This window comes from Populus nigra, chromosome 17, assembly GCF_951802175.1.
Source record: "Populus nigra chromosome 17, ddPopNigr1.1, whole genome shotgun sequence".
NCBI classification, from domain to species: Eukaryota; Viridiplantae; Streptophyta; class Magnoliopsida; order Malpighiales; family Salicaceae; genus Populus; species Populus nigra.
In genome coordinates, this window is record NC_084868.1 from 9,320,333 (window position 1) to 9,383,585 (window position 63,253).

The following is a 63,253-nucleotide window of genomic DNA, read 5'->3' on the forward strand; positions in this document are numbered from 1 at the left end:
GATTCATGATGTATTTATAGCATATGAATCTTGTCTTTTTGTGGAGAGGAGGAGCTAAATGTAATTTCACCCTTGTAATATTTTGAATTGTGTTCTACTCAAGATAATATGTATTGGATCAATATACAATACTGAGGGACATGCATGGGGTCCCGGAAAAATTCCTAGCAAATGTTGGGCTCGGGCCTATTAGAAATGGGAAACGAGTCTAGGCGTGCTGCTAGAACCCATGCATGTTGGGCTCGGGGTGCGCTCTTGAGCCCGAGCCCATAGGGTGCTGACCATACTGGGTGTGCACCCATTTTGAGTAAATGCCTTGCATGGGCTTGGGCGTGGTCTCTTTAGGCCCCTGTTGTACATTAGGCCTAAGCTACCAAGCTAAAGAAGTTTTTTATTATTATTATTTTGGAGGGTATTTTTGGTCTATTTTAATAGGTTTTTTAGGTTATTTTATTTGGATCCAACACAAACAAATAATATTTGGCATTATTTGATGGGAAAAAACACACTATATATATATTTTTTTTTAATTTAAAAGGGAGTTTGGTTTAAACCTACAATTCATCCACTTTATACAAAATATTGTATTCAGAATGTCATTAAAAGTGTTTGTTTTTACGTTTCTTTTTTTAAAAAAATTGATTTGTTTTTTGCTTCAAAATATTTTTTAAGATTTTAAATCGTTTTATTGTATCGATATCAAAAATAAATTTTAAAAAATAAAATAAAAAAATATTATTTTAGTATATTTTTAAATAAATTTTTTTTGAAAATCAATTATATATTATTATAATCGGTAATATTGTAAAAATAGAGGAACACTTTATAATCATTTTCATGTCCCAAAAAACAAACTCATCCTGCTTTTACCATTCAAGCTATCAAAAACAAGTTCATCTTCCGTTAATTTTCCACATCAAAAAGAAAATGTAGAAAACATCTCTATCCAACTACCAAATACCAAATCCAATTCCCCGTCACTAAAAGGAATGACCATATGAAAAGAAAGAGACAGATAAACTACAAATCAATGCGACCAAGTCTCCTCTTTACTTCAAAAAACCCTCCCTCATTTAAACACTCCAAAAAATAATCCAAGAACGAAAAATCCACACGTTTTGCACTATCAATCTTTAAACCCTTTACTCCGTGAGACCCATTCTCTCTGTCTTTTTCTTCTTCTTGTTTTTTTTTTCTATTTCACTTTCCAGGAAAGCTACCAACAAAGAAAATTCCTATAGGCATGGTAACGCTTCCCTTACTCCATTTCTATATCACTAATAAATTAAATTGTACATTTGTCAGCTTCTTCTCCACCTTAGAAGAGTGAAAGTCGTTGTTGAACTTGAACTATTGAACTAGCGACCTTTTGACCAGTCCCACCTTCCCCAGCCAGCCAGCCAGCCTACAATTTATGCATACCCCGTAAAAACCTTGTGCGAAGCCATTCTTTCTATAAAAATTCTCTCTTTTCTCTCATCTTGATATCTTGAGTTCATACTAATCTTGAAATCCTCTCTGTAAAACATGAATGATCTCTTCTCCAGCTCCTTCTCTCGCTTTAGCAGCGAAGAAGCCCCCCCAGCTCACCATGTAATTCAGATGTCTGAAGCGCCATCCACTGGAGGGGTTAACCTTGACAAGTTCTTTGAAGATGTAGAGTCCATCAAAGACGAGCTGAAAGAGCTAGAGAAGCTTAATGGGAATCTTCAGTCTGCACATGAGCAAAGTAAGACTCTGCACAACTCTAGGGCTGTCAAGGACTTGAGGTCCAAGATGGATGCCGATGTTGCTCTAGCATTGAAGAGGGCAAAGCTGATCAAGGTCCGGTTAGAGGCCTTGGACCGGTCTAACGCAGTGAACCGGACTCTTCCTGGGTGTGGAGCGGGGTCTTCTTCGGATAGGACTAGGACTTCGGTGGTGAATGGGTTGAGGAAGAAGTTGAAGGATTTGATGGATGGTTTTAACGGGTTGAGGCAGAAGATATCGACTGAGTATAAAGAGACTGTGCAGAGGAGGTATTTTACAGTGACCGGGGAAAATCCTGATGAAAAGACTATTGATCTCTTGATCTCTACAGGTTAGTTGTTAATTCTTGGACCGATTTTGGTATTCGATAAAAGAACCTAATAGCGTTGACTTTAGATATACGGCTAAAGAGACAAAATTTATTTGCATGGTAAAATTGATCTCAACTTTTTTTTTTCTTCTTGGTATAAAAACGATTTGCGATAATTGGAAAGAGGGAGAATTTAGACTAGTGTTCACGCATGTGCGAGGGGATGATGTTTGTTCATCTCATATAGGTGGCAGCAACCCATGATGAGTGGGGACTGGTTGGTGATCGTTGACAGCCTTTCCCTTTTGTACATACAAACTCAATCTGCAAATCGTTTCATTTAGTTTTGTCTATGGTGTTCGTGGGATTAGATTCTAGCTAGTCATCACTTGGGTCGGCACTAAATTACTCTACCAGCTAATGAATGGAGTCCATTCAAATAAATTTACTGTGGTTTCTGGGAGTTTTTGAATTCAAGACCTTCAAGATTGGGATAGATTTGTTGCAATGGTCTAATGATTTGAAAATTTTGTCACTATACAGGTGAGAGCGAGACATTTCTCCAGAAAGCAATTCAACAACAAGGGAGAGGCAGGATTTTGGACACTATTAATGAAATTCAGGAAAGACATGATGCTGTGAAAGATTTGGAAAATAATCTAAAGGAGCTTCACCAAGTGTTCTTGGACATGGCAGTATTGGTTGAGCATCAAGGTGAACAATTGGATGACATTGAGAGCAACATGCAAAGAGCTAATTCTTTCGTGCGAGGCGGCACCCAGCAGCTGCAGACTGCCAGGAAACTACAGAAAAATACAAGGAAATGGACTTGTTATGCCATTATTATATTGCTGATCATCATACTTGTCGTGCTGCTCATTGTGCGGCCTTGGAAGTAGAGGTGAGGTTGTCTAGAGATCGATATGTCTATACCTATCAGCTGCCCTTCATTCCAGCTTGTTACGATGAGCATTTTATTTTATTTTTTGGCGTGTGGTTTATTTATTACTCTCTGCCTTTAGCGGATTATTAGAGGCAGAGAGATGGGAAATCATAGGATATCGAGTGTAATTTATGCGTGTGAGTGCATCCAGATTGGGAAAGCCATGGATTCCCTTTTGGATCTAGGCAGACATTGCCATATTGGAGACAAGCAACCCCTTTTCGTATTTAGATTCTTTTCTGTAACTAATATTTTTGATTTTAGATTATGAATCTTCCGTTCTTCGTGGCATGTTTATACGCGTTTTGTTGATCATGGGCCATGCCTCTACATCATGTATCTATATATATATATATATATATATGCTTGTAACTAGTCATAGAAAAATGCTCCCTCTCCCTTTATTCTATGTTGCTGGCAACTTCTTATCAAATATTTGGTGTGTTGGACTTGTAATCTTCTGCTTCAACAAAGGTGGCTTCGGATTTTCAACGACTTCCACTTGGCAATAGGGACTTGACTAGAATAAAAGAAATGGAAGGATTTAAAATCATTCGAGAAGGCACGTGTTCGAGATGCAAGGGAGACTTTGATTTTTCATTCTTCTGGAAATAAGGCACACGAAACTACAGTAAATAAGGGTGGAAATCTCACCTGAATTAAGTTTCCTAATAAACTTAGCTACGTCAGCATATAAAATGAGGCCTCCTCCTTAGAAGTTGTTTATCAAACTACAGTCATAATCCATGTGCTGGCTAAAACATGCAATACTGAGAACTATGCAGTGCTGGGGGCTTAAGAGTTAAGACTAAGATAGCCTTTCCAATCCAGGGTCCTTCAACGGGCCTCATAATTTCATGGCTCTATATGAACTGGGCTCATGTAATTGTACTCTAGACTTGCCGGTTCATTTGATAGAAAATCCAACACAGACATAAAGAAAGCTCCCTTCTAATGGGCTGAGCTGTGAGTCTGGGTCATTCTATGCTGAAAAGTATTAAAATCCTGTACACCTGCACTGTTAACAGGTTATTCACGGTCGAGCTGCTGGAGGGAGAAGAAGAAGAACAGCCAACCTTCAGGTTTAAGTGGGAAATTAACAAGTTATGCGCTGTTATCTTGATCCAACGATGTGCATTAAGAGAACCAAATCTAATGGATGTTATTGGATTCCTTATCGGTACCGAGCTTGTACAGTTGTGTGCAACAGTGAAAGCCTGTGAATTTCTCCTGGGATTCCGACGGTTTGGCATCAGCCCTTGTTAATAATGTCTTAGATAATATCTCCGGGAAACTGCCAGGTAGAAAGATATGAGGAGTGGCAGCACGCAACAAGCTTGCCTCCTACAAACTATCCAGTTTGATGCCTATAGAACTGGCTTTTAGAGATTAATTATTACCAGCTTTCCCCGACAGAGAAACGTATTTACGACAAACTTCTTAGGTATTGGGAACCAATTACGAATTTAATTGCTTATTGTACATGAACAAGCCAGTTTTAAGCTAAGTAAAACATCCTGGCTAGATTGGAGTTTTCTTGGGTTATTATCCAACTCAGCCTTCATAGCTTTTTTCCACGCAAAGTGGAAGAGATAGAGTATAGCCTGCCTGGATTTCCAACCTAGCTATATATATATATATATATATATATATATATATATATATATATATATATAAAGTGGAGGTTGTTGAAGGGATTGTGTATTGATCTGTTTTGGGTTGGTTACCTAGTGGCACTTGCATTATGGCAAGCCTATGCTTGCTTTCTTTGTTTTTTTTTTTTTTAAGCAGTGTTTTACCTGAAATTATTTATGGTGATGTTGAGAATGCGATCCAAATATCAAATAACATTTCATTAAAATTTAATTTTTTTTAATTTAAAATTCTTTTTTTATATTTTTTAATTGTTTTGATATAAAAAACGTTTTTTTAAAAAAAATTATTTTTTTAATGTATTTTTAAATAAAAAATACAAGAAATTTCATGAAATATATGTAGCTGGAAATTATGTTTTTGCTTTAAAAAAGAAAATAATAATCTGTACAGAAAATTTCCAAAACTTTGAGGAACATGGCAAAGAATACTAGCTGTTCCTCTTTTGCAGGATTTCCTGTTCCTTAAAAAAGTCGTACAAAAACACCAGCGAAAGATCATTATTAGGAGTTAGGACCACCGCAGAAAAAAATTCCCAATCTTCATCGAAATTTGTTTACACACATAAAATAATGATAGACATCTAACCTTTCTATATATATATATATATATATATATATATATATATATAGAATTGAATATTTTCCATAGCTGTTCACCCTAACCTATAATATTATGGATATTAGAAGTGATTATTTTCGGTTTGATTTGGTTTTTATCTATAAAAAAACAATCAAACTGGTTTTTTTTTGGGAAAAAAACCGAAACCGAGTAAAAAAAACTAGTTTTTGTTCGGTTCGGTTCAGTTTTTGATTTCAAAAAACCGAGAAAACCTATATGCTCATATTTCTTCTCGAACTCACTAGTAAGATGCCTTTTTAACAAATGTTGGTTTCTCTGCATTGTGCAAACAACCAGAAGCCAAAAATCAACACCACTGATTTTAATTAAAAAATAAAAATAAAATCAACATCCCAAATCCAAAACTCTGCTATAAATCAAAACCCTAAATTTCTTGCAAAATAAACATGGTTTTTTCTATATTTTTCAAATACCCAAATGCCAAAAATCCAAACCCGATTTTTTAAAATCAAAACCTCAAATCTTCTTATACAAATAAATCTTATCTTCTTTACATTTAAAAGAATACCCAGAAGCTGAAAAACAAAACCTATGTTTTTTTTATATAAAAAATATCAAAACCCAAACCCAAACAACACTAAAAATCAATAGGAAACATAGAACCCAGATAAAAAAAAAACTCATGATAGATTTAACCAAAATAGATGTACATACTTGTACCCCCATCACCACCAACAACAATCTGCTATAGAACTGATTCAACAGAACTTTCTTCTCGAATCTACAGTCCGTTTTAGACCCAGCACCTTGTCTGCAACCATAAAAAAAAAAAAGCATGAAAAAACTCAGCAAGGTCATTAATCATTATGGTCTTGTTGTATCTTGGCTGAAAAAAATGACAATAAAAGAATGTTGACAAGATGCATATGCTAAAACGCTATAAATGAGTAGTGGAGTACCATGTGATCTTGCGTAAATGAAAAGAAAAGGCCAACTGGATAGTGGATCAATCTGTTTTTGAGAGGCTTGATTGGCTGGTTGTTTTGGATCTCTGTCACTCTGTGTTTCTAAGTCTAGGGAGAGCGAGAGGTGAGAGGGGGCTGCTGGTAGCTAGGGTTACTGGGAGGCAAATCATTTTTTCTATTTATAGTACCTTTTTTTAACCTGTTTGGTTCGGTTTGTGTTAACCGGTTTCTGCCTTACAAAATCAAAACTGAACCGAATCGAACTAGAATTTTTTCTAAATATTCTAATCGGTTTAATCGGGTTTTTTTCGATTTGGTTTTTTCAGTTAATTTTTTTTTTGCTTTTCTCGGTTTAATCGATTTATCAGTTTTTTGATCACCCCTAATGGATATTACTGTTTATTTCTACATTGTGATTTTTTATTTTTTATTTTGCTATTTCATACTTCCAAGTTAAATTAGCATAGTTTTATGTTTGAAGATTTTTTCAATTTGCATGCTCTCACGTATACAAAGTGTCGAAAAATTATTCGATGTAAAATTAAAAATTAATTTTAATAAATATAATTTAAGACTATAGTAAAATAAAAATAAAAAGAACAATCATCAAAATAAACAATAAACAAAACCAAAGCCCATTGTTAAGACTTGGCCAACTTTAGTTTTGTCTCAAAAAGTTTTAATTTATGCATTATTTGGTACCTATAATTTTAAGATTTTATGTTATGATTCTAAAGTTCATTTTTTTAACAATTCAATCTGAGTTTTGAGATAAGAGATAGAAAGTCATTGAAAAATAGATGGATTAAGAAAGTGTTTGGCCGACCATAAAAAATACCGGTCTTGGTATCAATAGGTTTATCTTTGCGAGGGCGTTCACTGAAGATGGAATTGTCCATTAAGCATGCTAGAAAAAAATAGACCAGGGTAAATATAAGTTTTTTTTATTCATTTAGTGATTAAAATTTAGTGATTTTTTAAATAGTAATTAGTATTTTTAATTGTTTTTCAATTTCATAATACTCCAAAAAGATTATTGTATTAATTGTTTTCTCTTATATTTTATATAGATAAGTTTGTATTTACATGACGTGTTTAAAAGAAAATAAAAAATCATTTGTTTTTTGTAATCAAAATTAACATCTAAAATAAAATAAATGAAAATGTATAAAATAAAAAGGATAACCGAAGTAATATATTTGAATGTGAATCAATCTTTTACTTTTACTAAGAAGATCATCTTCCAATTTTATTATCCAATTGGTGCTAACAACTATTTTTTTCTGGTTCATATTTTTTTTAAAAAAATTATGATAGTAAGCTTAAATACCGTCTTTTCATTTCTCAATTAAGAAAAATCATCATACTAGAAAACACATCTATGACCAATAATGCCAACACGTTTTCTCTTATATTAGAAATTAACTTAAATTCCTATCCATAACATAGCGCGAGTGATATGACTAATTAAACTATTTGTGCTTAGTTTGGTGGAAAAAAATATTTTTTCTTGATTTATAAATTTTTCAATTTAAAACTAAGAGATTTTGTTTTTTTACATGTTATAGACTTATATGGAGATGTATTTTTAAAATGAACTTCTAAAAAGTTATAGTCTTAATTGACATAAAAATTGATTTGAAAATATACATTGACATCAATACATATAAACACACACACCTTAACATCAAGAATATGTGCTAACAAAACTCTAAAACATGTAGGAAAATGTGTACACATAAACACAAAAAACTATTTATTGTACTATTTGAACAAAAAAATAGGATGCCTTGGTGTTGGGGGTAATGCTGTCTTTTTCAACAGCCTATCGGTCATTAAAGGATTGTCAGGGGCATATGTATCTTTTTTACTTTTCAAAACATTAAAATGAATAATTTAACCTCCAAGTAAAAAAAAATAGAACTGTATCTTTTGACCTTTTAGAATTTAGTAAAAAAACATTTTTTTTCCCTTGGATTCATAAAGGGAAAAAAAAGAGACATTCGCCCAAGGGCATTTCTTTCTTTTATAGAGGTTTTTTTTTTTTGGTTAATTCTAGATTCATGGAGGGTATTTTGATCTTTTTACATTGAACAATTAATTTTTATATTTAAAAAGCTAATGACGCATGTTTTTTATGAACAACGCATAGAAAGCACCTGCGACCTTTAGGTAGCTTGTGTGGCATCTCCTTGTGGTCATACCTGTCTTTTTGTCGTGTCCTTGGAAGCTCTATTGCATTTACTTCCTCCAGGTGTGACGCATAAATACAAATGATGGGCGGTTTATTGTTGATGATCGTTTCTTTTTTTTTCCTCTCCTCTCCAAAAAATTACATGTCCTTATTGGTTTTCAATTTTATCATTCAATCAAATTTTATAGTGTTTTACTTTTTTCAATTTGGTACTCACTCTTTTAATTTTTTTTTCTTTTGTTGAATTTATTTTTCTTTTTAGTTTAACCATTCAATCAACAAATTTGTGTTGCCCTCTAATTTTGTTTTATTTTGATTTTCACTCTTATTTTTTTAATTACAATATTTTGTTTTAGATCATTTTGTGTAATTGATATTTTTTCCCGGTTTCATCTATAAGCGTTTGATTTATTGGGGATTAGATTTCACAGTTTTTTCATTTATGGAATTTGCAGTCAAATCACCCAAGTCACATGTTTGAAAAGTTAACTCATGTTGACGTTCTTTTTTTGGCTTATTTTCATTTTTTGATTTAATCGTTTGACATTTAAAAAAAAACATTGCCTTTGTTGTTTTATTCGATTTCTTTTAAATCTGATTATACAAGTCTCATGACTTGAGCCACGAGTTTTGCAGGTTAACCTGAGTTGGCTCGCTTGTTATTATCCAGGTTACGTGTCTATCATGCTAACTTAGATTGACTTGGATCGTTTTGTTTATTTGTTTGTTTTATCCAATTTTATACTTCTAATTTAAGTGATACTTTTTTTTTAATATCTTTTTTAATTTATGTTTCAATTAATATCTCTCCTCTATGATTTTTTATTTTCTTATTTAGCCATTTTTTGAATTGAGATTTTTATTTTTAAAAAATTATTTTGTACGCATTTATTTTTTTAAGATAATATTATGATTCATATATAATTTTTTTATGTTTTATATACATGGATTTTATTGAGCCCGGATTATCTAGGTCCAGATGTTGTTAAGGTCTGTCCATATTTGACTACATTCAATTCTTTACCTATCCGACTTTAGAATCTAATATGTTTGTTGAAGTCTATTGAACTTTCTTTTCACAAGCTAAAGTATCATATCATTTAATAAATAATTAATAGAGAAGCAAATTCCATGTAGCTGATTTGAATTAGTTTAGAAATTGGAACTAGGGTTTGCTTAAATTTAGTTGCTATAAAATTGGCTTAAATAGTTACTGCTGTAATAAACTACATCTTGAAAGTTGGCTGGTGGTATAAATGAGTTTATTACAAGTTTATTGGTACTAATACTAATAAAAATTTTGTATTTTATAATTTTGATACAATGTTTTGCTTCTCATATGTATTTTTATTCCTGTAGACCATGTCAGTAATTATAGATCTTGAAAGTTGGCTGGTGGGTGTGCATCGGAGCTTTAGTGTAATGTTTAATTGTCTGGTATAGCAAATTAGATATAATGTCGCATGTTATTAATTGAAAATGCAATCTCTATATTTTGATTTTTTATTCAAATTAAAATATGAATATTCATTGAATATCCAATAAATGGATAATAAATATCCGAAACCTGATCGAGTCAGGTTTAATTTATACTCAGTCCAGTCTGGGTTTGGATCGGAATCGGTTCCTGTGCAGATATTGCAATTCCGACCCAACGGTAACATCGCCGATCCTAGTTTAAAACATGAAAAGAGGGGAGTTATAAGAAAGCAGGTCCACTTTTCCGTCGTCCTTCTCGTTGGTTTTAAAAAAGCGAGGCGGACAAATTATTGAATGGAGACAGAGCATGTCCCGTGGTTGATTCTTATTGGTGATTTTCTAGGCAATAAAAAAGCGTAGTAATTAGGACCAATTCATACGTTAATCAAATTAAATATTTGCACTTGAGTGTCTAGCTGCTGTGGTCCGTGTGACTTGTTTCGCTCCCGTTCCGGGTTTGACCTTCTATGTGCATGTCTATTATCCTCGCGGTGCCTAACCTGTCCCTGGGCTTGCAGGATGTCCAGTGGACCGTGGGGAATAATCGTAGTGCGCTCAAGCTGGCCCGGACACCCCACGTAAATAAAAAAAAAATTTTAATATATTTTAAGATTAATGAATTTATGCACTCGAAATTGAAGGATAAATAAGGGGTTAGCTTGAGGTAGCAATTTGCATGGAAGAGGTGGAATATTTATTGAATCGTGGAGGGGACCACAAGTACATGGAGTAAACACACCTTCGATCTACCCCTCCGACCTAAACTACCATCCTTTCGCTTCAATGCCCACAATTCGCGTGAATAATTTTTTTATTTTTATTTATTTTTTACCTAAATATATACATCCATTAAACAATTTAATTATCCATAATTCGCCGACCAACTTGGGCCTTTATATTGATTAGCTTGCACCCTTTCTAGCCAATAAGCATCTCAGTTACGCCACCTTTGCAGGCCGGTCCAACCTCATGTGTTTTTTCTTACCATTTGGCTTTTTGTATGATTATATAAAAAAATAATCATAAATATATCGAACACGTGCGTGTATCCAATAAAAATATTATATTCTTCACACTTTAAATTATCACATTTATGTCAAAACCAAAACTCAATATATATATATGAAATAATAAAACATAGATATGTTAGGAGACTCATGTAAAATAAAAGGCTTCGGAAAAACTCCTTACATACAGACTCATAGGCACTATTTACTTGAACAACATAACGAGAATTTTGGCCTTCCCATACAAATTATCAAGTTGGTTACTGTGGGTAGTAGTTATTATTAGATTGTTAAGATAAATAAATTTTTTTATATTTTAAATACAATAAAATTTTCATATTTTTATTCTGTTTTCATAAATGTAAAATATAATAATAAAACAAAAATATTAATACGTGCAATGCACATTCTAACATATGAGAGAAGCAGATATTTCTCAGACGACACGTATAACGCTTCTTGATAATAAAAAATATATTTTTGTTGTGTCATTGAAATTATCACAACATACATTTCCTAGTAAGGCTTTGATAGGAAGGTTTATTACTGATATTTATAAAATACAATTAAGTTTTTTAATTTATATTTATGATTTTTATATAAAAAAAGTGTTTTCAAAAACCTGCTTTTTTAATGAAAAAAAAATATAAACCATGCTGAATCGCAGATTAAATAGTTAGTGTGTGTATATGTCTTGCATTAAAATAAGGTACACAACCCTCCCGAGTAGAAGCCATGAACCGGTCACATGTAAAGTGTACTGCGTTAACACCAATGTACTGTGAACTGCGGAGGAGATGGACAACACTGTCCTCCTCCTCATCAGACTCCGATTACAAAAAGGAATACTGTCCTGACACAGCTACAGAACAGAAGAACCTGCCAGACATTTCTACCTTTATCAGTTGCTTAGCCCCTGCAATTCTCAGAATTTCCCCACCATCGCATGATTTATTAGCCTTCTGCCTCCTTTCTGACCACAAACAAAAAAAAAATCACCATTTTTAGTGATCAATCCTTTGTTAACCACGGAATTGAAATTTAAAAAACAAAGAATTAAAGGAAAAGAGACTCGGTGTCTTGTTTTTGTGTTTTAGATGTGTTTTTTTTAATATATTTTTCAAATAAAAAATCACTTTAAAAAATACCTATCATCAAAATACCAATCCTAGCTCTCAGTAATTCTTTCTGTCAATTTAATACATGAAAAGAGGTCAGTTATAATAAAGCAGGCCAGCACCCTTTTCTGTCCTCTTTCTCTTTCGTTTTAAAGAGAGAGGTGGACAAATTATGGAATGGATTTGGGCGATCAATTGGTACATGCCTTGCAGATGAACAGAGATATATATATGCATGCACTCCAAAGTATGGCCCCCGATTGATTCTTAATTATGGGTATTTTTCTAGGAAATCAGTAGGCGTATTACCACCTGCAAATATCCCACAAACTTTCCATCATGATTATTTTAAAATATGTTTTTTTTTTTAATTTTATAAATACATTGATATAATATTTTTTAAAAAAATTATTTTTAATATCAATAAATTAAAATGATTTAAAAACATTAAAGAAATTAAATTAAAACTAAAAAAATAAAAAAATATAATAATAATTTAAAATTAAAAAAAATTAAATTTTAATATAAAACAGATTAAAATTAAATTTAAAAAAAATTACAGCAATACGGCAACTTCTAACCTGTCACTGAGCTGCTGCTCTTTGCAAGGAAAAAAAAAAGAGTAAAAGAAAACCATCCATCTTATTATATATATATATAAAACTGAAAATCATGTTCAGATAATGAGTAGGACCCATTTGCAGGGAATCTTAGTAACAACCTCCAGCCTTCCTTCTGTGACAGAAAAGGAAGGAAATCATCACATGAAAAATAGTTAACAATCCTGATGAAGAGTTTTTTCTTGAAGAACACCGCCCTCCCCAACTAATTCATATGAATTCCAACACTAAAGAATAATATATAATATATATTATTTTATTATAATTATTTTATTAATATTTGTATATAATACACAGTATTCAGTTACAACTTTCAATTCCCTTTCTCCTCCTACCTCCTCCTTTCCCCTTCCTATATAGGAGGAGTATAAAATTCCATCTCTCTCTCTCTCAAAACTAGCTAAGCAAGAAAGCAAGCTTTTTCTTTGTAAGTTCTTCAATGGAGTACTAGCTAGTAGTGTCAACTTCTTTGATTTCTTTTTGGGTTTTTGTTTTCCATCATGAACTCATAAATTTCATTTCATTTCTTTCTTTCTTTCTGGGGGTCTCATTTTTTGTTCTAACTAATATATATTGCAGGAGGCCAAAGGGTAACCAAGGTAGATTGTCATCCTAAACATGTATGTAGAGACAGCTTGCTTTGAACCCAACAACTCCATGGTAGAAGATGTTACTGATGATGGGTTTTGCCATGCTATACCACTCATGGCAGGTAACAGTACCACAAATAGCTTTGAAGAGCATCTCAAACTGTCCATGGAAGAGTTTTCCAATCATTACCCCCAAGAAGAATCTGCTGCTGCCTCCATGGAAGAAATCCAACTTCAACATCACATGGCTTTCAGCAATAACAATACCAACCACCATTTAATGCAACAGTACCCTACTCAACTCCTATCATATGACCACTCCTCCAATTGGGATCCCAATATCATTCAATTCCAAGAGATGCACCAAGTACTTGATCAAAATAGCAGCTTTGATGCTACTGCTAATACACAATCCTCCTTGCCACCTGATCTTCTTAATCTTTTCAACTTGCCCAGATGCACATCAACATCTACTTTGCTTCCTAATTCATCAATTTCCTTTACAAACCCTGCCCATAAGGCTCCTTTGGGCTTCATGGGGGTGGACAACACATCTGCGCGTTTCGACCCATACACACTTGCTCCACAGCCTCATTTGTTTAGGGAATTGGTTCAGTCTTTACCCCCGCATGGTTATACTTTGCCCACGCCCTTGTTTGGTGGAGGCCAAGGGGATGATCATGTGGATGGACAAAGTGGTGGAGGCCTTAGTTACCAAGATGGGGATCATGGAGATGGGGTTTTTGAGTTTACTGATGAAATGGCTTGCATTGGTAAGGGAATTAAGAAGACTGGCAAAGTTACTAAGCATTTCGCTACGGAACGCCAAAGGAGAGAACACTTGAATGGAAAGTACACTGCCTTGAGGAACTTGGTTCCAAATCCTTCCAAGGTACTACTTAATATCACATCATGATCAGCTCTATTACATTTGCTTAATTACCATATATATATTAATTGATCATTGTTGGTGTCATTTGCTTCTTAATGACCCTGTTCATATTTTTGGATGCTAAATATCCATTATTTGGTGTGTTAGAACGATAGGGCATCTGTGGTGGGAGAAGCAATTGATTATATCAAAGAACTTCTTCGGACGGTTCAGGAGCTAAAATTACTAGTGGAGAAGAAGAGATGCGGTCGAGAGAGAAGCAAATGGCGCAAGACTGAAGAAGATGGTGGGGTAGAAGTTCTTGATAATTCTGACATCAAGGTTGAACCAGATCAATCAGCATACAGTAACGGATCATTAAGAAGTTCTTGGCTTCAGAGGAAGTCCAAGGACACTGAGGTAGATGTCCGCCTAATCGAAGACGAAGTTACAATCAAACTGGTTCAGAGAAAGAGAGTTAATTGCTTGTTATATGTCTCCAAAGTCCTTGATGAGCTTCAGCTTGATCTCCACCATGCTGCTGGTGGCCTTATCGGTGATTACTACAGCTTTCTGTTCAACACCAAGGTCAGTTTTTATGTACCAGCCTCCATCTTTAAATTTTAATTGCTTGGTTTAATAAGCACACAATTAATTAAAAAAGGAGGGGTTTTGATGGAGACATGTACTTGTAATGTTGCAGATAAATGAAGGATCATGTGTTTATGCTAGTGCCATAGCCAACAGACTGATTGAGGTTGTGGACAGGCAGTATACATCCAGTACTACTACTGTACCAGCTGCAGGCAGTTGTTATTAGTGTGGGAGGACATCGTATTCATATTCCTTTAGTTATAAGAATATCAAACTCTTTTTCTGTGCTCTTGTTCAGACGATCACTCTTTGCCTGTGTTGAGGGAACAATAGGGAACTAATAGGCAAGGTTTAGATACTAGTGGTTACAATGTTGATGGGAGGATAATCATACAGCTGCTTTTATATGTTTATTCCCAAGGTTGAAGTTCATGCTAATTAACTAAGTTCCTTGTCATGCTGGTGAACTATGTGGTATGCTCTTATTGTTTTTGCACAATCTCATATGATAATCCCATAAAAAAAAGGTTTCAACTCTTGCTTGAAGTGCTGACTGACCGACAATGAAGTTGTTTCTGTGTTCAAGGATATGCTAAGGAGTGAAAGAGTCCTATGTTCACTTTTGGGCAAAGGCTAGAATCAATACCATAAAATTAGCAAATACACATAGACACACCGATTGGAAATATTCTGTCGATAATTTGCGTGAATTTTTCCGACTAAATATGACCTCGTAGGAGCCATTAATAAACATTAACAAGAATATTACCTCTGTATATATTGAGGGAATTACAATGGAAAATGAAGGAATAAAAAAAAGGTAAAAAAATACAATGACGTGTTATTTTTACAAACAAAATTAACAATAAATTTAAATCCTTTGATTAAATTTGTCTATAATATTTAATTTATAACCTGACAAGCGACCCTCCTATCTCTTCCCCATTCTTCATCCTCCATTTTTCTCAACAACAAACACCCCTCTATTTTATCACAAATCAACATTCCAATGTAAATTCAATCACCCCAACGCTCAGTTTGCTGGTATCCTTGTTCTGATTCAGATTTTATTGAATTCTCCATTTCAAGTAAGCAAAACTACCCGTTTTTTTATTTTAACTCGATTTTAAAATGTTGATTTTTATTGCATATTTTTGTAGTATATGTATTTTGTTTGAGTGTTTACATGTACTATAGCTTTTTTCCATATAAATTTATTGTATGAATATATGATTTGTACATGTTAGGGTTTGTTTAAGATTTTGTAAAATTATATTTGTTTGTAAATTATTGAAATTTAATTTGAATTTGTGACTTAGATGTTTTGTGATGAAATAAATAATGGTTTATTTAACAAGTCCGTTTTATATTTTGTCAATTTTATTGTTAAGTTGAATTTTTTAATAAATGTATAAAAATTTGAATTTATATAGATATATAATTGATAATGATCTAGCTGTACTATTATAATGATTTGAATATGTTTGATTTAAACTAATGTTCTGTTATTTATTTAGTTTGCGTAATTATTACATGTTGTCATCAATATTCTATATAGGTTTGACATAAGTAATGAATAATCGTTCATGAATGTATCGAGATTCATCTGAAGAGTTGCGTAGGATGTATTATCATAATAGGGTTTAGGATTTTATTAATTGCGCACTATATAACCCAAAAGATATTAGTGAAGGCGGTATTAGATGTTCATGTAAGAGGTGTAAAAATAAATAGTGTCTCAATCTAAATGTTGTAATGATGCATCCTTTATATATATAAAAAAGGTTTATGGAGAGATACCTGTATTGGTTTACACACAAAAAACCATATGTTCCTCACGAGACCATGGTAGAAGGGTTGTTAGGTCAATTTTTAGCTCTAGCAACGTGCATGAAGCTATAGATAACAACAATAATCCTTATAGAAATATGATTATAGATGCGATGATAATGAATCGAGGTTATACCGGTCAATGTCCAATAGTAGATAAAGAACTTAATGTAGACGCAACCAGGCTTTTTTATCTTTTGAAAGACTCTAACGAACCATTATGAGATGAGTGCACAAATCATAGTAAATTATTGGTCATTGCACAAGTGTTCACCATCAAGTCAAATTATGAGTTAATTAAGGTCAATTACGACACAATTATCGAATGGGTGAAAATCATTTTACCTGAAGGAATGTCTTTGTTTTTGTCAAGCAATGCCAGCAAGTTTATTACATAAATAATTATTTCTTTAAAAATGATCATTCAAGAACTTATTGGTTATCCGTATTATAAAGCAAACCTAGGGGTCGTGTTCAGGTTGTTCAGGATGGCAACGGTGAATTAACAATGGGAGATGATGTTTTTCAACTTGATGAGTTAGTTGATCCATATCGAGTTGCTCCATCTAAAGACTTAGAAGAAAATTCAATTTTTCGCGTTCCCAAGAATACTTTTGTTGATGTTGACATTGAGGAATTAAAAGATATTTTGAGAACCAGTGGATATACACAAGTTAATGAAGATGATGATAGTGACGAAATCAATGTAGAAGATTGTGATAGATATGATGATGAAATTTAAGAAGAAAACAATTTTGATTAATTTGCACAACACGAATGTGTAATGCCATAAACTGTAATGTAATATTTCTGGATGAAATTAACTTTAATGTAATGACAATTACGTTTATTAATTATTAAATTACAATAACACATTTATTTTATGTGATTTTATTATTACACACAGAACTTGTGTGTTATTGTATTGTGTGTGCTACTGTGATTTTAAGTATTTGTATGATAAATATATAAGGAATACAAATACAATCTGATAACAAAAAATCGTTCTGCATTGATGGAAATACCAACAAAATTATAAAATACAAACAAATGCAACGATGGATTAAGTCCGTCAATATATTTCATAGAGCATTAGAAATGTTCCCTTCTCACTAGCACTATTTATTATGTTCAATAGATACGAGATCACTGACAGTTAATGTCCGTCGGTATTTTTCTAAGAGCTAAGGTATTGTTCACTTCTCACTTGTATTATTTATTACTGTTCAGTATATACAAAATCACTTATAGTTAATGTACGTCGGTATTTTCTTGAGAACTAAGGTGTTATTCACTTCTCACTTGCACTATTTTATTATTGTTCAACATAAATGGAATCACCAACGGTTAATGTACATCGATATTTTCCCGAGAGCTAAGGTATTGTTCACTTCTCACTTGTATTATTTATTACAATTCAGTACATATGGAATCACCGACGATTAATGTATGTCGATATTTTCCTAAGAACTAAGATACTTTTCACTTCTCACTTGCACTAATTTATTACTGTTCAGCTATATGAAATCACCAATGGTTAATGTACATCGATATTTTCCTGAAAGCTAAGGTACTGTTCACTTCTCACCTGCACTGTTTATTACTGATCAATACATACAAAATCATTGACAGAATAAAAAAGGTAGTCAATGATAGTTGGCGAATTTCTAAAAAAAATTTATTAAATTGAAAATCTCAATTAGACTTTATAGATGAATACACCAATCAAAAAATTAAAAAAATTAATATTTAATTATTTGTTGGTAAAAACCATCAGTAAAAAGCCCCAAATTAAAAGACCAAAATCCCTAAAATGATAAGAGACTAGCACATTTCTCTTCTTCTCTCCTCCTAGATCTTCATCTTCATTTCTCTTCTCTCTCTCTTTTTATCTCCAGCCCATTATTTTCTCTTCTCTTCTTCTTCATGCTCAGGTATGTCTTCTCCTCTCCTTTTCTTCTCTGTATATTTAATGATTTGTTCAAATTTTTTTGTTCTCTTTTTAAGCTCGGGAAAACTCAACATTAAGGTAAGATTCTTCTTTTTCCTTCTCTTTTTGTGTGTTTTTTTCTTCATTTTTTTATATTTTTTCTGATATTAATAATTGTATAAATGTTAATGAGAGTTTTTTTTATTTTTTTATTTTTCTGTTATTAATAATTGTATAACTGGTAATGGAATTTTTTTTGTAATTTTTCTGTTATAAATAATTGTATAAATGTTGATGGCAATTTTTTTTCTTAAATCTTTCTAATATAAATAATTGCATAAATGTTGATGGTGATTTTTTAATTTTTTTAGTTTTTTCTATTATTAATAATTGTATAAATGTTATTGGAAATTTTTAATTTTTAATTTTTAATTTTTATGCTATTTAATGATTGTATATAGATTGTTGGAATTTTTTTAATTTTATGTTAATTTATGATTTTATATAGATTGTTGAAATTTTTTTAATTTTCTCATATTAATATGGTTAACTAATTGATTTGTTGGTGTTAACAAACAATTTTTAATTTCATGAAAAATAAAAAAATATTGAAAAAACAAATAGCAGTCATCATAAATAAATAAATTTTAAAATAGCTAGGATAATTGAATAGTTTTTAATGGGAAATATTGATGCTACATATACTTTCATGTGTTTATATTAACCTCATATGATCATTTCATAAATGGTCGTAGCAAAATTAATTGAAAATTTAGTTAATAGTTTTTAATGTGAAATATTGATACTACATATCCTTTCATGTGTTTATATTAACCTCATATTACCATTTCATAAATGGTCGTAGCAAAATTAATTGAAAATTTGGTTAATTAACATAATTAAAATTATTCGATTGAAATAAAATCAATTAGTTTGTAATCAATCTAATTTAAATTGAGTAATTTCTCGTATAAAGAAGGCGTTGCCAATTGTTTTTTTAAAAGGAATGATTTATAATATCTTAATCCTTTAATTTGTGTAGATGTCTAGAAAAAAGTCAATAACACGTTGTGCGGATATAATAGCTACTAGTTTTTCTAGCAACTCTTTTAGCGATTTAGAGTTGTTAGGTGCTGACCAAGAACAGGTACCTAAGACACAGGCTTCCACTCACGATGCGGGCTCATCAAGTGCGATGCCACCATGTCAAGGGGGGACCCTTCATAATAGGATCCATTTAACCGGATGTACTAGGCTCAATAGAAGAACACTCTTTCAATGTAAGTTTATTTTCCCTTTACATTGACATGCTAATAATTTTTGAAAAATTAATTTTAATTAATAAATGCAATTTCAGGTTTACAAACATGAAGGTTATCAGAATCATAACATTGATAATGAAATCATCGATGAAAATTTCATTGTTTCATGGTGTCAGGTTTTTAAATATCCTGAATGAAAACATATGATTGATGCATGATTCAGAAGGTTTAAGGTTAATATTAACTTATTTTTTTTATTATATTAATTCGGTTAGTTTATTAACTTATTAATGAAATTTTTCTTGTACAAATCTTAACTATAAGGAAAATTTTGAATGAGATAAAGCTGACAATGTTATTGCAATAAAGGTTTGGGAGAATCACATTGCAACTAAGTAAGATTGAAATGAAGATAAAAAATTTTAATCCTTTTATTCAATTTTATTAATTCATTTACTAACAGATAATTCATTTGTACCATATAGGTTGTGTGATTTTTGGTACAATGCGCAATACGAAAAAAAAAAGAGCTTCCAGGCTGGAAAGAAATTGGTTTGGAAGGATTTTAGACTTCCATATATCTCAAAGGTTGTGTGGGCAGACTATATTCAGCATGTGATGTCCAATTGTTCCGTGTGACGATCATACTCTAGTGCAGAGAACTAGAAACGAAGTGTTCACGGTTTTGTTACCAAGCACACCAATGGCTCCATTCCATTCGTTTCACATATGAAGTGGATGATAAGATTTTTTTTAATTTGTTGTTTTTTTATAAATATATGTAACTAACAACAATTTTCTCTTGCAGGAAACTAACTAAGCTTGATAGAGCTTTTTGTGGAAATGCACGTGTGGATTAATAACCACCGAAAAGAGGTATACCAACTCATGGATAGCTGAGTTCAACACTTTTTGGTATGTTGTTTTCAATCATTTTTTTCTTAAGTTATTATATTTTGAATTTGTTAACTTTTTTTTGCAGGATACATATAACATCGGGTTGAAGGAGAGATACAATGATGATCCTTCGACCCATCTAGATCTCGATCTAGATTTGTGGTTGGAGGTAGGATCATTTAGCGGACCCAATAGAAATCTGGTGTACGATCTCTTTAACACCACGACCGAGTTCTTACTGATCGTCCATAGTGTTTCAATAGTTGGATGCTCGCAATCAGTTCCGAGCACTCAAACTCAAGAGTTTTAGGTGATTTTAGACCAACGAGTTAAAGATCAGATGGCCCATCTTGCTACTAATTATGAACGACTTAGTGCTGAGACGATTAAACTATGCCGATTGATAATGGAGATGAGATCACAGATGGGTTGTACATGTACTCCCTCTTATTTGCCCCACGTTCTAGGTGAAGACCCGCCTCCTCCAGTGCTTTTATTCTAAATTAATTGTATTTGAACTCATAAATGTTTAAATTTGTAATAAATATTTGAATTTTATATTAATTTATTTTTTTAATTATTTTCTGTTTCTATTTAATAGATTTTTTAATATATATATATATATATATATATATATATATATATATATATTTAAATTATTACTAACAGAGTTACCGACGAACATAGTACGTCGGTATATTTCAGAGAATTGAAAAGGAATTACTATAAATACCACTGCCACTATTTAGTCACTGACAGAATAACAAATGGTCTATTTAACAGTTACATGTCAAATTCACCAACGAATAAAAAAAAAATCACTGATAGAATGACATATGATTTTTATGTTGGTGATATGTTCTATTCAATGATGGATGTATTAACAAAATAGAACAGGTAAAGTTTTTTATTTTTACACGCTTTGTCTGTCAATAAATTTATTTATAAATTATTATCGATGGACTCATCAAGAAACCACAAATCACTATATGCATTAGGCCCATTACACCAATTTTCAACAATACCACTTGATCACAATACTACTACAGTTAAATAATTTAACAAAGAAAGCAACAATTAATAATTGAAACTACTGGTTGAAATACACATCATGACGAGCAAGAGGCATAAAAATGGTCTTTTACGATAGTGGAAATTTTCATTTTCTTTTGACCACAGGCCTTGAATTGTTGGCTTTGGAAATTGTTTCGTATAATATTTATTTCGGATTGAAATATGTATATGTTAGATCAATTTCTAAATCTAATTAAATATTAATCAATGATACTTTCTTATTTTAACATGGATCGAAGTTGTCTATTAAATGACCCGTGATGTATTATTAAGATTACGATCCAATAGTAATTTTAAAGGATATAGCTCAACTAATTATATTCTAAATTTATTTTTGAAATGTGAATAGTTCAAGTCTCACAAACCTTAAAATTATTAAAAATTTATATAATTATTAACTTTAAGATCTGTAAAATTAATTGAGTTATGTGTAAACTGATCCAGATATTCATAATAAAAAAAATCATCAATTCTTTCTCTTGTTATCCATAGTTTCTTTGGAATGCGAACAACCTTTTTAGAAATTGGGCCAGGAAAACCAGTCTCGAAACATTTGGATGAACAGATCAGAACTTTGCTAAACAGGGCCATGGGCCCTAAACTACAGAGCCTGTTGGTATAATAGTGGTCCATTTTGACAGCCAGTGAACGACGTCGCTTACGAAGGGGAAGTAATAAGTGCTCCTTCAGAGACACCACCAAACAGGAAGTTCTGTCTCTGAATAGCAATGGCAACCATACGAATGATAGGCGAGTGATACTAACTATAATTCCCTCTCTTTTCTTTTCTTTTATCTCTAATCTAGAAAAACCTAATTTTACTCAATTCATTCCCTTTTTTTTTCCGTGTTCTTTTGTTGTTTTCTCTAAAGCAGATATAGCTGTGAACTTCACAGGTCAGTCAGACATTTCATCAAACACATTGTTAACATGTTTTTAAATTCCACTCTCTCTTATTCTCTTCTTCTTAAACTGAACAGTGCGTGTGTAAAATGCCGTGCAGATGGAATGTTCAGAGGAATCTACAATGGGAAGCAGTACCATGTAGCTGATATAGCCAATGTGTTGAGCAGGGCTTGGAACGCTGGTGTAGATCGAATCATTGTATGCCTCCGGCACTCTCTTTTTCGTTACCCTCTTACCATGTTTGGTCTTTTAATCATTTTAATAACTTAATTGGTCTAATGAAGTTTTATTTATGCATTTTTTATAATTTTAAGAACTTAAATGAAGTAGTTTTGATATTATTGGTTTTTAATTATCAAGTTGCCGTTTCTGCGTTTTGACTTGTTTTAGATTATCAAATGTTAAAAAATGGTTAAAAAACAAAACGGGAAATTTTTACCAGAAACCTTTAGTAGATAATGAAATAGTTTGTTTTAAGATAATGTTAATTGATCTGGGTTTGTGTTCATAGGTGACTGGTGGGTCCCTTGAGGAGTCGAAGGAAGCTCTTGCCATTTCCGAGACTGATGGTCTTGCAATTGTTATCTTCTTATCAATACATGTTGCTTTTGCTTATTTATTAGAAGGGTTTCTGGTTTTTGTTTATCTGAAAGTTTGTTGTTTGTCACAGGAAGGCTTTTTTGTACGGTTGGAGTCCACCCAACAAGGTGTAAGGTTGATTACTATTCTTGAAGTTTGGTTACTTGTAGTGATTTCATGTGTTCTAAATTTATCTATAAACTGTGATTTTGTTGGAGTCTCGGAGATGTTCCAGTTCCTGACAGTGCTCTTTTTTTTTCCCTTTTCTTTTAATCTATTCAGGAGTTTGAAGAGAGTGGGGATCCAGAAAAGCATTTTCAGGCTCTCTTGTCATTGGCCAAAGAGGGAATGCAAAAAGGAAAGGTATGCTTTTATTGGTCTTCCTCACAGGACAATGATAAGGCATCACAAATTTGAGAATATGTGAAATATTAATATAATTAGATCATGAAAGATATTAAATTAACGTTTAATTTAATTCCTTCTAAGAAGAGAGTGATGCAGAATCCTACAATCCCAACACCTATCCAATGAATTTTGTTATTCTCCGAACAATGATGCCTGATTTTTTTATTTTTAACTTAATTCTTTCTAAGAAGAGAGTGATGCAAAATGCTATAATCCCAACACGTATCCACTGAATTTTATTATTCTCCGAATAATGATGCCTATTTAAAAAAAAAAAAAACCAAATTTGCATGTTAATTGTGCATGTGGCCTTCCATTGTTGATATTAATAGCAAGTCATCAAGTCTTATTTATTCTTGACTTAAATATGATGGAAAATTCTATACATAGAAGAGTTATCATGTGTCATTATGTAGCCTCTTGTTCTTCGAGAGTGATTCTAATGATACTATTAATTTGAAAACTTTCTGCTACTTTGATCTCTAGTCTTAATTTTGTCATTGATTTTCCACATTTCAAAACTTGTCTGTAATACTATTCTACTTACATCAGTAGTGTTCTTTATGATGCACTTTGTTCTTGGATGTTGAATGTAAGGTGGTGGCTATTGGTGAGTGTGGACTGGATTATGACAGGCTTCACTTTTGCCCACCAGATATTCAAAAGAAGTAAGTCATTGCTGACAAAAATGTTCCTTGTGGATTTCTTTGCTCCTCGTTATTTAGTTGCGCGTCATTCTCATCTACTCCTATTACATGTGGGCACTTTATTTATCCATAATTCCATATCAACAAGCAGGTACTTTGAGAAGCAGTTTGAATTAGCACATGCCACAAAGCTACCAATGTTTCTACATATGCGTGCGGCTGCGGCAGATTTCTGTGAAATTGTAGAACGTAACAAAGAAAGGTTAGTTTGCTCTATTTGTAGATGAAGGAACCAGATAATGGTGGCTAAAATTTTGCTTCACTCAAATTTTGTTTTATCACCTTTCTTTTAGGCTGCCCGGTAGCCTTTTGCATAAATTATTGATTTAGAACCACAACATCACCAAATCAAGAGATAACTAAAAAAGAGAGAAACACTCAATCATGAAGAAAATTTTAGGTTTCTTATTTCAATCAATAAACAGTGCATATGTTTTGAGGGAAAGGAGTTGAAAGGAGAATAATGTAAAGGAACTTAAGCCACTTTCCTTTGCTTGGATGCTAAAATTATCAATAGAAAAGAAGGGAAGAGAAGGGAAAAGAGGGGAAAATCTGACTTTTTGACTTACTAAAATTTTTCGCCTAAATTGGGAGGATAGCGAAGGAAATGAAAAAATTGACAGAATTTTGCTCAATGTAACCTCTAAAAAACTGTTTTCCTTTCTTTTCCATCAATATATTGAAAACTTCATTTCTCTCACTTCTCTAAATCCAAACAAAAGAAATTTGATTTCCCTTCTTTTCCTCCTCCCTTTTATCACCAGTTTAGTTTCTCTTTTATTCTCTAGAGTTTCTTAGTTGCCATACAGACTGAAAATGTTAAGCCGTATCTGTCTAGGGTGTTTATTTATAGGCACCCAAATAAAATAAAAGGTCCTCATAAAAGTAGGAAACATGAGGAAACTAAATATTAAAATTAAACCCTATATTTCTTTCTAAAATAAGCAGTCCGAAAAACTCTATCATGTGGTTCTGCATCAATTTTATCCATAAATATTAACCATTGTTCTAAAAAATGACCACCCAATCTTTTGCATGTTAATGGTTCAACTTGAATATGCTTTTTAGGGAAAACCATTTCATGCTCCAAATGTGTTGATGTTGAGTGAAAAATGAAAGGCATAGTTTAAAATGTGGTTCGGACATAAATAAATTTCACTTATTTATAACTGGTTTCCTTTGATGGCACATGTCCAGGTTGATGTATGTGGAGTGAACTGATTTCCATAGTAAATTGTAATTTACAGATTCAGTGGCGGGGTCACTCATTCATTTACTGGTAGTGCAGAAGATTGCAGAAAACTTCTTTCATTTAATAATATGTATATAGGTGAGCATACACTTTTTGCATCTGCTAGTTTCTGTTACCCTGCTTTTCATTAGATTTTTCTTTTTGGTGCTTGAGTCTTCGACATAGTGACATGAGGAATTATTTCACAAGATAAATTTATAAGCCATCTTCTTAAGAAAGCTAAATTCGTGGTAGATGCATTTATCTTTGTAAATGCAAATTTTGTATAAAGTGCTGCATATTAGGGGAAGAAAGAAAAGATTGTAATGGTTTTAGGTGGATTTGATGTGGGACAATAAAAAAAAAAGCAGGGAAAGAAAGAAAAGCTACAAAGAGAAGAGAATTTAGAGGACAAATAATATGTGATATATATTCAATTCATAAAAAACTGTCTCATGAGATGAAAAAGAAACATATAAATAGTATAATTATAAAACATCCAACTATTGAGCTTGGCGTTTCAATTAAAATTGTCTAACATAAATAACCCAAATCAAAACAAATCAAAATAAAACAAAACAAATAGTGACAGGCCTAGATGGGGCTCAATCTCCCAACCAAAGAGTAACAGGCCAGACCATTCTTCGTCATCTTTGTCTATATACTCGTGTAATCTGTGGTGTGGGTCTGATGTCTCCACCATCTCTCCCATGGTTGGAGAAACTTAACCCTATCAAGTGTAGCTCTGATTTAGAGAAGATGATCAGATCGAGTTTGTGACGTGGTCGACTCTGGAGTGACTGTGGTTTTCGAAGTGTGCTCTGCGGGTGATGGCTGGTAGGTGTGGGTTTAGGGATGAATGGGCTTGTATATATTCAGATCTAATGTTGTAAATGAAAGGCTAAAAGAAATAAATTTTATGGATTGCGACTTTTGTTTTTTAATATTGATGAAAGCTTCCCACAAAATATAGAATTTACTAACTAGATTGAATGTCAGGAATTTAAACAAGCTCATAGATCTTTTAATTGTGAGAACAATTAAAAGAACTTGACTGTGATACTTAAGTTGATGTGGGACAATAAATAAAAGAAATAAAAGTAAAGAAAGAAATAAAGAAGCCTAGAATTAAAAGTAAGGAAAGAAAAGCTAGGAAAAAGAGAGAATTTAGAAAAGTTATTCGTAGCATAAGATGAAAAAAAATATATATAAATAGCATAACTCTAAAACATCCAACTGTCGGGCTTGACTCATTAATTGAAACCATTTAACATAAATAACTCAAATAAATAAAACAAAACAATGAATAGGCCTAGATGGGCTCAATCTCCCAAACCAAAAAGTGACAGGCTAGGCCATCTTTTATCGTTACCGTTCATTACTCGTGTAATCTGTGGTGTGAGTTTGGTGTCCTCACCAGGATTGGTATTGCAGTTACAGAGGATGCAGTTAAGGCCCTAGAAATTCCTGGTTTGAAATTTTGACATTGTTTGCAGAGGCCAAAATGTTACTGGAATTCCGAAGGGTTTTCAAGACTGGAATATGATTACTTTTCCATGTTCTTTGAAACTGATCATTTTTGGCAGTAACACACATGCTAGGAAGATAAGGAGGCATAAATAGCACAAGTAAAATATTAGGTAGTTTGAGTAGATATATGGTGTTTGGTGACTTAGAAAAGGGGATGCAGTGTATCTTGTGGAGATTGTTTGACTTTCTCTTCAAACAAATTGGTCATAGATGTGGAATAATGGAGCTTGCTTGACTTACCTGATAGAGATGTGATGGATGCTCCTTTTTTGTTGCAAAGATTCTGATGGGTTTGTTTATGTAAGATGTAGAGCTATGACTTGCTGGTTTGGGTTTACTATACATCGTTTTTATAGATTCAGTGGTCATCAGAGAACAAATATGACAAAAACTGGGGTGCAATATTTTTCTGCCCTTTTTCCATAGGCATCCACTCTTAATCTTTAGATACAATTTAATATTGTAATTATCCAAATTAAAAAGATGCTCATGATGGAATTTAGGCATTCATTGTCTAGGTTGTCTCAAAAACAATATCTAAAAGTTAAGTTTTTCTGTTCTGCACTAAATGCTTAAGAGAATTTATTACTTATTTCCTAGTCACTAACTAGCTAGAATTTCTTGGTGTTTGGTTTTCAAGTTATCAATGACTACATGAATAGTTCTTTACTAGCGTTCTACCAACAGGTGTAAATGGTTGCTCTCTGAAAACTCCTGAGAATCTTGATGTTGTGAGCGGTATCCCTGTTGAGAAAATGATGATTGAAACGGATTCTCCATATTGTGAAATCAAGAATAGTCATGCTGGGATTAAGTTTGTAAAATCTACTTGGCCTTCTAAGAAGAAAGAGAAGCATGAGCAGGATTGCATTGTCAAAGGTCGTAATGAGCCTTGTTTAGTTCGGTAAGTGAAACATTTTGTTCAATGGCATATCCGACATTATTATGTCATATTTTTATTCTTGTTTCTAAAGATGAGAAGCCTTTTCTTAACATTTATATAAAGGAGTTTATATATGTTGGATAGACGGAGTGTTTTAGAATGGGAGGCTTGCAATTTAGTTATGGAAACTGTTTTCAAATATTATTGCAGTCTTGGCATCAAATCAGTTATAATTACTTTAAGGCTGATGATATATATAGGCTGAATTCTCTGACAATATAAAGATTATCCTTCTGGATCAGAAATCTAAGCTGACACAAGTATTTCCATGGTGCACACTGATGCATTTTGGGAAAATCCTGGAATCTCTTACTCATTCTTCTTCAAACCTGTAGCCCTTAAAAAAATGAAAAATCCATGCTTCTTTAGGTTGAGATTGTTTATTGTGGCTTTTATACTAGTCAACCTAAGTTTCATCTTGGACAGCAATTAAGAAATTGTGGTAGTAAAGTTTCTTCGTGGTTTTTGAGTGGATTCACTATTTTTCATCTGTTTCTTGAAACAAAACGGGTGTATTTTTCAGGCAAGTTCTTGAGGTTGTGGCTGGATGCAAAGGCATCACTGAAATAGAACAAATGAGCAGGACCATTTACCACAACACCTGCAGGTAAGCACCTTCTGAAGTTCCTGGATTCGCTGCTGTTGATTTAGGCATCAAATAAAGCACTCACTAAGCGATGGAACTAATCATGGGATGATCTTTTGCTATTTTCCTATCATGGTTAATCGATGATTCTTTTCTCTGGGAATATTAAAATTAGAACATGGTGAAATGCAGCCAGGTTAATGGAAATTCAGGGCCTGGCGAATTACTTTCTAGAGTTATTTTAGATTTAAAGTTTTTTCTATGTAAAACATATGTTGTTTTGCAGGGTTTTCTTTCCCCAAGATTTGGATTCTGCTGCAGATGCTCTTCTTTCAGGTCATCTTGATTATCAATGAACTTCTAGTGGTTTTACTTGAGCCATAAAAAGAAAAATTCCCATTAGTGTCGACATTTCCAGCTCCGCCGCCGTTTGTTGAAGCCATAAATAATGCTTCCATCTCATGACAATCTTGTTGTAACGACAACATTGGCATCATCTCATGAAGGTTACATATTTGCCAGGTGTCTGCTTTTTTGCTTCTCTGTTTTTTTTTTTTTTTTTTTTTAACTGCCCAGAGGTTTGGGATGGGGAGGATTTCTCCTTGCATACTTCTCAGTTAACTGTTGATCAGCAAATTCACTTGTACATGTGACAATACAAATTGACGACTTGTACCGAAACAACAACTCACGTGAGATTCTATAAATGGATGGATACTGTCGCGGTTCACGTTGCCAATAGCGACCCTTGAAATTATTTACTGTGGTTAAAGAGAATGAGGTATAAAAGATAATTTTTTTGAGATAATTTTACAGTGAATTTATGTTTTTTTAAAACCGGAGTCATATGAGACATGTTTTTAGAGATAATTATTTTTATTTTTTACTTTTTAAAAAATTCTTATAAAAAACTTTTAATTTCAAAATTTTAAGAATAAAAATGATTATTGTTAAAGTTTTAAAACTCAATTCAGGGTTTATTCGGAGTAAAACCCAAGTTAAAGGTTGCGAGGGTTAATATGGGTTGACTCAAATCAATGTATTGATAAAAATAATTATTATTATTATAGTTTTAAAATTTGATTCAAGAGTTTATTGAGGGAAGAATCAAGTCATGGATTGGGAGGGTCAACTTAGTTGACCCAAAAATTTTAGTTTTTTCAAAGAAGTCAATGAGTTTTTGACCTGTGTTTTATCTCGAGTTGATCTAGATTTTTTACCAAGCCAAGTTAAGCTAATTTTTTTAAAAACTCAAACTAGTTTAGCCTTTGGATCTCGTTAAGTCAATCCTGGTTTTATAATTAAAGTTATTATAATATTATTAACTTCAATACCTGATATAAAATAAAATAAAATATATCAATTTTTGTATATATGTAAGTTTGATAACAATTTATATTAAAGATAAAATAGATTTTATTTTAATATATTATGTTTTATTCACCACCATAACTAAATAAAATATAAAAACAATCATTTTATCCGATATATTACTGCCTAATATAATTTTATAAAATTATCTCAAGAAACTAATCAAACACAATATCTTATTAACGAAGGGTGGAAATGGCTAAATCTGATCAGCAAATAAACTCAAAGATTTGTTTCTATTGATTTTCACTTGACCCCTTATTGCAGACTCCTCAGCGATAATTGTTCAGATTTTGACTTGGTTATTGAATATGAAGGTGTAAACTAAATTCTTCTTATTCATTGAATTAATTGATACAATATTTATAGTACTGCTTTTAGTATAATAACAGAATCAGTTATAAAATAACAAACTTTGCAACATAATATAACTGAATATAACTGCCTGCTTTAGTAGTTTCTTCCCAATGCAATATCTTCATTGTGTCAAGCCGTAGACGTCTGCTTGACTAAATATATTCAATACGCCCCCCTCAAGATGAGAGTCATGAACAGGTCAAGGAGAATAAATGTTATGAACACTCATCTTGGATAATAAGGGATGAAAATTAGAGGAACCAAGAGCTTTTGTAAAAATATCAGCCAACTGGTACTGAGAAGAAACGTGAAAAGTGCGAAGAACACCGGATTGAATTTTCTCACGAACCACATGACAATCAATGTCAATGTGTTTGGTACGCTCATGGAAAACAGGATTGGCAGCAATGTGAAGAGCAGCTTTACTGTCACAATAAAGGAGAGCAGGTTGGAGTGGAATTTGCAGGTCAGTGAGAAGGTTTCGAAGCCATACAATTTCACAGCAGGTGGACGCCATGGCTCTGTACTCAGCCTCAGCAGAAGAACGGGAGACTGTGGTTTGTTTCTTGGATTTCCACGAAATCAAAGAATTATCCAGAAAGACACAATAGCCGGTGACTGAGCGTCTAGAATCCAAGCAACCAGCCCAGTCTGAATCACAAAATGCTTTCAGTTGTAGGCTAGAAATGACTGGAAAGAACATGCCCTGAGCTGGAGAGGTTTTAATATATCGTAGAACTTGAGTGGCTGCATCAAGATGAGGAGCCCGTGGCTTATCCATAAACTGACTTAAAACCTGAACAGCAAAAGAAATATCAGGTCTACTAAGAGTGAGATAGAGTAGTCTGCCAACAAGGCGTCTGTAGGAAGTAGGATCAGCTAAGAGTTGGCCAGAATCTTTAGAGAATTTCACGTTAGGATCCATGGGAACTTTGGCCGGTTTGGAAGCCAACAAGCCAGTAGTCTCAAGTATGTCCAAGGCATACTTTCGCTGACAAACAGAAATCCCAAGCTCACTGCGAGCTATTTCCAAACCAAGAAAATACTTCAACTGGCCAAGGTCTTTAAGCTGAAATCTGTCATTAAGCATGTGAATGAATATGGAAACTGCAGCTGAATTATCACTGGCAACAACTATATCATCAACATAGACTAATATAGCAATGAATGAATCTGGCAAAGATCGAGTAAACAAAGTGTAATCAGCCTTGGACTGCACGAAACCAAACTCGAGCAAGGCAGAAGAAAATTTGGCAAACCATTGCCGCGAAGACTGCTTTAAACCATAGAGTGATTTATGTAGTCTGCAAACCTTGGACTCCCCCGTTTTAGCAAAGCCAGGAGGTAATGTCATGTAGACTTCTTCAGCTAAATCACCATGAAGAAAGGCATTATTCACGTCCAATTGATGGAGATGCCAATGTTTGACAGCAGCAACTGCCAAAAGTGTTCTAACAGTGGTGAGCTTAGCCACAGGAGAAAAAGTATCATAATAGTCCAATCCCTCACACTGATTATACCCCTTGGCAACAAGTCTGGCTTTATACCTCTCCAAAGTGCCATCAGACTTCAACTTGACTTTATAAACCCATTTGCACCCAATAGTGTGTTTAGAGGCAGGAAGATCAACAACAGTCCAGGTATTATTCAATTCAAGAGCTTTGATTTCAGTATCCATAGCCTCACACCATTCCTTACATTGTAGAGCTTGAGTATAGGAAGTAGGCTCAGTAAGAGCAGAGACAGAAAGACTAAAACATTTCTGAGCAGGAGAGAGATGAGAATATGAAAGGACGGATGAAAGAGTATAAGGAATACCTGAAGCTGAAGAAGAAGGTGCAGGTGCTGAAGAGGAGGTGGCAATATGACAATGATAGTCATGCAAATATCCAGGTTTGTGTTTTATCCTGGAAGACCTCCTGCATGGCTGAGGAATGATCTCAGAAGGAGATGCTAGAAGTGGTGCTAAGTCAGAATGCAAAGGAGGAGAAAGTAAACCAGAATTGGAGGGTGAGGGAGGAACAGATTGAAAAAGAGAAGAAGTGGAAGTCATGGGATCAATGAAAGGAGCTACTGATTCATGCAGGGGGAAAGGTAAGGGAAGGACAGAATCAGTAGAAGAGATAGGGTGTTTGAGTGCAAAAGGAAAGATAGCTTCATGGAATATAACATTTCGGGAGACAAAAACAGTATGTTGATGTAAATCATAGAGTTTGTATCCCTTGATGTGAGACGGATAGCCAAGAAATATACAAGGTTTAGCTCTAGGATCAAATTTATGTCTATGTCTAAGGATAGTAGTTGCATAGCAGAGGCAACCAAACACTTTCAAATGAGAATAGGATGGACGAGAATGGAACAGAGTTTCATAAGGGGATTTGTTGTGTAAGACAGGAGTGGGAATTCTATTGATTAAATGCACTGCAGTGAGCACACAATCTCCCCAAAATGGCAAGGGTAAATGAGATTGAAAACGAATGGATCGAGCAACATTCAAAATATGTTGGTGTTTGCGTTCAACAATTGAGTTTTGTTGAGGTGTTTCAACACAACTCAGTTGATGGATTACACCCTTCGATGCATAAAATTGACTCATGTGGAATTCAACACCATTATCTGATCGGAGGGACTTGATTTTGGCATTGAATTGTGTCTCAACCATAGTAAAAAAGGATTGAATATGAGTGCTGGTTTGAGATTTATTGTCCAAGAGGTGAATCCATGTGAATCGGCTATGATCATCTACAATGGTTAAAAAATATGAAGAACCACTAATAGACTTAGTGGAAAAGGGGCCCCAAAGATCACAGTGAATAAGATCAAACGGTTGTGCAGAATTAGTAATGCTGTGAGGAAAGGATAAACGGTGTTGTTTAGCCAATGGACAAATGCTGCAAGTTTTATTAGATTCATGTAACACTTGAGGAATTACACGAGAAAGTGATTTCAGGGGAGAGTCTGAAGGGTGGCCTAATCGGTAATGCCATAGACTATTGTTTACAGAATGAACAAAGAAACTGGCAGGAGCTAGATCAGTGATTGTAGGCTGAGACATGGATTTAACAGGATTGAAAAACTTAGAGGTCCTAGATAAAGCAGAAACAGGAATTTGCAACAAATGATATAAACCTCCAGCTTCTTTACCCACACCAATCGTTCTCCAGCTTGTAAGGGTCTGAACAAAACAGAATTTAGGTAAGAAAATGACACAGCATTGTAAGGTTTGAATGAGCTTGCTGACAGATATCAAATTGAAAGAAAAAGAAGGAATGCAAAGCACATCGTTTAAGATAAAAGAGTCTGAAATCTTAATGGTACCGATGTGAGTAGCTGAAGCATGTTGTCCATTAGGCAATCTTACTGTTTTAGAAACAACAGAAGTAATATGTGTGAAAAATGATGTGGAACAGATCATATGATCTGTAGCTCCAGTATCAATTATCCAAGGAGCTTTGATAGAATTTGTGAAAGGAGTTGAATGAGTGAGCGACAAGGCAGACGCAAAAACAGAATGTTTTGGATCTAGATTAGAGAGTTGAGATATATTGAAAAGAGTACCTGCTCGGTTCATAGTGATTGAAGTATCACCTTGAATAGGAATTTCTGATTCTAGATTGGCAGATGAGGAAACTTGATTGACAGAAGATTCAAGTTCTGAGATGGATGGTTTGAACATCTCCATGAGTTGCTGACATTGTGCATAGGTAATAGGCAGCTGAGGGGCAGTGGTTTCAGAAACTTGATTTACACTGTGAGGTACATTCTTTCCTTTGGTAAACTTGTAACCAGGTGGAAATCCATGAATTCTGTAGCACTTTTCGATAGTGTGGCCATGAACACCACAATGAGAGCATATAGATCGATCCTTGCGGGGATAGAAGGATCGGTTTCCAGCAAAACGAGTTGGAGGTATTGTCCTAGTATGTAATGCAGTGGTGTTTTGATTGAAAGAAGTACTGGAAGAGGAAATCATACGTTGCCTCTCCTCTTGAACGATAAGTGAAAAAACTTTGTTGATAGATGGCAGTGGATCAATCAGCAAAATTTGTCCTCGAATATGTGAATAATTCTCGTTCAATCCCATGAGGAATTGATAAACATGCTGCTGATGATGATAGGATAAAATAGTCTTCAATGCTCCACATGTGCATGTAGGAATTGGTTGATGATTTCCTAACTCATCCCATAATCCTTTCATAGCAGTAAAATATGTACTTACAGAATTATTTTCTTGTGACAGGTATGATATGGACTTCTGGAGCTGAAAAATGCGTGGTCCATTATGTTGAGAGAACCTTTCCTGAAGATCATTCCATATGTCAGATGCATCATCAATGTAGATGATGCTGTTGGCAATCTCTGTTGAAACAGAATTCAATATCCACGAGAGAACCATATTGTTGCAGCGAATCCATGCCAATCCTTGAGTGTCAGACAGATTGGATGGTTTAGGCAGGGTACCATTAACAAAATTGAGTTTGTTCTTGGCTGATAAAGCCATCATCATTGCCCTCTTCCATGAGTTATAATTTTCACCATTGAGCTGCTTTGAAACAATCATAGCTCCAGGACTGTCACCATGATGCAGAAAGAAAGGATTGGAAGGATCCATTTCTGAGGTAGTTTCAGTCATTGCCAGAAAAGAAAGAGAAAGAATGCAGAAAAGAAAAATGAAGAAGATGAAGAAACTTGAAGGTGCGGAAATAAAATTCAGAGAGAATGCTCTGATACCATATTGAATATGAAGGTGTAAACTAAATTCTTCTTATTCATTGAATTAATTGATACAATATTTATAGTACTGCTTTTAGTATAATAACAGAATCAGTTATAAAATAACAAACTTTGCAACATAATATAACTGAATATAACTGCCTGCTTTAGTAGTTTCTTCCCAATGCAATATCTTCATTGTGTCAAGCCGTAGACGTCTGCTTGACTAAATATATTCAATATTGGTGGCTATCCGAAATGCAAAACAACTGAGGGATCCAGACCATTTAAAAGATACATTATTTAACAAAAACTCGTCTCTACACGGAGAGGATCTATTTTTATTTTATTTTTAATTCACGGGAAATTTAAATATTGTTATTTATAGTTATAAATCTTTTTATTAACGTACAAGTATTAATTTTTTTTTCAAAAATTTATGATTATTAAAACAAATTAAAATAAAATATATATATCTGTATTTTATGTGACTACAAACTTAAAAAATCATATACATAATAAAATTATATTTTAAATCTATTTAAATATTCTAATAATAAATAACCGATTTCAATTGAATTTTCACATTTTTAAATAAAATATATGATTATTAAAAAAATTATTAAAATTAAAATTTATAATAATATTTAAATACTATATCAAAATTAAAAAGTAAATAAATCTGATAAATATTTTTTTAGAGTCTAAACAAAATAAAGGGAAAAAAGCCAGTAAAGGGTCAACCGTGGCCCCACCTTTTATTTTTTAAAAAAATAGATGAAATGCCATCAATCACAATTTAGAATATTTAGAATTTAGAAAATAGACATGTCTTAGAGCTCTCAAACTCATAACCTTTTGCTTGTTTGTCACGCGCTTAAATGAAGACTTGAATTTGTTCTAAAATAATTAAAAAATATATTAAGATGTTTTACTTTGTATATAAATAGTAAAACTCGAGATAAGTACCCCGTTCTTTTAGTCTTATAGGTTAATTTGCACTATTTAAAATTTTTACTATCCAGGCCACAATACTCAAAGTGCACAGCAAAGGACTGCAGCCCTAATCAAATTCTACGGATTTTGTACCAACTGGCTTGTCTACAGTCGTGGAGGAAAAACAAGATCAAAAGAGGTCCATATAGTCAAAGATTTGGAAGTTGATGGCTATATCTTCTCAGAGTGCTCCATCTAACAGAAAATTTAAGCACCCGCAGAATTACCATGGTTCTCTCAGGCTCCAATGCTGGACAACAATTCACTGCTCTCAAGATTGTTTTCTGTGTTGTTTTCCTTAGCTGGAGGAGGGTAGGATCTTTCTCCAGCCAAATTCAATCGCAAAGGCCGCCCTTCAACCTCCTATTACAATTACATATCAGCTGATCAAAACACTGAATGACAAGCAAAATAATTCATGCATGCAAAAGCAACAGCAGCCAGTTCAGGTCTTACCTCTCCGTTCATGGCTTCTAAAGCAGCTTCTGCATTCTCTGCAGAGTCAAAGGACACAAAGCCAAAACCGCGAGATCTCCCCGTGTCTCTCTCGTAGATGACTTTGGCACTTAATAAGCCTGGCTGGTTGGCAAATGCATCTCTAAGACCTTCAGAAGTGAGGCGCCATCCAAGGTTTCCTGCATATACCTTGTGCTCACTGTCTATAAAGCCCTTGTAGCCACTCCGTATCCTTGGCTCCATTACCTCCCTCTCACCTCCCCTTGGTACTTCTGGAAAGTTAACCCTCAAAGTTCGACCTCCAACTTGCTGTCAACCATCACCAACATCATTGTCACCATTTTTCATCTTCTCATATAGTACTCAATTAGCAGCAGTCAAATATAAACATGATTCTCACCTTTGATAACACGAATCTAGAAAAGCGCACACATAAGGAATTAAAAAACATTGTTTGGGACAAGGATAGGAGCTCAGTTATGCTAAGTACCAAGTTCAGGACAAAACTTCCATAAAGAAACTCTTTAGTTGACAAAGCATTTTCTAACACCACCAATCAGAGCTTGGATTTTTTCTATTCAGATAAAACACAGATGCAGCTGACAGCTAAAATCATTATCAGAATTGGACCACATCTCAGAACAAGTTGCTAACCATCTGAAATTAATTTGAAGCCAACCTACATTTCGTTTTTAGCAGTTCGCAGAGATGGCAATAAACACATGATCGGTTTTGCACCAGCTCAATGCAATGACAACAGAAGTCGAAATGCAGACAACTGGTAAGTGAACAAAATGGACTTCTAATTTCATTGACACAAAACACAATTAACTCTAACCACGATCGATTAGAGAAATAAGCATCATCCACCTCCCCAACATATACTTAAACAACCTCATAACAGATCATATCAGTGCAAAACTAAAAATTTGGCATGGTTTTGGCACTCGAAATCATAGACAAAGCTCAACCCAAAAAAATGGAAGTCACTTACCGATCCATCGAACATCCGAATAGCTTCTTTAGCTTCTTCAACACTTTCCATTGTAACAAACCCAAAGCCCCTGCTCCTATCCGTAACTCGATCACAAATAACCTTAAAATCCCCCCCCCAAAAAAAAAAAGAAGAATCATAAGCATTATTCCTTTTTCTAATACTCCATAGACAGAGAAAAAGGGAAAAAAGAAGAAAAGAAGAACATTCAGAACGTAATAAGAAGACAAAAGAAGTCAGACCTCAGCACCAAAAACACGACCAGCTTCCTCAAAAACCTCAGCCAATTCCGAAGAGGTCATAGAATATGGTAAATTGCCCACATAAAGCTTCCCTTCTTCTCTTGCTTTGATCGCCACCGCATCTTCTTCTTCTTCTTCTTCTTCTTCTTCTTCTACAATTTCCTGGTCAAATTCGTCTGTTTCACTTTGTGGGTCATCTTGAGCTGCGATGTTTTCATCTGTTTCAACTTCAAAATTGTCAAAAGTGGCAGCAAAAGTGCCATGGGAATGAGGGAGGGAGGGTAGAGGGAGGGAATTGGAGTTTTGGCTGTTGAGTTTGAGGGGTTTTAGAGGTTTAAGGAAGGGTTTTGATAAGAAGTGGGATGGGATTGGAAGCTGTGAGTGAGTGAAGGAGAGTTTTGAGAGCTTTGTGTGTAATGGAGAGGAAGTTATAGTTGAAGCTGCAACGGAGAACGCTGACATTTTTATTCTGCGAGACAAATTGACAAGGAATGGAGGGTTTGAAATATGTTTTGATGATATTTTTGTAGTAGTAAGAAAGATAAGGTTTTTGATTTGCATTTATCGGTTTCGGTCCTTTGGGTTTGGGCCTTCTTGTTATTGGGCATGGTCCAGAATTCTTCCTCAGCTGCCCACTTTCGTTCCTATCGGTATCACTGTAGCAATTTCATCTGACAAGATTGCCATGCCAAGAAAAGGTGCTAAATGCTATTATATGCTTTTGTTTCGATAGTACTGTTCCATCAATTTGCAGATACAAAATGAGATGAAATTTATAATAGTAGAAATACTGAAGATAACACAAATACATAGTTATTTCTAACAATTAGGAATCCATGGAGTAGATATCAAGCTTCAAGAGCAACAATCATTCTTAAACATAATTTTGGGTAGAGTCTTTGTTTCATTGATCGAAACACACCCGTTTATTATCTTATCCATTTGCTAAAGTTTTTACAGTGCATTACGGATTTAGCACCTCTATCCAGCCCATGACAGCAAGGTTGTATGGAATGGAAAAGATGCCATTAATGCACTAGAGCCAAGAACGACTTGCCCTAACAACCAAATGGTGAAGTCCAACTTCAAGCCATAATCAGGTTGCGGGTTCCTGCAAAGGTGGGGTCTGGTCTGGTTCAAGAAACAAGCACCAACCCGATTTTTGTTCCCTTGCTATTTTAAGTTGCAGCAGTTGTCAGCTGCTGCAACCCACTTACTGGGCATAACAATGCCATGTCCTCTGTCCATCATGCCTGAGAAACTATGAAAAGTTGGCCCAGGATGATTGATCTGAAGGAGGTCAAGTTCTCCCCTATTGTACATGCTAGTCACTTCTGATCCTGAGAAAATCGATCCACCACCATTTGCTTCCATTGAGGAGTTCAAAGTTGCTCCACCTGATTCCAAGACTTCAGAATTCTGAGAACCAGTTGCCTGAGAAGGTTGAAAATCACCAGCTTTCTTTGCCTCCATTGTCCCTTGTCCTTCATTCAACTCTTTTGTATTCAAGAAACGGCCACCACATCCCCTTGGTCGGCGCATTGCGTGGAGATGGCGTGAATAGTGCATATAGGGCTGTCAGCAGAAAAAAAAACTTAATTTTTGATCCAGAATGTGGAGAGGGATTTCTTTCAAGAGACAAGAGTCTTTCCACTAGCCTTAAGTGGCAGATTGAGAGCATGGTTGAATCTCCAATACAAAACCATAATAAGAACCAGGCTAATGAATTAATCAGACACTCATTTTAAGCCAACATAATATCTCATATATGGATTAATTGTGGTCGCTAATTTAGAGATATACTAATGTATTGCATTGACAAACCTGTCAGTTTGAGTCAAATGTTTTCCAAAGGGAAGATACCATAGCCTGCCTTGAATTGCAAACTTGAACTAACGTACAAGGGGCAAGAATTGGGACATTGGTTACTTGAAAGATTTTATTTGTCTGACCATGTCAGTCTCATATGATGTCAAGTTTCAAGTCCTATAGGAAGTGCAAGATTGAGCTACCAAATCAAGAGATCATACCTTTCGACTGTTGGTCGATTTATTCTCCAGCACAGCTTTTGCACGGGACTTCCTACGCCTCATAATTCCATGGTACTGCTTAGCATTTACATATATAGGTCCATCATCTGCGGTCATGCTCATTGGCAGCTTAATTCGGCCCTACATTATTATGAATAAGCATAGAAATAGTTTATTTCCAAGAATTCTACTTGTTGCTGGTTGTCTTCAACAATAGAAGAGAACTCAAATATGAAAAGGGTATATTGTCACTATAATCTATGGCACAGGTTTTTTTCTGATTTTTCTTAGGGGTATGATGGGAGTGGTGGACCACATTACTATCAGTAGATTACAGATTAGTATGCCAGGTATTTTGCTTCAGATGAGTAAATGATTGCAAAAGATATATTTTCACTCGTGAGAAGAAACACAAACCGAAATTTGAGGTCCAAAAGTTGAGAATACTCCGTAACATTGATCCACAAGAGGATACTTTGTGCAAATCTACAGTTTTATCACCGTGCAAACCATTAGCCATCAGCTAATATAGATCAGGTTTGAATACTGGCAATATAAAACCTAAACGGAAATAAAATTCTCACCACAGGCTGACCAAATCCCAGGTCAAAATGAGCACGATACTCTGGCAGAGCTGTTTGCAATGAAATGGCTGCCTGAAGATTTTTCTGTCCATCACCAAAAGTTTTGCAGTCACCTGTATGAGAAATGACCTGGTTGGTTAACAGATAGTCATATTGGAAGTACCTAGAAAAAAATTCGTAGATAGATTGGAACCTAATTGGCTGATGCACCAACTAGGGACCAGAACTGCCATCTGTGATGCTTTATTTCATATTAATGGATCAAAATAACTCAGCCGAAGTTCTAGATACGCACTAAAGATATCTGATATCAAATGGGAAGAAGATAGTCTTTGAACAGGTTCTGGAAAATATAAGCGCTACGAAGAAATATCTAATCCTTCAGGAAGAACTTATCCATTACTTCATCAAATGAGGACTACAAGACAGAGAATAAGAGAAATTATGCTCTAACTTATGATACCACCTTGTCTTTTGGCCATGAAAGATGAAGACATGTTAGACCAGTCGAGCACTTCCTATTTCAAACTAACATTTCTGTGCTGCTTTCCGCATCTCCATGCCAAAAAATGGCTTTGAGATGCAATCATCATTGATCATGATTTCTTCCCATTGGTGATACATGTATTTGTCGATGCAAACAGAACTAAATGCATCAGGACACAGTCCATTTATTTCCAGGCACGCATTTGATTAGTTTATCATCTATCATGTTTTCATGTTACCTCAGTTTATTCCTTATCATAGGAGAAAGAAATCTTCTTTAGGTTATTCTTTTATCCCTAAGTTCATCTAGCATCTAGCATAGCAAAGACATTGCTGCCTCCTAAATTGTACATGAACTACTTTTATGATTTTATCCATTTCATTATGAAAATCCTCCAAAAATATTGCAAGTTTTGGGCATCGTTCAGAGCTATATGGCTGCGACACATTTGACCAGAAAATTTTCCAGCTTGTTCATAATCTATCTTTCTCGAGTGTTTTTTTGGCTGGATCCTAGTACGAATGTTCATTGTTTTCACATAGATATGCCTTATGTGCCATGCCTAGACAGAAACTAACAACTGCCATTCTTTACAAAAATATGGATCAATCTACCATATCACTCATCACTCTACTTTATCTGATTTGACTCTTACGATGATTCCAAACAAACTTGCCACTACTTGCTTCCAACATTTTGGCACACCCATTATTGTGAATGAAAACTGAAAGTTAACCTTATATCCTACTTGACATTTAATTACTGGCTAAGCTCTATGTCCTCATTTGGGAAACAACTTTATTAACTCTAATGTCACTCTTATATCAATCAATTTTGGGAAAAAATCATTATAAATTTGCTTAATTTTGTAATTCAAGATAGTATCTAAAACTTTCTGGTGCATACAGCTGTAATCCAAAGGTTACACAGAACACAGTTTTTCTATGCCTTTTGAAGCTGTAAATTTGTAACTAATGACAAAAGAAATGTAACAAATCAATCAGAAATACATCTATGAAAAATTCTAAACCATAAAAAAGGAGAAAGATCTATGAAAAATTCTAAACCATAAAAAAGGAGAAAGATTTGCCTGGAAATATAGTGAATTGAGTAATATTCCCTTTATCTAGCCTTTGGTCAGTACTCATCCTGGCCTGCTTAGTCGCAGCTTCACCTCCAATGGCAAACTGTTCTACAGGTAAAGCCTTCAATAGGCCACACGATTCACCAGTAACAGCTTGAGACCCAAATGCAGACCACCATGGCAGTGTTGACAACTGCCCACTTAGATTATGGACAATTCCTTCATGTTCTTTGATTTTCATTGTCATTAAATTCCCTCTGCAATGACCTTTGTGATTGCGTTAATCGTCTTTATCCCAACAGTAGTTCAAACTAACTCCTGCAAGTTGAAATTTTTAATCAAAATTCTCTCCAAGATTTCTGCTGAATTCAACTCCATAAAAATACAAAAAATATACAAGGACAGAACTCCTATAAATTATATGTCACCAAATACTTTTCCACCGTAAAACACAACCCCCCCAACATAAAAATCTCAGCTTCGTCAACCAAATCTTCTCAGAAAAAATGAAGCAGAAAAGATACTTTCTTTTCTTTTCTTTTCTTTTCTTTTAAGAAAAACTTGAAATTGCCAAATATCAAATCCTAGAATAAGATCATCATCATCATATTACTATAAAGATCAATTAAACACCAGTCAAATAAAGGGAAAATACAAGAAAAGGAAGTGAAAATACATAAACAGAAGAGAGTTTCTATGCATAAAAAATAAAAAATAAACAAGGCATAAAATGAGCCCCATCTTAGAGTACAAAGATAGTGACCAAATAAACCACATATACACAGCGAAGAAACCAAGATAAAAAAACAGATAAAAAAAAAACAAAAACAGAGTCAAAACTGGAATATCCTGATAAAAATACAAACTTTGAGAGACAGAGAAGATGGTATCCATACTCAGAAGTGGAAGCAAGCAACAACTTAGGTCTCAGACAGAAGCAAAGAAACCCCAGTTGTTAAGAGCCATTTCTGTAAAATCTCAAGCAACAAACAAAAAGAAAGCAAACAGAGAGGGGGGGGGGGGCACTAAATGCATCCAAGTGTAATGGATTTACACGCCAGTAACCAATAAGCACTAGCTTTCATGCAAATCTTTGGGACACTCACTGTACGTACAAGAATATTATTGCAATAATTTATTCATCTCTCTCTCAGTCTCTCACTCACTTTTTAACCTTATTTTTCTTAGGTTTTTTTTTTCAATTACTATAAATAATCCAACATCGAAGATCTCATTTCCACTTCTGTTTTTTTAGTCCAAAAGGGGGTCTGTAGTGAGCGTTATATAACTGCTAGGTGCCATCTATTTGTGGTAACATTGTAACTGCACAATTTTTTCCCCAGCTGATACAAAGTGGGTTACAAATATGTTTAGAAATAGGTTTAAGTGGTGTTTACGGTAAAACCCAGGCTATCTATATAATTATATATAAAGATAGATAATCATGTATTGTTGGATCATTTTTTTCAATACTAAAATAATAATATATTGGATTAATTCAATTTTATTTATATCAATTCCTCAAACCCGAATATATATTATACTTTTTTAGGCCCGGGCATGTCAAGTGGCTTATTGCTCCATTAAATCCAAAAAAAGGTTATTCAACTCCTCAAATGCCTAATTGACCTAGCCAATAACACAATAATCTTCAAATCGAGTTTGAGGTGTCTCCATGGCCCAACAAGACAACACAACTTGGTAAAAGGGTAGACACACCTGAAGGCACACGTCTGAATAAACATACCTTGACCCTGAACTATTTCATCTACTCTAATGCTTAATATTGAATGTTAAATGCTTATAGTTTTTTTTTTTTTTTTGTCATAATTAGGCTCACAAAACCACGTTAGAGTATGTCTATGTTTGGTGGATGACCTATGTAATTGTTGAGTTTTTCAAAACTTTTATACGTAATGGAAACAATAATTTTAAATATTTTTCAGGAGTTTCAAGAATTTTGTTAGACAATTTAGGACCGTTTAGGATTTATGTGAAAATTACTTTAAGATTAGATTTTTTTTTTGAGGTTTGATCTACTTTTTCAAAGCTAAGTTATTGCAAACCACCAAGTTATCTATGTATTTGATTTTTAACAGTGATTCACATGAACTCCTAGCGAAAAATCTTCTAAAATCCATCTAAGAGAGAGGGTCACTATGCCTTTAAGTTCTTACTCTTTATTTTTGTGTTTTCATATGTTTATGTACTGTATGTTCTATAACATACTTCTCTACCTTATGACATCAAAGCTTACATCAAAGAATATGAAGCATAGTAGTTTATTTATAGCGAAAATATAATAACCCTTTTAAATATAAACATTACTTTACTCCCCTAAAAAATATCACGTATATTATTTAACATAATTTTAAAAACTATTCAATCAAGTTTCTAATTAATTTTTCTAGGTCCAGATTATAATCCATGTATTAATTACAATTCAGTCTTCAATTTATAAAGCTTATTTTTAATTAAGTCACACTTCACTAATCTTATCATTCCAATTTAATTTTTTATCAATGGTTCTTAATATATGCGCCCCATGAGGTTCCTAATAAATTGGTCCAAATATAAATCACAATCTTAAATAAAAAATGATTAAATAAATTAAATAATTTTTTTATCAATTCAACAAATTAATTAATTTATATTTTAAGATCAAGTTGATTCCCCTTATACTAGAAAAGTCATACATGGTTTGACTTAACTTTTTAGTGACTAGTTTCTCAGTGTAATTATTATCCATTCATAAGGAATATTATACTCTATCAAATTAAATAAAATCTGAAACTCTTTTCAAATCTTATTCCATCTTATGCAATAATTTTACAATTATTATTATTCGAGAACAGGTGAAACTTTACCCTTAATTCATCTATGGTAATGATTCATCTTTTGATCATTCATATACTTTCATATATTTAATGTTATACATCATATCTACCTATTTGTTACTATTGATTAGGACAATGTGTAGTCAAGATCAAAATATAATATTTTCTATATAAGATAACTTAGTGATCTTAAATTTAATGATCACTTACATAATTGTCACACGAGTCTTTCTATAGACACATGTAATCTCTTCATATAGAATCCTCATGCGGGTTAACTTATTGTACATGTCAACTAACAATTACTTACATATTGTTCTAGGTATCCTTCATTTCTCAGCTTATGAGAATAACTGCTTCCTTCGATAAATGAATGAACATAATATATACTAATCTTAACGACTTCAATTAATATATAGTTTTGATAGAACATCAACCATGAACATTTAGAAATAATGCGTTGATGCAATAGAAATCTCATAATTATAACAACGTTATAATTTTCTTTACAAAGTATTTTTATCCCAATGACTTTACATTTATTGTAGATTCATTAATCAAACATAAATGAATATTAAAAATAAAGAATGTCTTTATGAATAATAAACATGTTTTTACATGAACAAAGTCAAAGTCATATATAACCAACCAATTGGCTATATGATATATACACTAACAATAACATCACCATTTTCACTTAACAGTGTATTATTAATCATAAGGGACTGTTATCTTAAATGATTATCACTAAAATAGGTATTACAATATTTTCCCAATTCTATCATTGTCTCTTTATATAAGTTGGTGTGGTTAATAGGTATATAAATATCCATAAACCATCAAGTGAAGTCCCAATTCTAGATTTCTCAGTGCATATTTTTCTTCTTGTTAAGTTTCTAATCATTACATCTCCTTTAATTCTTGCAAACTACACAGCCTTTAAAACTTTATTCCTTTTATATCCATGTTAACTTATGTTTTTCCTCTTTGTTACAAAAGAGTATAAGACTCAAGCTGAACTATAATCCTTTTATTTCCAATCATTTGTTAAACAAAAAGTTAAAAATATTTTTTGCAACTCAAGTGTTGCCCCAACATCACAATGTTTCTTTAATACAATGAGAACTTGACAATAAGCTAATTGAAAACTATAAAGCCAATTCTAAAAAAAAAAGATGAAATGACTGGATTAAAAAGAAAAAAACTTGTGAATATATAGTAATTGAAATAGTAAATCACCAAGGCCAATTAGTTTTTACTAGATGATTGACTTGTGCTACACTGCAAGTCAAGTCAAATTTTTCTTGAATGTAAAAAAAATATTTAAATGTTGCTAATGTTTTTTTCCTAACAGAAAAAAATTAAATTATGTGAGGGTTTACTCGATGTAACCTGATTAACTTTATTAATCCAAAAACAACTCATACAACCTGTGAAAACAAATTTTGATTAAACAAAATTTCAAGATGATATCTTTTCTTAATATTAAAATAACAACATATTGAATTGGCGTTGGACAACCCGACTTAACGTGCTAAACTCATGACTCGGGTTATGAGACTATGATAACTCTATAGAAATAAAATCAAAATAAATTATTAAGCCAAATTCTCAATCAACCCAATATTAAATGATGAAATTGAAAAAAAAATCAATTAAAAAACGACCTAAAAAACGACTCGGTTTAACTTGTTAAACTTGCAACTCGGGTCATAAGAAACAAATTACAAATTTCAATCCTTAACCAGCCCAATATTAAAGGATAAGATTAAAAAAAAGAAATCAATTTAAAAAATAACATAAAAACAACCTGAGTCAATCCACCAAACTCCTGATCCAAGTCATTAGATTGAGATAACATTATAGAAAAAAAATAAAAAAATGACCTAATTTAACTCGGTTTAACCTGTCAAATCCGCGACTTTGGTCTTAAGACTGAGATAATATCATAAAGAGAAAGTCAAAATAAATTATAAAGCTCGATTCTTAATCGTCATTGTCGGACCTAATGTTGAATGATGAAAATTGTAAAAATCTTAATTAAAAAAATGACATAGAAAAATAAACCAAGTTAACCCGAGTTAACCGTTAAGCACTATTACCGAGTCATGAAACATGATAACGTAATGAAAAACAAACCAAAACAAAACATAAAACCTAATTCTCAATTAAACACAATATTAATTGATGAAATTTGAGGGGGGGGAGTCAATGAAAAAAAGAGAAAAACATAAGTCAATTAGGTTAAAAATAGATTATGAAATTCAATTATTAACCGATCCAATGTTGAATGATAAAATTAAAAAAAAAAATCAATTAAATAAAAGATACAAAAAACAACCCGAGTTAACAAAAAAACAACTCGGGTTAATCCGTTAAGTATTATTCTCGTATCATGAGATCATGATAATCTAATGAAAAATAAATAAAATAAATCATGAAATTTAATCCTCAATCAAATCAACATTAAAAAATAAAATTAAAAAAAAAACTAAAAAATAAAATTAAAAAAAAACTAAGTAAACTGTATTCGTTACCAAAGGTCAGTTCTGAAATCTTAATCATTAGGTTATATAGTAATTAGAAAAGTAATTAGCCCAAGTCTGCTTTTGGAACGAATTAAGATGCATTAAGGTCAACTGTATTTAGTACCAAAGGTCAGTTCTGAAATCTTAATCTTTGTGGGATTGAAATTCCTATATTAACTCCAAGTAGTTGGCTTGCATTGCCGCCAAAGCTTCTACAATTTCATCCCTCTTTCCCCCTTTTTTCTTCTTCCTTTTCAACATCTTTTCGAGCTTTCTTCTGCACCGGATTTAAAATATATTAAAATAATTTTTTTATTTTAATATTAATAAATTTAAATTATTAAAAAAATATTAATATATAAATATAATTTTAAATATAAAAACAAACAACTAAACGATGTTACTTCTCATAAGTCTCAACAAACAATTACTCTTTTATCAGAAGATAACTTAGATCCTGGTTGGTATTACAATCTAATAAAACATTTGAAAAATTTTAAAATTTATTTTTCAGCTTTAAATTGATTTTTTGGATTATTTTGATATTTTGATTTTAATAATAAATTAAATATATATTTTAAAATAAAAAAATTCTTTAAAAACTAATATCCATCGAACTCAAACTCTAAAAGATACCCTCAATAAAAAAAATTAAATAAATAAAGAAAAGAAATAATTCGAGGCATTGTTATTTTATTTATTTAAATTCTGACGGTCCATGTGGTTTTTCTGTTGGGAGACCTAGATATTTCCAGTTCCTAATGTGGGGCACAAGATGTGTGTCATGTCTAATTAAGGTCACATCCTTCATTTTCTGTCCTTGGATGTTGGGGTAGGTTCGCGTTGGTAATATGATCTGAAAGATGGGACAAGGGCCTTTGTCTTATTTTGCATACGCTCCAACCAATAAAATATTATTTAAGTACAGTTTGTTTCCCAAAAATAATTATTTTTAAAAAATAATTTTTATAAAAATTAAATTTTAATAAAAATATTTTTCAATATTTAACTGTTCTATAAAAAATAAATTAAAAAATTATTTATTGATGTTTTAATTTCTTTTAAGTTTATTAAAAAAATAAAGGCCAAACATCATACATGAAAAAGCTGAAGGGGAGTGAAATTGACAAAAAAAATAGTTTTATAAATTAAACAAATAACAATAAAATTTAAAAAATAAAAAAGATGAAGGAGGATGAAATTGAAAAAAAAAAAATTTATTTTGTAAATTATTTCAAATAAAAAAATAAAAAAAATAAGGATGAAATTTCAAGGAAAAACAAATTGAAGAACTGCTTTGAAATTTTAGAAGGTCAAATGTGAAAATTAAAAAGGAAATAAAAGAAATATTGTCAACGTCAAATGAGAAATTAGTACGCTACACTTGCCACCTAAAGAGGGAAGGGTTGCCAACTATTCTAACCATATTAAGGAAGTCCTCTTTCAGACACTGTATGTGATTTGACGAGTCGCCTAAATATGATGGCATGTCTCTAATGTCAATGTGTCTAATGCACATGCCAACTATTTTTTTTAAAAAAAATTATATTTTATATTTATTAAAATGCCAAATTGCTCAAAGTCAACTTGATTATCACTAAAAACTAATATAGAAAATACAAAAAAGCCCATGCATTCCAATTTAGCAAATTTTTATTTTAAAGGTAATTTAGTCATCTTATTTACTCCTTTTTTTTTTTGTTAAAAATCCAGAAAGTGTTTTCTAGACTTGAGAGAAGGAAAACACTTTCCCTTGTAAAGGCTTAAGTTTTTTTTTCAATTGAAAACTATTTTTTATTGATCAACTTGTCTAAAGTTAAACAAACATAAAAAAAAGTTTGTAAAGTAGTTTTCAGAAAAGTTTTTTTTTTTAAATAAACACCCCCAACATTGAAAGTGTTTCTATTTGGTCATGTGTAGCTTTTATTAAATAGGGGGCTCATACCACGCCGTCGTGGGCTAACCCAAATCTTTTTTAAACATAAGAACATATGCTAAGGTGACATATGTGTTCCTAAAAAGAACAAAAAAACAAATGAGACTCGGGTCATTAACTCGAAAATGAGCCTGACTAATTTAACTAATTTGAATAAAAAAAAATTGAAAAAGTTAAAAGGTAAAAAAATACTTGACTTGAGTCCATCCAGGTTAGTATGCCAATTTTGTGACCTATTCATGATACCAGGATAATCCTGTCGAAAACAAATTAAATAAAAATTATGAAACTCAATTATCAAATAATTCAATAATCAAGAATGAAAATGAAAAAAATTAATTTAAAAGGAAAAAAAAAGATTTCAAGTAAACCTGCTAACCTCACAACCATGGGAACAAGATTGGAACAATCCCATAGAAAAAAAGTGAAAACAAAAGCACAAAGTTCACTTCTCAATAGATCAAAGTTTAAAAGATGAAATTAAAAAAAAAATACTTTTAAAAATATAACCTAAAAAAAAGATCAAAGTAAACTCGTGTTATCCTTTGAAACCACTGACCTTGGGACTAACCTTATAGAAGATAAACTCTACAAAATAACAAAGTAAAATTCTAAATCAATAAAATACAGAGGGATAAAATTGAAAAAAATGCAAAAAAAAGCAATCAAAATCGAAATAGCAATAAAAATAATGAAGACTAAATTTGATATAAAAATAATTTGAAATCAAATATTGAGGGATGAAATTGAAAACAAAATTCAATTAGAAAAAGAATAAAAAAACAATTAAAAGAATGATGACCCAATTAAAAAAATAAAACCAAATGATGAGGGATGAAATTGATTAAAAAATCGAGAAAAATATAAAGAATAAAATAAATAGCAATCAAAAAAATGAGGACCAAATCAAATAAAAAAACAAATGAAAAGATAAATTTATATTTTGACAAGGAGATGAGAGAGAAAAGAGGGAGGAGAAGAAAAAAGTTCATCAGAGCTCAACCAGTACGCCACCAAGTACATTAGTCGTACCATTGGAAAATCATGATGAGATTTTTAAGATTGATGTTGAAGGTGGTGATTGGATGTGAAATGATGCCTTATCCTTCTCGCACTTGCTAGCATGCATGTTGCCTTGTTATCCATTTTCAAAAATAATATTTATATTTATAAAAAGACTAAATCGTTCCCAACTTAAATTATTAATAACTAAAAAAAAATTAGTTTGAAAAAACAAATGCTTGGGTTACAACTTCAAAAAATTTTGTTTTCAAGGGTACGATAATCTTTACATAATGATTTCAATATATATATATATAATTACTTTATTTTGGCTCTCTGGTCATATCGAGCTATGTCTCAATAACTTGATTGTATATAGCACCAAACAAAACAAAGTACATTTAATCAGAATAATCATCTTTTTCTTAATTTTAGAAATTAGAAATGAAGTGCAACATTGGTAAATCCGGATTATATATAGAACATTTCTAATATCCTTTGGAAGATCCATCATCTTTTGGACTATATATTTTATAGAGAAGAGTTTTTTTTCTTATATATATATATATATATATATATATATATATATATATATATATATTAACCATAAAATGTTCATGAAATTCCTATGTATACTCCTATAAAAATTATTTCAAAATCTTCAAATTTGAAGCTCCAAGCATAACTGCTACACTGTAATTATCTTTCAAGCCTGTTAATCTACGAAAACTTTTTTAACTTTTTTTTGTCGTAGTTGCTGAACTACCAAGAGCTAGCAAATTAGCCACTAGCTGCTAGAAGTTAAGCTGAAACTTTGCCGGCAAGAAGAAAATCTATTACCTGTATGACCTACCCTTTGACTCGGCTGTTTCGTGATAGCAAAACAACTAAAACAGGAGGAGGAAGCCCTTCTCACATTTGTTTTATTCACCATTATAGTGTAAGGATTATTTTGTTCTTCTCATTAAAAATAAATAAATGCTCTTAGATCAGGGTTATTTTGGTATTTTCATAAGATGCATTAGTTATTATTGACTTATTTAAGGTATTTCTTTCTATTTAATATTTTAATGAACCGTAAAATAATCAGAATACCTCCAAGAGTAAAAAAATAAGTGGTCTCGAGTAGGGATATTTAGATATTTTTATTTTTTTACACAATAGAATTAAACACGTACCCTTGAATGCAAGACATTGAATTCATTGTAATCATGGGCATTTGAGCCTTTTAGCCTCTGTGTTTTTGTTAATTGCAAGTTTAGTTGAGTATATTAATTTAATTTAAAATTAAGATAATTATTTTATATTTAATAAGCTAGCGCGTTGGAGCCGCCACACACTTTGTGTGGTGTGTATAGTGGTTTTTGGCGGTCAAAAATGGGCTTTTGTTATCTTAGTTTATTCCTCGCTGTCTCCTCTTCCATTATAAATGGCGTGTGTTCTCCAAATATGGTTAGTGTATCGCCGATGATATTTTTTTCCTTCTTCCATTTCTCTCTCTTACCCCGGTAAATACACTATGGTCCTTATTGTTATTGTTATTTGAAATTTAAACCTTCTAGTTTTGATTATTGTTTTTTAATTATTTTCCCTTTTGTTTAAGTTTTATTTATTTTTAATTTAACTCTCGGTGTTTAATTTGTATATATGAGGTATTTTGATTCAACCCTTCTACTTTTAATTTTTTTTTTTTACCTTTGCTCTTTTATCAAAGTTTTATGGATTTTACTTTATCCTTCAAATCAAGTTTATGATTTTTGTTTTTTTCAATGATAATAATGATTTTAATTTGGTCCATTTTCTTTTGATTTCTTATTATTTTTCTTGGTCTTTTTGTCAAAGTTTTTAAGTTTTTAATTTTATCATTCAAATCAAGCTCGTAGTTTTTATTTTTTTAATAGTAGTAGTAGTAGTAGTAATTATAGTGTTAGTTATAATAATAATATATTATTTTTGTTGTTGTTATTGTTGTTGTTGTTGATGATGATGATGATATTAATAATGAGAATGATAATAATAATAGTAATAATAATTATAAAAATATTAATAAAAATAATAGTATTATTGACGACGACAACAACAATAAGTAAATTAATAATGATAATAATGATGATGATGATAATAATAGTAGTAGTTATTGTTGTTGTTGTGGTGGTGGTAACAATATTGTTGTTGCTACAACAACAACAACAACAACTAATAATAATAATAATAATATGATGGCCACTGGAGGTTTATATGATCGTTAACTTCAGGGCCCGTGGGATTAGTCGAGGTGCGCGCAAGATGGCCCGGACACCCACGTTAAACTAAAAATAATAATAATACTAATACAAGTGAGAAGAAAAAAAATAGTGATAATAATAAAAATACTAATAATAGTTATTGTGTAAATAGTAATAATGACAATAGTAATAGCAGAAGCAGTAATAACAGTAGCAACAACAACAACAATTGTGGTAATGATTGTTAAAATAGTAATAATATGAATAAGAATGCTAGTATTATTACTACTAATAATAATGTTAGCAATAATTGTGGTTATAATGATGATGATAATAATAGTAATAACAATAATTTTAATAATAATAAAAATAATGATAATGGTCATAATGATAATAGTAATAGTAATAATATTATTTATTAATAATAGTAGTGACAATAATTTTTATCCTCATTTTTTGAATTACTATCTTTTAAAATCATTTTGTATGTTTACATATTTTTTTAATTTTATTCTTTAATATTTAATTTTTTTTATAAATTGAACTTCATGATTTTTCTAAATTGATTATTTTAAGTTTAATGACTCGGATTACATATTTAAAAAGTTAACATATTTTTAAAAAGTTTCATAATTATTTTTATTTCTAACCAGATTATTCTAGTCATATAATTTAAACTGTAAATTTGACAGAATATCCCGTATTGACTTACCTTTAATTAACACTTTTACATATTTATCATAAATAATTTTTTACTGTTTTACCTATTTTGAGTAGATAAATAATATTTTTTATTTAAAAATAGTTCAGTGAAGTGCTAATATAAATGCGGGTGTGTGTGTGTGCATAGATATATATAGATGTTGACTTGCTTTGGCCGTCAAGATTTTCCCTTTTCTTTTTGGTGGGCAGTGAGGAGTTAAAATTCTTGGGAGTTGAGATCTCTATGACTCTGTCCATATCTTCATGTGATTTACCTTAATCTACACGATCCTTTCTAGCTAGGGTCGAGGAATGCTAGCTGTGTACCAAAGATTTTACTTTATTAATTAACTAAAAAAACCCATAGAGAACGAGGTTTTACTCTATCATTTCTCAAAAAAAAAAAAAAAACTATTTACTTGAATAATTTTTTTATTTTACATTTTATCTTTTTTAATATTAGATATACCAGAGATTAAATTTTATAATTTATATTTTATAAGGTTATCTCAATCTTATGATCTAAACTATATGTTTAACTAATTAACTTAGTTGACTCAAGTTTTTTTTATTTCTAATTAACTCTTTTTTTTTAATTTCATCCTTTAAAATTGAGTTAATTAAAAATTAGGTTTCGTGATTTATTTTAATTTATTTTTTATGAGGTTATTTTCATATCATGGCTTAGGTTAAGGGTTTGACAATTAACCCAGATTAACTCGAGTTATTTTTATGTGTTTTTTTAATTAATTTTTCAATTTCAGTTACATCATTCCATATTAGGTTTATTAGAGATTAAACTTCATAATTTGTTTCAATTTTCTTTCTATTGGGTTATTATGGTCTCATGATCCAAGTTGCGGGTTTGGTAGGTTAACCTGAGTTGACTCGGATTAATTTTTTTTCTTTTTTTAATTGATATATATTTTTTAATTTCATCATTTAACATTGAGTTTATTTGAAATTAGGCTTATGATTTATTTTCTATGAGGTTAATATAAACTCATAACCTAACATGAAGATTGACAGGTTAACTCAAGTTGATTCGAATCGATCAAATATATTGTTGTCCTAATATTTATTAAAAAAATATCATCTTTAATATTTATTTTGATTCAAACGACATTGTCACTGGTTGTCTGACTGTATTTGAACCCGTTAAGTCGACTAGGTTATATTAGATAAATTCTTACACGGTTTAATTTTTTTTACTAGAAAAAAACATTATTGGCCTAGACATTTTTTCATGTTAAAAAAATAATCCGACCCGCAACGTAGCGTGAGTCAATGATCTAGTAAAGAATTAAAAGAGAAGGAGATTTCACTATACCTTTCCTCACAAAATATTATTCACTAGAATAATTTTTTTCTCCTTTATTTTATTTTTTAATTTTAATTTCATCATTTAACATTAGGTTTATTGGAGATTGAATATTTTTTTTTATTTTTTTTATATAATTATTCTAGTCTCATGATTTAGATTACAAGTTTAATGAGTCAATTCAATTTTTTATTATTTAATATTTTTTTATATAGTTATTTTTTATGTAAATATTTTTATCATAAAATAAAAATTTAATTCGACGCACAACATAATTAGTGAAAAGCCCAAACAGATCTGATTAACCAAAATAATATCCTCAATAATCATCAAATAAACAGATATAATTTACTTTTGGCTAGTGAAAAAAATGGTGGCGGGTGGGTCACTTGGGTTGTGGGGGCAATCTTAACTTTTGCCTCTCCTCTCCTCTCCTCTCCTCTCCTCCAAGCAAAAACCGAGGTGGTCCAAACAAGCTCACCACTCATTCTTCTTTGAGGCCTCTCGTAGTCACGGATTGATCTTTTTCCTTCTCTCTTTCCGGCGGCCCCTTCCTTTCGTCTCTTTCCAGGGCACTGTTTACGTTCACCACAGAAAAAGGTCTCTCCTCCTCCTCCTCCTCCTCCTACTCTTATGGGATGTGACGTATGCCACGTGTCCATTTTACAAGGGCAGAAATGGATCCTGTTGGCACGCATTCATCTTTCCAAGTGGAGATGATCTCTCCCAAGTGCAACGTAGAAAAAAGCAGGCTTCCTGTTGGATTTTGCAAATCCACATCAGATTGTGCTTGGCTCTTACTGCTTTTCTTATCTTTTCTTTTCTTTAGAGCTACCAGAGCACCACCAATGGTTTCGTGCGGATATGTAGAAAAACTTTTTCTTTGTTTGTGTGTGGGAAAGATGTGCATTACTAAAAGGTGTATAACTTACCTCAGCTAGGATTCATGATCTGTCAAAGACTTTAATAAAAAAAAAGGAACGAGTAAAATAGAGAGAGTGATCCCACAAGTACGTGAAGGTTCCAGGAGATATATCGTGAATTTTTTTTTCTGGATATCCAGGTTATTTTGGGTTATTTTATGTATATTTCATCTAATTTTACAAGTTTTAAAGTTAATGATCATGTAAGCCCTGAAGCTTGTAAAATTTAAATTAAAAATATCTAAAGAATAAATCTAGAAGTTAACTAGTGAGCTAGATCCGTGAAATTATTTTTTTTCTTTAAATATATAGGTGCATGTTACCTACGTACGTAGCAAGAAAAATGTTAGTTGGTTTATATCTTTTTTACAGGATAACAATGGAGTATATATATGAAGTTAATTCCATTTTAATTTGTTGAAAATCTAAGAGTCGTAATTATAACTTTTTAAGGTAATACTTCATCTATCTTGAATAATGGAGTGATTCTTTAATTTTTTCTTTATATTTTTAATCCAGTCAATTTTATTTTTGTATAAAGCTAGTGTCTAATCTATGCTTCCAATGAGTTTTTTCCAGGAAATGTGATTGGAATTAGTGTCTAAGCTAGTGAATAATGTAGGTTTTGTAACTTAAAAATGTTGGGAGATTCAATCACTTCATTTGAGTTATGAGCATGCTAAATATTCGTCACAGCATGCATTTCACCTAAAGTTTAAAACTTTAATGATCAATTAAAGTCTTGATCCCAAACCATAATTACGCAGCAAGTGATTAACGAGTCAACTAGTTGAGGCCGGGAATATCTAACTATATAACTTAAATTATTGAGGAAAAATCAACGATTTTGACCAAAGAGAGAATTAATTATATTATTAATAGAGATAACAAGGGTGGGTTATAAATGGGATTAGCACTAAGCAAGTGGATTAGCATTCCTTGTTCTTTGTCTTAACTATACTCAATGATGGTTAATTTAAATCAGAGAAAAACTTTATAAGAATCTCCCCTAATTACTTTATAACCATGCACCATTAGATTCTTTATTCTAATGAGCCACCACCATCAAACAAGTGGAGATCAGACTTCTTTGTTTCAAGTATTATATATAATGGAACCTCGATAACCTTAATGCATTTAAATATTCTTTGATAACTGTGACATTTGCATATAGGTGGATATCATTAGCAATAGCAGACATTAACAGTAGAATCCCATTAAATTCAAAAATAAAAATAAAAAATTGAAGACAAAATTCTGAACTCAAATGTGCGTCTTGAGCTATGTGTGATGGCCGAATCATTTGGAGGTAGGCAGTTTTAATGTGTTTTTTTTTTAAAAAAAAATTAAAAATTAATGTTTTTAGTGTTTTTGAATAATTTTGATCTTTTAAGGTAAAAAATAAATTTTAAAACATAAAATAACATATTATTTTAATATATTTTCAAATAAAAAACAATTAAAAAAAACAACCGTTGCAATTCATTCAAATACAAAAATAATAACTAATTAATCATTCGGACGTAAGCAATCTTGACGATGCTTGAGAAACAGTAAAGCAATTCCTGTCAGTAACCAGAGAGAAAAAAAGAAAGAAAACTATTGTGTTTCGGCAAGTGCAGCAATGGAAGAAAAAAAATTACCTGTATATCCAAGGGAATTAATAATGAGATTACTGACAAAAAAAATAATTAAAAAATCAAGAAATATCTATCAATGATTACATTGGTAAAATAATATGTCATTATTTTCTGATGTAATTACCAAGGGAATTAATATTCAATGACCAAATATATGTTGAAAATCAATTGGTAAATTTAGAAATGTTGTAACCAACAACAGCTTCATCCCCCTTTTCTTTTTATTCTTCCTCCTTTTCTTTCACTATGAAAGATAGTTGTCTCTCCCCTTATTTTATTATAAATTTAGGCCATTTCCTTATAAATTCAGCCGCCCAACATTTAATAGTGTCAGCATCACTGTCTAAATATTCCCTACATCAAGTAAACGATCCCATCAATTTATATTTTAGGTTAATTTATTGGTTTTTTTATAATATTTATAGTTTGCTTGTTTATTTATTATTTTTTTTGTAGCCTTTTCATAGATAATTTTATTATATTCAAGTATGATTTGTATGTTAGGGTTAGTTTAGGATTTGAGAAAAATTAAATTTATTTATAATTTGATGAAATTGAGTTTAATTTTGTAATTTATATTTGTTATACTGGAAGAAATGATAAGTTATTTAATAGGTAACAATCATTTTATAACTTAGGTGTGTTATACTGGAAGAAATGATAGGTTATTTAATACGTATCAATTATATTTTATCAATTTTATTGTTAAGTTGAAAATTTTAGGGAAATTAAGTTTTTGTGGAATTGATAACAAATTAAATGGTATGAATTTATACTGAATAAGTTTGAATTGAAAAAATGACCGATTACTTATTGTTAATTTGATTGATTCAGTTTATATTTTAATGCAACATTAAATTTTTATATAAATAGGTTGTTAGATTGTGAATTATTTTTATTCCTCAAAGTTGAATTTTAAATTGATGGTTACATTATTAATAAATGTTGTTATCGATGTTTTATATATTTTTTCTATGTAATAGATGATCGTTCTTGGATGTATCGAGATTCACCAAAAAAGTTATACAAAGAAGATTATTATAAAGGTGTTGAGTGTTTTATTAATTTTGCACTTTCAAATCTAAAGAATATTGGTGGAAGTGAAATTAGATGTTCATGTGTGAAGTATATAAATAATAATTTCCATCAATCAGATATTGTAATGATACATATTTTAAAAAAATATTTTATAAATAAATAATTGTATTGATTTGCAATCAAAGAACTTTATATTCCTTATAAAACTATATTAGAAATGATTGTTGGCTAAACATCTACTTCTAGCAACATATATGAAGTTATAGATAATAATACTAGTTATTATTATAAATATTTTCTAGCCCCTAATAATATTTATAATTTTAGCTTAAAATATAGAACAAATGAACTTTTGACTTCTGGAATAATTTTCTAAATTTAGCTCCATTATTTTATTTTGCGGCTCCGCCCGAACCTGAAATGGTATATGAGTCAATAATACTTAATGTAAGGGCCTATGATGTTGACTAAAGTCCTTCAATTAATTAACGTACCAACAACATCATAGTTGGAATTAAATAACACCTTATGAATTAGTGCTCCGAATATCAACTTTAAAATTGTCGTTTAGTCCTCTTGCATAAGTAATTGGGAGAAGCATAGATACACTCAATTTTGAGAAATAAATGAAAAATGACTTCTATCGTGTTTAATTTTCTTAGATTTATAAAATTTAATTTTCTAAATTTTCTCTTAAACAGTTTTATATTTTGAATTATATTCTTATAGTAGCCTATTCAATACATTTAAAACTTGCTATATACCCTTTTTTATCTTTAGATAAAACCTTACAATAATAACAACAACAATAATAATAATAATAATCCACAATTTGAACTGTGCTATATCCATAATCAATTTGTATACTTATTTTTTTCAACCATCTTTTGCTTATCTGTTTATATTCTCATCCTCATTTTATTTTATTTTTACCTTTTAAACACTAAAAATCATAAATTATAAATATGTACCATGTTGTTACAATTAGTCATGACCATGAGTTAGTAGTAGTGGTGGATTGTAATAAAACTTTGAGGAAGACAAGAACATGGTTAAATTTATAATAAACTAGACCGTGTCAACTCTCCATATTAATTGGATAATTCTATATAAAAAAAAAGGGGTCAAATTTCCAATTTTCTGGCTTAATTTTGGTAGTATGATATGCTAAGCACTTTTTTTAATAGTAAATATAATACAATTGTTAATTTTGATTGTTACCTTCATCTGTCTATACGAGGATTGATTAAGTAGTTTTCAGACAAAATATTGGTTTTTCATAGTTGTGTCTGAACTGAAATCTTGGACTGAAATTCTAGCTATTTGGGCATAGCCCTCCAAGTCATTTGTCTCCAAACGTCAGGGACAATAATTCTTTTTAGAAAAACTCTATTCTTTTTAGAAAAATTCTGTATTTTCATTTTCCCTTCAAGTATATATTTTAAACTATCATGTTTAAAAGATTTTAAAAAAAATATGAGAAAAATTAATTACTATATAAACATTACATTTGTTTGCATGAAAAATGTTGCCTTAATGACTATGCTTCATGAAAAAAATATTACCTTTGTTGCCTTTGTTAATATGAGAGTTTTTCTTAAAAAAAATGAGATTTTATCAAGTTCTGATAGAACAAATATTTATCTAGAAAATGAAAAATGATATGTGATCATGAAAGAATTTTGGAAGGCAATGTTGTATAGAGATGTAGATATTTGAATAAAGATTTTAATGGAGATTTTTCATGGAGTCATAAAAATTTTAATGGAGATATATAGATCTTGTCATAATGATTTTTCATTGGAGATACATTTAGATACATGAAGAATTCAATAGAGATGTGAAGATTTCACTATAGAGATTTTCATGAAGTCATTAAGAATTTAATTGAGACATGAAGATTTTTCTACGGAGATTTTCAAGAAGAAACACTAGTATTTTATTAAAAGAAACAACTCAAAACATGGAGATATAATTCATGAAGATAATCCAAAGATTATCTTATCTTAGGTAGTTCATCATAGAATGTGCAAACTTGCTTTCCTTTTTGTTCTAGTTGTCTTTCTTTATTGAAAAACTGATAAAGATATCCTCTTGAAATCAACCTTTTAATTTCTTTTTTTTTTAAAACACGGCATCCCTAAGTATAATGCTTATGGTTATTGTGAAAGAAACAGAACTTGTTAGGGTTTCTTGTGTTTGGAAGAGCTGAAGTTTCTATAGTGGGAGATTGGTTATTCTCCCTTATCTTGAAGTTTCATCAATCATGATAAATATTTTTTATGAGGTGAAATATAATGAACTAGTTCTTTATTTTATTCTTACAAACGACGCCACTTATAAAGTCACGAACAAACTTCATACAAAATATGGGTTTTTCATGACTTGCATGATGAGCTGGAATTTTAGGTCGAAATATTGTGTATTGTCAAGAAAACATCACTAGCTACAATATTATATGCATATAGTTTTTGGATCTCTATAATCATTTCTTAAAAAAATAAGCCTAGGTGAATCAAAATGTAAATAAATAAAAAAGTTATCCAAGAGCATGCAACAACATGAACATTATATTAACAAAAGCTAATTGGAGAGTGAAAAACATTGTTCATTGTGAGAGGATTCACTATTTATTGAAATATTATAATAACAATTTTATCCTTCTCGAAAACAATATATGAGCTGGTTATTGGGGGTAATACAGTCTTTTCATAAAGTTTATTAGTCATTATCAGATTGATCGAGGACAACTCGGTTCTTTCACATTTCTAAATAATAGTAAAATGACTAAATTACCCTTAAAAACAAAATCTTATTTAACTACGTTCAAGGGTTTTTTTATATTTTCATCACATTTTTTTAGTTATAATCAAATTGACTTATGAGTAATATGATATTTTAATAAATATAAAATATAATTTAAAAACCAAAGTTTGTTGGTGAGTATAATGCAAGTGCTAATGGGTGAGAGGCGTCAACGGTTTTCTAGCTTACTAGTGAGTGAGAGGCACTGGCAATCCTTTACCGGCGCACAATCCTTTACCGGTGCATATGATGTCTCATGATATCTAAATGATAACTTTTATGGCAACATTGAAAATATATCCTTCCACATGAGGTGACACGTGTTGTTGTTTATGTAATAATGTGTCATCGACTTCTTCTTTATTCCTTTTTTTTTTCTCTTCTCTCATCTGACCATTCAAAATTTCAGAGTTATCTTTTGATCTATTGGTATTTCAACTTTGTTTTTTTTTTTTTTAATTCCTAATTTTAATGCTTGACCTTTTTGTCAAATTTCGATTTGTTTTCAATTTTAGAATTGAATCCATAATTGTGATTTATAATTTTTTTTAAATATGGTCTCATTATCATGATTATGATTTTTAATTTTGGATCTTTTTGTGAATTTGGTTTTTGTTTCAATTTCTCCCTTTAATTCAAAATTCTAAGTTGTCCTCTTATTTATATTTTATTTTAAATTTCATCTTCATTCTTTTAATTGTTATTTTTTTTATTTTGGTTCCATTTGTATAATTAATTTTTTTTTAATTTAATCCTTTAACGTTTGATTTATTGAGAATTGATTTTTGTAATTTTTCCAAAAGGAAAGCTTTCAGTTCAATGACCCGGGTCTTAAGTTTAAAAAGTTAATACAAGTTAAGATCTTTTTTTTGCATATTTTTTTATTTCAACTTTTGATGTTATTTTTTTTTAAAAAATAGGTTTCATGCTTTTCTTTGGTTTCTTTTCAATTAGGTTATCTCAATCTCATGACATAGGTAACATGTTTTTCCGATTGAGACGGGTATTTTTTATATATATTTTTTGGTTTTGTCCTTCAAAATTTGGTTTTTTTTTTTTAAATTAGAATTCTTAATTTTTACCGTTTTACCTTCTATTAAGTTACCCCGTTCGCATGATCAGGCTCGTAAGGTTTAGCAGCCTTCCCCGATCTGGTAGGTGTTTTATTATTTCGGGCTTATTTTTGTTGATTGATTTTTTTTAATTTACATCTTTATACATTTGGATTGTTTGAAATTTACTATCATTATATTTGAATGGAAATTTGCTATCATTATATTTTTTTAATTTGCTTTTTATAAGGTTGGCTTGCTCTTATGACCAAGTTTGTGTGTTTGTCATGTTAGCTTGAATTGACTCAAAGTGTTGTATTTATCATTTTTTACCCTTTTTTTTAATTTGAATATTTGACATGGGGTTATCTTGAAATTCAGTTTTGTAATTCCCTCTATTGACTAATATTCTTTATCTTTTGGTTATAATTATAACTTTTTATTTTAAAATTCAATCTATTTATTATTATTGTTTTTTTCTTATATAATTAGAAAAAACTATAATAAAATCTATGACTCGAGTACCTATCTATATAGTTTGCTATGCACCCCGGGGATATGAGATGATGTTGAGAAAACGAAGAAATAGAAGAAAATGACGATGAGATATTTTGTTATTATAGAAAGAAAGAAACGCTTCATGAGATTTCATCTCATTATAAGGAGAGTATGCTATACTATGCTGGGCCTACATTTTTCCATGGCCCGTTATTAATAGGCCAAAGGCCCAAGCATAGAAAACAACGAAATTAAGGAGAAGACTGACAGCTCCTGCCTCTGCAACCCTACTTGCTAATCAAGTCAGTCCTTAATTATGAGTTTAGGACTCTTTAATGTCTTCCCACCAAGGCAAATGTTTCAAGAAACTAGAGTAATCTTCTTATGAGTAATTATTATCTAGTCTCTGAAGAGTCCTGTGTACCAAAGGTTTTTTTTTATATATAATTTTTTTATCAAATTATTTTAATTATATAAATTAAATTATGAATTTAATAAAATGTCTTGAATTGACGTAACTCTAGTCAGTGTAGTTAAATATTTATCATAACTTATTTTTTTTGTTTTCTTTTATCTAATTTTAAAATCTAAATATTATTTTATATATAAAAAAATTAGTCCAAGCATTTGCGAGGAGCACTGAGGCTAGTGCTCAGTGTGTTTGGAAGTGTGGTTGCAGTTGTTTTTCAAATTATTTTTCACTCAGAAATGTATCAAAATAATTTTTTTTATTTTTAAAAAATTATTTTGACATCATTGCATCAAAATAATCTAAAAACACCAAAAAATATTAATTTGAAGCAAAAAAAATAAATTTCAAATTTTTTTAAATTTTTTTTAAAATGCAAAAACAAACCGCACTTAAGCAGTGTAG

General features: G+C 31.6%; 5 protein-coding genes across 7 annotated transcripts; 3 read left to right on the plus strand and 2 right to left on the minus strand.

Annotated features, from left to right (window-relative positions):
- Positions 1 to 1,304: 1,304 nt before the first annotated feature.
- On the plus strand, positions 1,305 to 4,592 carry LOC133677035 (syntaxin-121-like). Of its 3 annotated transcripts, none has more exons than XM_062098867.1 (3): positions 1,305 to 2,080; positions 2,603 to 2,960; positions 4,031 to 4,592. In XM_062098867.1, the coding sequence occupies exons 1-2, from the start codon at positions 1,528 to 1,530 to the stop codon at positions 2,956 to 2,958; spliced, it is 909 nt and encodes a 302-aa protein (XP_061954851.1). In that variant the 5' UTR covers positions 1,305 to 1,527; the 3' UTR covers positions 2,959 to 2,960; positions 4,031 to 4,592. The 3 variants fall into 3 exon arrangements, with proteins under 3 accessions (XP_061954851.1, XP_061954852.1, XP_061954850.1); XM_062098868.1 differs by lacking the exon at positions 4,031 to 4,592 and adding an exon at positions 3,477 to 3,494; XM_062098866.1 differs by lacking the exon at positions 4,031 to 4,592 and having other exon boundaries at positions 1,308 to 2,080; positions 2,603 to 3,293.
- An 8,242-nt stretch (positions 4,593 to 12,834) lies between these two features.
- On the plus strand, positions 12,835 to 15,142 carry LOC133676424 (transcription factor bHLH91-like). Its single transcript, XM_062098068.1, has 4 exons — positions 12,835 to 13,047; positions 13,200 to 14,102; positions 14,250 to 14,669; positions 14,785 to 15,142. The coding sequence occupies exons 2-4, from the start codon at positions 13,239 to 13,241 to the stop codon at positions 14,899 to 14,901; spliced, it is 1,401 nt and encodes a 466-aa protein (XP_061954052.1). The 5' UTR covers positions 12,835 to 13,047; positions 13,200 to 13,238; the 3' UTR covers positions 14,902 to 15,142.
- A 7,153-nt stretch (positions 15,143 to 22,295) lies between these two features.
- Positions 22,296 to 29,297, plus strand: LOC133676762 (uncharacterized). The gene is made up of 12 exons (XM_062098496.1): positions 22,296 to 22,418; positions 22,544 to 22,564; positions 22,672 to 22,772; positions 23,086 to 23,143; positions 23,245 to 23,288; positions 23,436 to 23,516; positions 24,159 to 24,229; positions 24,360 to 24,470; positions 25,516 to 25,598; positions 27,717 to 27,933; positions 28,496 to 28,579; positions 28,845 to 29,297. Exons 1-12 carry the CDS (start codon positions 22,397 to 22,399, stop codon positions 28,912 to 28,914), a joined length of 963 nt encoding a protein of 320 aa, XP_061954480.1. The 5' UTR covers positions 22,296 to 22,396; the 3' UTR covers positions 28,915 to 29,297.
- Positions 29,298 to 35,972: 6,675 nt separating this feature from the next.
- LOC133677644 (33 kDa ribonucleoprotein, chloroplastic-like) lies at positions 35,973 to 38,263 on the minus strand. Its single transcript, XM_062099760.1, has 4 exons — positions 37,688 to 38,263; positions 37,446 to 37,547; positions 36,452 to 36,760; positions 35,973 to 36,358 (listed from the first exon to the last, which is right to left on the minus strand). The coding sequence occupies exons 1-4, from the start codon at positions 38,246 to 38,248 to the stop codon at positions 36,233 to 36,235; spliced, it is 1,098 nt and encodes a 365-aa protein (XP_061955744.1). The 5' UTR covers positions 38,249 to 38,263; the 3' UTR covers positions 35,973 to 36,232.
- Positions 38,264 to 38,442: 179 nt separating this feature from the next.
- LOC133677645 (nuclear transcription factor Y subunit A-10-like) lies at positions 38,443 to 43,082 on the minus strand. Its single transcript, XM_062099761.1, has 6 exons — positions 42,769 to 43,082; positions 41,879 to 42,190; positions 40,302 to 40,414; positions 40,135 to 40,203; positions 39,718 to 39,858; positions 38,443 to 39,262 (listed from the first exon to the last, which is right to left on the minus strand). Exons 2-6 carry the CDS (start codon positions 42,117 to 42,119, stop codon positions 38,861 to 38,863), a joined length of 966 nt encoding a protein of 321 aa, XP_061955745.1. The 5' UTR covers positions 42,120 to 42,190; positions 42,769 to 43,082; the 3' UTR covers positions 38,443 to 38,860.
- Positions 43,083 to 63,253: the final 20,171 nt, after the last annotated feature.

Excerpts from the sequence above, each read along its gene's own strand:
- LOC133677035 (XM_062098867.1), top strand. The coding sequence starts at position 1,528 with ATGAATGATCTCTTCTCCAGCTCCTTCTCTCGCTTTAGCAGCGAAGAA. Across the intron at positions 2,081-2,602 it reads TGATCTCTTGATCTCTACAG|GTGAGAGCGAGACATTTCTC; the intron begins GTTAGTTGTTAA and ends GTCACTATACAG.
- LOC133676424 (XM_062098068.1), top strand. The coding sequence starts at position 13,239 with ATGTATGTAGAGACAGCTTGCTTTGAACCCAACAACTCCATGGTAGAA. Across the intron at positions 14,103-14,249 it reads TGGTTCCAAATCCTTCCAAG|AACGATAGGGCATCTGTGGT; the intron begins GTACTACTTAAT and ends TTGGTGTGTTAG. Across the intron at positions 14,670-14,784 it reads GCTTTCTGTTCAACACCAAG|ATAAATGAAGGATCATGTGT; the intron begins GTCAGTTTTTAT and ends GTAATGTTGCAG.
- LOC133676762 (XM_062098496.1), top strand. The coding sequence starts at position 22,397 with ATGGCAACCATACGAATGATAG. Across the intron at positions 22,419-22,543 it reads GGCAACCATACGAATGATAG|ATATAGCTGTGAACTTCACA; the intron begins GCGAGTGATACT and ends TCTCTAAAGCAG. Across the intron at positions 23,517-24,158 it reads AGGGAATGCAAAAAGGAAAG|GTGGTGGCTATTGGTGAGTG; the intron begins GTATGCTTTTAT and ends GTTGAATGTAAG.
- LOC133677644 (XM_062099760.1), bottom strand. The coding sequence starts at position 38,248 with ATGCAAATCAAAAACCTTATCTTTCTTACTACTACAAAAATATCATCA. Across the intron at positions 37,548-37,687 it reads GTCGTGTTTTTGGTGCTGAG|GTTATTTGTGATCGAGTTAC; the intron begins GTCTGACTTCTT and ends GGGGATTTTAAG. Across the intron at positions 36,761-37,445 it reads TTCGGATGTTCGATGGATCG|CAAGTTGGAGGTCGAACTTT; the intron begins GTAAGTGACTTC and ends GATGGTTGACAG.
- LOC133677645 (XM_062099761.1), bottom strand. The coding sequence starts at position 42,119 with ATGACAATGAAAATCAAAGAACATGAAGGAATTGTCCATAATCTAAGT. Across the intron at positions 39,859-40,134 it reads CTTTTGGACCTCAAATTTCG|GGCCGAATTAAGCTGCCAAT; the intron begins GTTTGTGTTTCT and ends ATAATAATGTAG. Across the intron at positions 39,263-39,717 it reads AATCGACCAACAGTCGAAAG|CCCTATATGCACTATTCACG; the intron begins GTATGATCTCTT and ends TTCTGCTGACAG.